The 72,089-nt window shown below is 32.2% G+C and overlaps 7 protein-coding genes and 1 pseudogene across 7 annotated transcripts in view; all 8 read left to right on the top strand.

Moving 5' to 3' along the window:
* The first annotated feature begins 4,730 nt into the window (after positions 1-4,730).
* LOC131874353 (probable pectate lyase 20) lies at positions 4,731-6,007 on the top strand. The gene is made up of 2 exons (XM_059217686.1): positions 4,731-4,897; positions 5,329-6,007. The coding sequence occupies exons 1-2, from the start codon at positions 4,731-4,733 to the stop codon at positions 6,005-6,007; spliced, it is 846 nt and encodes a 281-aa protein (XP_059073669.1).
* Positions 6,008-6,162: 155 nt separating this feature from the next.
* LOC131874352 (probable pectate lyase 18) lies at positions 6,163-6,801 on the top strand. The gene is made up of 3 exons (XM_059217685.1): positions 6,163-6,263; positions 6,374-6,512; positions 6,595-6,801. Exons 1-3 carry the CDS (start codon positions 6,163-6,165, stop codon positions 6,799-6,801), a joined length of 447 nt encoding a protein of 148 aa, XP_059073668.1.
* An 11,062-nt stretch (positions 6,802-17,863) lies between these two features.
* On the top strand, positions 17,864-19,934 carry LOC131874351 (probable pectate lyase 18). The gene is made up of 5 exons (XM_059217684.1): positions 17,864-18,030; positions 18,462-19,092; positions 19,293-19,396; positions 19,507-19,645; positions 19,728-19,934. The coding sequence occupies exons 1-5, from the start codon at positions 17,864-17,866 to the stop codon at positions 19,932-19,934; spliced, it is 1,248 nt and encodes a 415-aa protein (XP_059073667.1).
* An 11,083-nt stretch (positions 19,935-31,017) lies between these two features.
* On the top strand, positions 31,018-33,088 carry LOC131874350 (probable pectate lyase 18; annotated as a pseudogene).
* An 11,405-nt stretch (positions 33,089-44,493) lies between these two features.
* LOC131874349 (probable pectate lyase 18) lies at positions 44,494-46,564 on the top strand. Its single transcript, XM_059217683.1, has 5 exons — positions 44,494-44,660; positions 45,092-45,722; positions 45,923-46,026; positions 46,137-46,275; positions 46,358-46,564. Exons 1-5 carry the CDS (start codon positions 44,494-44,496, stop codon positions 46,562-46,564), a joined length of 1,248 nt encoding a protein of 415 aa, XP_059073666.1.
* Positions 46,565-57,831: 11,267 nt separating this feature from the next.
* On the top strand, positions 57,832-59,108 carry LOC131874348 (probable pectate lyase 20). The gene is made up of 2 exons (XM_059217682.1): positions 57,832-57,998; positions 58,430-59,108. The coding sequence occupies exons 1-2, from the start codon at positions 57,832-57,834 to the stop codon at positions 59,106-59,108; spliced, it is 846 nt and encodes a 281-aa protein (XP_059073665.1).
* Positions 59,109-59,263: 155 nt separating this feature from the next.
* On the top strand, positions 59,264-59,902 carry LOC131874347 (probable pectate lyase 18). The gene is made up of 3 exons (XM_059217681.1): positions 59,264-59,364; positions 59,475-59,613; positions 59,696-59,902. The coding sequence occupies exons 1-3, from the start codon at positions 59,264-59,266 to the stop codon at positions 59,900-59,902; spliced, it is 447 nt and encodes a 148-aa protein (XP_059073664.1).
* An 11,074-nt stretch (positions 59,903-70,976) lies between these two features.
* LOC131874346 (probable pectate lyase 18) overlaps positions 70,977-72,089 on the top strand; it is a 2,139-nt gene continuing 1,026 nt past the window's right edge. The window contains exons 1-2 of the mRNA XM_059217680.1: positions 70,977-71,143; positions 71,575-72,089. The exon at positions 71,575-72,089 is cut by the window's right edge and continues 116 nt beyond it. Coding sequence (XP_059073663.1) covers positions 70,977-71,143; positions 71,575-72,089 — 682 coding nt within the window. The remainder of the gene's footprint in view (positions 71,144-71,574) is intronic.

Here is a 72,089-nt window from a genome sequence, read left to right as displayed (position 1 = left end):
TTATACCACATTCTACCATAGTTATATTTTGAGGCTTGTATGTTGGAAGATAAATATGGCTACACACAAAGACAAGTCTATTCAAGTTGCAAAGGTGGAATTCAATAACATGAAAAGTTAGGGTCAACATTATTCTCATAGAGATCACTTCACAATATATTATGAATTTTTTTATGAATGGGTCAAATTATTGCACTATGAACCAACTATAGGAAGCATGTGAAAGTGTACTAGGACCAACTAATTATTTTTCGTAAAGAATAGCATCATCCAACTCTTGAAGTAGCATGTTGGATCTTGGTTTAAGCCTTTTATATGTTTGGTCTAAAGTATGCATGTGTCAAATGTGTGAATGTTGTAAATAAGTTATAAGATGAGTTGTGATTATATATAATGTAGGGATGTATAAGTGTAATTGGATCCATTTAAAGAGTAATTCTTGCTAGTAGAACTAATAACCATCGCAAAAGTTGTGTAAGTTGTCAACTAAATTTTAGGTTAAGTGGGCAAAATCAATTGAAGGTCTCATGCACTTTGAGACGGTTGTCAAAAGTTGATTAGATCAAGGTGACCCTAAAGCTTCATCCTTCAAGATCTGCATATCATGTCTTTCATGTACTATTATTGTATTTAAGGTTGGCGCCTCATGATTATAGTTGGTGTTCACTTCTTAGACTCAAGGATTGGTGTCTCCTATGGGTTGATGCATACAAAATATTATAAGTTTATTATTTAGTTTATGAGGCTAGATTTGCATATTAGATCCAAGAAGCTTTTCTCACCATGGTTTTCCCCTTAAGTTTCTACATAAATCTAGTATTATTTTGTGTTGATGTCCTCTTATCTTATCTTATCAGTTTCTATGATGTTTGGAGAAGTTATCAAGGGTAATTAATTTGGAATTGGTGTCTACTGATTACCATTCTCTTAGTGTCTATGTGTGATTAACGCACATAATATATGCATTCTATTAAGAACAACAACCACTATTTCTTTTATTTTCATTGAAAAGAACTATCTAGATTTCCTTGGAAATGACCTTCTATTTATGTCACTTTGTGCAATCTTCCTTTATTCATAATGTATCTTTGTTCAAGACAAAAATCAAATCCGTGTAGCAGTAACAAGTTATCCTATATTGTATAACAATGTAAAAGTTTATTGGTTATTTTGGATAGTTTAAAAATTTGGATTTATAAGTTTTGAATTTCATAAATACGTTTCCTTTGTAATAATTCTTTGAAGTAATTTAGAATGATATTTTTGTAATAAAATTTAGCTATTAATGAATTGTATTTGAATACATTAACTCACACTTTAATTATAATCATTAGCATATTATTACTCATGGATTTGTTTAGGTCAACCCAAGAGTATAGCCAGTAATCCTTAGCTTGACTAAATCCATCCATTGATTATTACCATTTATTTATAATTAGATTAGTAGTAGATCAATAAAATAGATATTTATTTATATATTAATAAATGCATAGAGTAGCATATATCAATATAAGAATGCAAGTAGTTATTAAGAGAATTTAAGTAAGAGGTGTAGAGATGTTATTAAAGCTTAAAATTTATTAAGTTATAGCTTTAAACATATAGAAATAAATTCATTAGTCAACAATATTAAACTTGAATATATTCTTTCTGTATATCTTAAGATGAATAAGTTATTATTTGAATGCCTCTACAATACTTTGTTTAGATTAAAAATAGAAAGACTTTTTAAAATCACAAGACTAATATATAAAATAGGATAATAAGGATAGTAATGAAAGAAATGGACTCTTGGGTCAAGGGTAAGATGTAAGCCCTTATCCCTTACCATATAGAAATAATAAATTTTGTTTTTTATTTTGTGATTGTTGAATATTGAACTCTGACTTAGTGAAAACTCTAATGATAATATCATAGTTTGTTTTTTTAAATGTAAAGGATAAGGATGGAATTTCATATTAATCTCATGTTGACATGTTCATATAGTTTCTTGACTAGATGATAGTTCCTTATCATTAAATGGTTAACCATCTCTAAAGTTTATGACTATATATATAAATATTAAATGGATTTGATCTTATATTTTGATTGTTTGATCATGATAACACTTTTTAATCAAAGGAGTGATTAGATGAATATGATATTGAATATTATAATCAAATCTAAGGTAGAAAGTTTATTCTAAGATGGAAAATATATTCTATTGTCAAAATATTTGAACCAATTAGATTTAATGAATGAAACTAAGTTATTTATGATAATCATTTATTATCAATTTATAACATTTTAATGATATAATGTTAGTGAATTTATGCATCATATAATAACTCATGAATTAGTTTTTAAGTATATCATTTAGAAGATTTAATAATGAATTAGCATTTAATATGTCTTTCATGATATCAGGTTAATTAGATAGATTGATAGTTACCTTTTCTTTTGTACTCTTATACATGTGTCTGTATGAGTTTTATACTCTCAAGATCATGTTTAGACAAATCTTGTTATTGGTATTCTTATGTACTAATGTGTTTGAAATCAATTTTTATGCTAAATTTAATTATCAAGAAGATAATACTTGTTAGATGCTTCTATTTTCCTATGACTACTTTGTATACTTGTGCATTCAATTCTTGTTTGTGTAAATGGATGGTGCTAAACATGGAGAACCATATAAGGATTGAGTATCACCCTCTATATATCTATCAACAAATGACTTAAAAAGATGCACTGGGAAAAACATGTTTTATCAAATTTTAATATTATACCATGCTACTACTTTTGATCATTTAAAACTCATACTCTTTGCCATATCATAATATTGTTATATTAGCATGTGTGTGCACGCACACACACAAACATAGAGAGAGAGAGAGTGAGAGAGAGAGAGAGAGAGAGAGAGAGAGAGAGAGAGAGAGAGAGAGAGAGAGAGAGAGAGAGAGAGAGAGAGAGTATATCATGCTACATAGATTCCATCACTCCGACTTGTTTAAGATTTCTTGACATCTTTGCATTGGGCCAGGTATTCTTCATGCCAAGAAGAGTTTCAGGGGAGTGTAAAGATTTGTGGTTGGGTAGATATGTTCTTCGATGATGCTCTCACCCAATGTGTGCTTGTTGGAGATAGTGTCTCGTGAGTTCCTGTTAGGGTTACCTTAATTTTTGTACTCTTTGTAATTGACCTTTTGAAGCTATGTAAAGGAAATTGTTTCCTTATGATAGGGCTTGTCAATGGCTTTTGTACTTAAACATCATGTTTCCATTCTAATATATTTGAACATGTTATTTTAAATGTTTTAGAATAATGCTTATTCTATGCTATATCATTATTTTAATAATATGGAGGTCCTTATAGTTTGAAATTATTATTGTCTCAAAACATTAAAAAATATCAAAATTGACACATTACTAAATCATGTGAATGGACATTGATATATTCAAAGCAATTTCACTTGTATTTGGGTTTGCTTCATGTAAGATAAACAAATTTACCAAATATTTAATATATTTTCCATGTCAGTACATATAAGAGGCATTTTAATAATTTATTATTTTTGTATTTATAATTTAATAACAAGTCATCTAGTGTAAAATTGTTGTAATAATAAGAGGTGGTAGAAAATTTCGATAGAATTTATGATATAAGGACTCATGTTCAACTTTAATATTATTTTATGTGGCATGGAAAGTGAGATGTCTACTTCTAAAAATGGTTTACAAATCCAATCACATAGAACTATTTGGACTTTTGTTGATGCTATTTAAATGATTTTTATTTGATAAAAATATAAATCTCACATAATTAATTACTCCATCTAATAGTAAAAAACCATAAGTATTAAAAAGCCTTCTATTATTCACAGCTCCTTTTTATAAGTAAGATCTACACAATTAGAAGTTCTAGAAATGAATGATCTTATTAGATCAAAATAAATATGTCTATTATACCTAATTATCCTCGTGACGTCACACATAGCAAATAAAACTCCAATTATTTTCACTTCGACCTATTTTTCTCTAACATATTCATCCATTCATTATGTTTTATTGCGTTAACATAAAGAAGTTTATCCTACAAATATACATTTACAATCTATTAAGTTTCGATATGTTAGATTCTTTGGAATTCTAATTTTTTCCACGATAAAAAAAATGAAGAGCGCGGGAACCATGTGAGCGCGGGAACAACATGCGAGAATTTTATACCAAACTTGGTCGCCCATCCCCGTGCAAATTACGGAAGAGGAATGTCATTTATAACCAAAGACAGACATACTTGTGGGCCATATCACCTTTGCCAATGTTTCTCATGTTTTAATGTGAAACCCAAAGAAGTGTTACTACTGAATAACTCAATGGAGTCACCATGGAAAGCAGAGACGGATAAAATGCCGCGTCCACCACATCCATGAAAGTTTCTATATCTATGTTTTTCAAATAGATTTGGAGAAAACTCTCAATTCAGAAAAACGTCGGAGTAAACATTCTAAGAAACGTTGGAGGAATGCTCTATCACATCATTACTCACTATTGTTTATGAGTCAAGCGCTATAGTCATGTGCATTACCACCGTAATAATCGCACTGAGATAACGTGCACACAACAATTTTTCAAACGTCGGGGTCAAGATTCCCCCTTCTCTACAGATTTTGCACATGATGATTTTGTATATAAGATAGCCCAAAGCCATAGCATGTAATACAACCATTGCAGGTTTTCTCCTATCCAAAATGGCGAGCAGACAAGCCTTACAGCCATTGTTTCTTCTTCTTGCTGTCTTTTTCATCAAGTTAGTAATGGTGGAATCAATAAGAACCCCCTCCAATATGACTAAGGCTGAGAATAGTGATAAATATCATGTTGAGAAGCCGGAGCTTGTAGTTCAAATGGTAGAAAGGTAACCATTTCGCCTTTCAGATGATTTAGAAATTTTAGAGAATTTATTTATGGTAGTATAGAAATGAAATCCAATATCTTATTGAATTTAGTACATTAGTATGAAATCTTAAATGACAAGGTTTATTATAAATGTTCTATTTATTCTTATGCTGTTCCTCGACGTTTTCTTCACTGTAATTTCTATAATACTATTCTTGTAACTGTAGTTGGTATGCAGCAGTTATAGAACAAATTTCTATCACCCATATCATCATGCCAATGGATAATTAACAATTGTCGTCGTTGAGACAGATTCAATGAAAGAAAATTAACTACAGAAAAGATATTTAAGTCAGTTCAATTAAGAGAATTTCAAAGTCCTCGTATTTTTTTATAGCTAGCATATATTACAGACAGTTGAGATTATTTACTTCAAGAACTATTGTGCAGCAGTTTAAATAATTCGAAAAGAAAGCTGAGCTCGTGCGAAACGGGGAACCCCATCGATGACTGTTGGCGTTGTGATCCTAACTGGGTTAACAACCGAAAGAGACTGGCTGATTGTGCCATCGGATTTGGCAAAAACGCCATTGGAGGTAAGAATGGCAGATTTTATATAGTTACAGATCCAAATGACGATGACCCGGTCAATCCTCGACCTGGCACTCTGCGGCACGCTTTTATTCAAACCGAACCTCTCTGGATTATTTTCCAAAAAGATATGGTTATTCAGCTCAAGGAGGAGCTTATCATGAACAGTTATAAGACTATTGATGGTAGAGGTGCCAATGTTCATATAGCAAATGGAGCTTGCATTACAATTCAGTATGTGACCAATATTATCATTCATGGAGTTCATATCCACGACTGTAAACCTGCGGGAAACACAAATGTTAGGAGCTCCCAGACACATTATGGGTTTAGAACCAAGAGTGATGGAGATGGGATTTCCATCTTTGGATCAAGCGCAATTTGGGTTGACCACTGTTCATTGTCAAGTTGCGCAGATGGATTGATCGACGCCATCATGGGTTCCACTGCTATAACCATTTCAAACAGCTTTTTCACTCACCATGACAAGGTGCTCAATACTGCTTTTTTGGTCTTCCATAAATATACTTTTCTTTGAAATTAGGTTTCACAATTGTATTTTTTATCCGAGGATTTTAGGGTAGGGTATTAAAAGCCTATTACTTGACTTGAACGAAAAAAATGTGAGTATTTATTAAATTGTCGATAGAACGCTATTTCTCAAGTCCAATATTTATTGGCTTTTTCCAAGTGATGCTCCTAGGACACAGCGACGCCTACACCGAGGACGTCAAAATGCAAGTAACAGTTGCTTTCAACCACTTTGGAGAAGGGCTTGTTCAACGTATGCCCAGGTGTGAATAGAATTTTGTAACAAACTGTATTCCTTGCACAAAGACCACGAATATACAGCTTGCTGAAGTTTATTTGCTCAAGTCTTTAAGATATTAACGTTATGATGCAGATGTCGACATGGATACTTTCATGTGGTGAACAATGATTACACCCACTGGGAAATGTATGCAATCGGGGGAAGTGCAAACCCCACCATTAACAGCCAAGGCAACAGATTCCTTGCTCCTGATTATCGATTCCACAAGGAGGTAAAAGACCTGTACAACTCATGTCTCTTATATCTTTGGTATTCAACGGTTGTAGTCTAGTTATAGTATGGGTAATGTGCAGGTTACAAAGCACCAAGATTCAACAGAAGGCAACTGGAGATCAGTGGGAGATCTTATATTAAATGGGGCATTCTTCACAGCATCAGGGGCTAAAGAATCCTCAAGCTATGCCAAAGCTTCGAGTATGGCGGCAAGACCTTCCTCTATTGTGGGCTCTATCACTGCAAGTTCGGGTGTTCTCACCTGCAGAAAAGGTTCCAGCTGTTAGACCAAATGCATGCATTATAGACAAATTCTTAGGAATCCCTCAATTCTGTTACTTTGCAAGCATGAGCACACGGAATGAGGCTTCTTAGTTATTTTAGTTTTGTTTGCCGAGACTCTCTTGTCATCTTTCACTAAAGACGAATATATGGAAAATATCGAATAATATTTTTCTCAAATTTGAAGTGTAGTGGTAGAACGTCAAGCCAGTGTTTGTTTATATTATCTCGATTGTCACTTAAAAACATTTCTTAGGTAAATCTCACAAGAACTGCAATATATAGATAGGAAATAGTTGAATTTATGTTCATACCGGTAATTCAAAAAACTAATTTATGCAAATGTTTCTTGAAACTATGAACACACCCGGTGTAATTGTATACGACGCAACTAAATATATTCACTTGCATGGGGAATTATTAACCTTTTAAGTTAATTATGTGATTGTAGATTAATTTTATATTATACATGTCTAATTTGTAACTCTAGACCTTATCTATCACAATATATACTTTTTCTCTTTGATTTGCTAGATTCTATACTCCTCATTGATTATTAAGGACTTGGTATATTTATAACTACATCATAAAGATAGTGAAATAATCAATGGTCATGTTCTCCTACTCCCTTAATTAGAATAATTTTTTGATTGTGATAAAGATACTTAGATGTTGATTTTGATACAATATTTTTATTCTATTTAAAGTTCCAAATGAAAATGTTCATAAGTTCATTCTATATACGAATAAGTCAATGATTGCTTAATGGTCAATTAATGTCTTTAAATTTGAAGCCCTGCTAGATAATTCCATGTTTTACAAACTCAACTCCCAATGACTATGAGGAAAGAGGAGAATTTTAAAATTTGAAACAAATTTATTTTTCCTTAAAATTCAAGCCAAGCAAGATCAATCCTCAATGCTACAAAAATGGTCCGTTGTAAAAAGATATATAATACAATGATCATGGGTAAATGTATGCAAATATAGGACAAAAAATAATGGGAATGCATGAATATAAATATAGGTAGGATATAGATAAGGATGGATATATATTGATGTATGGAAATAGGAGTAGGAGAACATAGATTGAAATTAGGGAAGGTGCCAAACTTATTAAAAATGGTTTTTGCATGCCAAAAATATTTTTTCTTTCTAGTGACTGAAAAATGAGTTTCTAATGCAAAATTTAAAATGGCTCCTGTAAAAGTTTTTAAATTTTAACATTTGATTTCTAATTTTGTCCTCCAAGCTTTGATGTTTTTGAAAAAAAAGTCAATTGTGACTTTATCCAACCTTTTGGATGCTTTGGAAATGTTGAAAATTCTGCCAAAATTACCTAAATGCTACAATCACGCAAACCTCCCAAGAATATAACTATGCAAAGTAGATTATAGGGATGCTTATTCTTTTGTTAAGTTGTACTTATTATTAGGGCTATGCAAGGATGTAGGAGAAGAGAATACTTGGTTTTTTAATATTATAGCTATCAGTTAGTCTCAAATCTATAAAAGCCAGATATTAAAATTAACTGTACTAGACAACAAGTTCCAGTACCATGTTAGATTCTTTGGGAAGTGACAATCGGGCTAGAATCTCGTGTCTGACCTAGATCATGTGCAACTACAGTTAATAGATAATCGAATATCAAATAGTAGAGCCAAAATCTGAAATGAAAGAACAATATAGACAATGCAAGAGAACTTGAGAATACTCTTCATACGCTCACCAAGCTACCAATAGGTGCATTAACTCCTACTACCCATAAAATATGGGAAGTTTTACCTACTTGATAAATGTCAAAATATGTAGCATAACCTCCTTAAGTGAAGATAGAAAAGAAGTTATAATTAGTGGCATAAAAGCCAAAAGAGGGTGAGAAAATTAATTACCCTATAACCTACTAAAGGTAAGAACAAACTTGTGGTTATGGAAGGAGGCACAACAAGCCAAAAGGGAGTGTGTGACTCAATTACTCATGTGTTAGAAAGTGGTACATGTAGATTATGTATTTTTCCATGTTTATTCACATTAACCACTCCTAATAAACCAAAGAAAGATTAAATAATATTTGTAGGAAAAAGAATAACGCCTAACAACTACTATGTGGTAAAAGGCAAGGTTTCATTAGCATATAAATTGAAGCAATACTTATATGGTGTCCAATGATCTCCAAAATTATGGTTTCAAAAGTTTAATTCATATGCTATGTATTATAATCTAGTGTATTTCCTAATTATGTTGGTTGCCTATATAGTTGGTCAGATATTGGACTTTGGTTTTGGTGGGGTTGGTTTTATGTACTAGATGGTAGTCATCGAGGTGCCGATAATTGTTTCTTTTTTCCCCTATTTTTTGTGTTATGTTGTTTATAGACTTTACTTTCTACTGTATTGGGCGTTGGGCCCCTTAGCAACTATTTAATTATTAAAAATTAAACTTTATGATGGTAATCAATCTCTTTTTATCAATTTATGCATAGATCATTTGTTGATATTTGGTAACAATGAATGGATGATTAGAGATATGGTATATAAAATTTCAATACATTTCAACATAAACAATTAGGGGTTCCTATATGCATCCTAGGCATTGAAAAGAGAGAGAAATAAGAAATGTTTGATTGGGATAGACTAAGTATGTTGAATTTGTGTTGTAATATTTTAGTATGCAGAATTATATGCTAGTAAATGTTTCTATTTTCTTGGGTACTAAGTTATTAGTTAAGTAATATATACGTCTTCACCGTTAAATGTAGAGTATATATTGCATGTTCCTTACACTAGTCTACTTCATATTCTAATTTATGTTATATTTTACATAAAGCTAGACATTGGTGATGTAATGGGAGCCTTGGGATTATTATATGGCTAATATTGGCATAGAGCATTGAACAACAATTAAGAGAGACTTAAGGTGAATGCAGAACACTATAAATTATTATATCTTCTACTATGGTGATTACTCACAAGGGATTGTTGACTTAGATTTGACAGGAGATGTAGATCATAAAATATCTACTAGTGGCTATTTCTTTAGCCTATTTAGTGTTTCTATTACTTGAATGAGCAAGTGATGGGTTGTAGTCATTTATCCATTGTAGAGGTATAGTACATGACAATTAGTAATGCCTGTAAGGAGGTGAGTTGGTTTTAGAGTTTTTGTTGAATTGTTGGCCTTATTCAAGCAATAGTTTAAACTCAATGTGAGAGTCAAGGTGTCATTAGCTTGGCCAAAACCCAATTTTTTGTGTATAAATGAAGCATATAGATGCACAATACCATTTTTCTCATCACATGGTGGAGGATAGTGGATGATGATTGAAAATGATGACTCTTTGGTGATTGTTTTAGATGATTTGATGAAGCATGTAAGCACAAATAACATTAGATGGTGTAATAAATATAATGGCCTCATAGTCCTTAATACTTAGATGCTAATATTCCCTTTATGCTTTTGCAAGGTATTTGAAATAAGTGGGAGAATTCTAGAAAACCATTGTCTCAACCATATTTTGTTCATATCTAATTATTTAATAGTTAAATTTTACATGTATTTTTGTTATCACTGTTAGTGTGTGGTATGTTTCTACTATCATATTCGTGTTAGACTTGTACCAGCCACTTAGAATTGGACAAGATCTAACCTTATAGTTCTATATCAAAGGTAAAATCAGCTAAATTATGCAAGTCGCTTGGAAAAGAGGGGTATATTAACTTGAATGGCCTTCCTAAAGGTCCTTAATTTTGAACTTTTACCAAATAAGTGAGTACCAGCAATCGAAATTTGACTACTTCAGCATCGTGATTATTTCATTATGCATGCTTGCCTTCCATCCCCAACTAATAAATATACGCAGATTGGAGGACGTGCATGAATTTACTCATGAGATTTCATGGTCTACATTACCGTCACGCACGGAGTGCATTGGACTATTATTTTTATTCCTTTAATTCTTCTAAGCATACTTTCATCAAGATTTTATTTGCTTTTGGAAACGAGGTTGTACTAGCCTTCTAGCGTACAAATAATGTAATGGCCCCATGCAAATTCGTGTGGCTGCAAAAACTTTTCTTTTTATTTAAAAACTACATTTAGATTTGTGATACGAAAATAATTTTAGTTGATGAGGGATGGAGGAGACCACCAACTATAAGGAAATGTGGATCCCATGTCCCACGACGAAGTCAAAAGCTACATGTGCTATATGGAGTTCGTTCTAATCTTTTATCATCGAACAACATAGCAAAAACAACCATGCGGAACAGATTGTTGTAAAATCCATGTGCCTTTTTTTCAACACACAAGAAATTTGTTATTTGTGAAAAAGCATGGAGATACTCTTCAAGTGTGCACACATAACATCGAGAGTCGGCCTTAATTAAAGTTTGACGTAGATGGTCAATGTCTCATACCCATCTTGACTATGACCAGTTGAATTGTTGCAAAGCATGTTGTGAGGTCGGTATTAAGCTTCTTTGTATTTACCAAATTTAAAGAATATAAACTAGAGTTGGATTTAGTATAGTTGGCGCGCTATATTTTATGGAGGTTGCAGAGGAGCTGGTGATGCTTGGTAGGATATCAGGCCAGTGGTAGTAATGGGACTTCTTTTTCTATGTGAGACGCATGATATCCTTGTAGTTCTTGGGCTGCCTTAGAGATCTGGACGTGGCAACAGGTTCTTGTTGAATTGGCCTTCAAAATGTAACAGGCTATTCAGTTATTTATGGACTGGGTACGGGAATGGAACCTCTGTGCTATCAGGGTCAGTCGGTTTGAGATCTATGGAAAGATTTCATTAGAAGTAAAACAACAGACATGAAGGATGAAAACTGGGTTGTCTTAGATAGTTAATATAGTAATCTTATTTGGCTATGTCTGGGAAATTTATTGCTCCTCAATGTTGTACATGAATCCTCTACAACCCCTTTTTATAAAGTTAGGAAAGTTGTACCACACCATATCGTTGGTGAACAAGCATCTTCTATGTAAGTAGTATTATTTGAGGGTGGTTGATATGGATTAAGTTGTTGAGCACTTTAATTCATTTAACACTATTGTAAACAAAAGATGGAGGAAGAAGTTATAGGAATGGTCTTATGACATTCTTTTCTACACATATGGAGCAATCTATTGATGAACATTTGAAGCACTACTTTAAATTTTGTGCTTGATGAGGTAATATCTTCTCTTCTCCCAAATGGTCTTTCATAGAAAGAATAGTACAAGTGGCATAGCTTTCTTTATCGGTGATAGCCTTATATCATGGTTGAGCTAAAACAAGGATTTTGTATCTTAGTCTATGGTAGAAGCAAAATATATTGCAATAGTTTCTTGTTGCATTTAGGTTTTATAGATAAAAAAAGACATTGTAGCAGATGGAGATTGAATTTGAAGAACCCATGCCAATCCTTTGTTACAATACAAGTACTATAAACATTTCAAATGATTGGGTAACACATTCACGGAAAAACCCATATCTCAATTAAGTATCACTATCTAAGAGAGAAGGTTGCAAGGAAACAAGTGAAGATAGAATATGTTGAAACAAAGGAGAGATCATTACAAAACCTTTTCGAAAGGAGACAATTTAATATCTTGGCTAGAATTTGGTAGTGGTATCGCCCCCCTCTTAAATGAAGGGGAAGTTAGTATATGTTGAGGAGGAGTGTTGACTCCTCACTGCAAGTAGTCTTGGTGGTATTGTGAAAAAAATTACAAAAGGTATTAGTAGATTAATTTTTCCTTGAAGACCAAGAATCAAAGTGGATATTTGTCATTGATGTCAAAGTGGGAGAAAGGAAGCCAAAATTCTACACCATTTGGGGAAGAAAGGATTGAGAGAGAGAGAGAGAGAGAGAGAGAGAGAGAGAGAGAGAGAGAGAGAGAGAGAGAGAGAATGAAAGTCCAATTACAAGAGCACAAAGCCAAACTTGAGAAGAATGAAAGTCCAATTACAATGGAAGCAAATTTTCTACACAAGGGGAGCCCCTAATTTCCATTACAAGGAGTATTTTATTAGTAGCATTTTTCATGTTTGGAACCAATGACAAAGGAGGAGATTGTTGAAATTTATATTTTCATTAATGTCAAAGGAGGTAGTTAAGGTTTTTGTATAAATTATCATTATGTTACCCTCAATATCCAGTTTTCAAAAATTACAATAATTTTAATTAATATTATGTCATATCAAATAATTATTGATTTAGATAAATAGAGTCAAGTTATGTTAAATACATCATTCAATATATTATGTCAGTAGTATCATCTTAATCAATTTTTTATTGTTGAAGGATTTGGAAGTATTTGTGATGTGTATATGAAGTTCATTCCTCAAAAACTATATCCACTAGCACATTATTTTATACCACATTCTACCATAGTTATATTTTGAGGCTTGTATGTTGGAAGATAAATAAGGCTACACACAAAGACAAGTCTATTCAAGGTGCAAAGGTGGAATTCAATAACATGAAAAGTTAGGGTCAACATTATGCTCATAGAGATCACTTCACAATATATTATGAATTTTTTTATGAATGGGTCAAATTATAGCACTATGAACCAACTATAGGAAGCATGTGAAAGTGTACTAGGACCAACTAATTATTTTTCGTAAAGAATAGCATCATCCAACTCTTGAAGTAGCATGTTGGATCTTGGTTTAAGCCTTTTATATGTTTGGTCTAAAGTATGCATGTGTCAAATGTGTGAATGTTGTAAATAAGTTATAAGATGAGTTGTGATTATATATAATGTAGGGATGTATAAGTGTAATTGGATTCATTTAAAGAGTAATTCTTGCTAGTAGAACTAATAACCATCGCAAAAGTTGTGTAAGTTGTCAACTAAATTTTAGGTTAAGTGGGCAAAATCAATTGAAGGTCTCATGCACTTTGAGAGGGTTGTCAAAAGTTGATTAGATCAAGGTGACCCTAAAGCTTCATCCTTGAAGATCTGCATATCATATCTTTCATGTACTATTATTGTATTTAAGGTTGGCACCTCATGATTATAGTTGGTGTTCACTTCTTAGACTCAAGGATTGGTGTCTCCTATGGGTTGATGCATACAAAATATTATAAGTTTATTATTTAGTTTATGAGGCTAGATTTGCATATTAGATCCAAGAAGCTTTTCTCACCATGGTTTTCCCCTTAAGTTTCTACATAAATCTAGTATTATTTTGTGTTGATGTCCTCTTATCTTATCTTATTAGTTTCTGTGATGTTTGGAGAAGTTATCAAGGGTAATTAATTTGGAATTGGTGTCTACTGATTACCATTCTCTTAGTGTCTATGTGTGATTAACGCACATAATATATGCATTCTATTAAGAACAACAACCACTATTTCTTTTATTTTCATTGAAAAGAACTATCTAGATTTCCTTGGAAATGACCTTCTATTTATGTCACTTTGTGCAATCTTCCTTTATTCATAATGTATCTTTGTTCAAGACAAAAATCAAATCCGTGTAGCAGTAACAAGTTATCCTATATTGTCTAACAATGTAGAAGTTTATTGGTTATTTTGGATAGTTTAAAAATTTGGATTTATAAGTTTTGAATTTCATAAATACGTTTCCTTTGTAATAATTCTTTGAAGTAATTTAGAATGATATTTTTGTAATAAAATTTAGCTATTAATGAATTGTATTTGAATACATTAACTCACACTTTAATTATAATCATTAGCATATTATTACTCATGGATTTGTTTAGGTCAACCCAAGAGTATAGCCAGTAATCCTTAGCTTGACTAAATCCATCCATTGATTATTACCATTTATTTATAATTAGATTAGTAGTAGATCAATAAAATAGATATTTATTTATATATTAATAAATGCATAGAGTAGCATATATCAATATAAGAATGCAAGTAGTTATTAAGAGAATTTAAGTAAGAGGTGTAGAGATGTTATTAAAGCTTAAAATTTATTAAGTTATAGCTTTAAACGTATAGAAATAAATTCATTAGTCAACAATATTAAACTTGAATATATTCTTTCTGTATATCTTAAGATGAATAAGTTATTATTTGAATGCCTCTACAATACTTTGTTTAGATTAAAAATAGAAAGACTTTTTAAAATCACAAGACTAATATATAAAATAGGATAATAAGGATAGTAATGAAAGAAATGGACTCTTGGGTCAAGGGTAAGATGTAAGCCCTTATCCCTTACCATATAGAAATAATAAATTTTGTTTTTTATTTTGTGATTGTTGAATATTGAACTCTGACTTAGTGAAAACTCTAATGATAATATCATAGTTTGTTTTTTTAAATGTAAAGGATAAGGATGGAATTTCATATTAATCTCATGTTGACATGTTCATATAGTTTCTTGACTAGATGATAGTTCCTTATCATTAAATGGTTAACCATCTCTAAAGTTTATGACTATATATATAAATATTAAATGGATTTGATCTTATATTTTGATTGTTTGATCATGATAACACTTTTTAATCAAAGGAGTGATTAGATGAATATGATATTGAATATTATAATCAAATCTAAGGTAGAAAGTTTATTCTAAGATGGAAAATATATTCTATTGTCAAAATATTTGAACCAATTAGATTTAATGAATGAAACTAAGTTATTTATGATAATCATTTATTATCAATTTATAACATTTTAATGATATAATGTTAGTGAATTTATGCATCATATAATAACTCATGAATTAGTTTTTAAGTATATCATTTAGAAGATTTAATAATGAATTAGCATTTAATATGTCTTTCATGATATCAGGTTAATTAGATAGATTGATAGTTACCTTTTCTTTTGTACTCTTATACATGTGTTTGTATGAGTTTTATACTCTCAAGATCATGTTTAGACAAATCTTGTTATTGGTATTCTTATGTACTAATGTGTTTGAAATCAATTTTGATGCTAAATTTAATTATCAAGAAGATAATACTTGTTAGATGCTTCTATTTTCCTATGACTACTTTGTATACTTGTGCATTCAATTCTTGTTTGTGTAAATGGATGGTGCTAAACATGGAGAACCATATAAGGATTGAGTATCACCCTCTATATATCTATCAACAAATGACTTAAAAAGATGCATTGGGAAAAACATGTTTTATCAAATTTTAATATTATACCATGCTACTACTTTTGATCATTTAAAACTCATACTCTTTGCCATATCATAATATTGTTATATTAGCATGTGTGTGCACGTGCACACACGCACACACACAAACATAGAGAGACAGAGAGAGAGAGAGAGAGAGAGAGAGAGAGAGAGAGAGAGAGAGTATATCATGCTACATAGATTCCATCACTCCTACTTGTTTAAGATTTCTCGACATCTTTGCGTTGGGCCAGGTATTCTTCATGCCAAGAAGAGTTTCAGGGGAGTGTAAAGATTTGTGGTTGGGTAGATATGTTCTTCGATGATGCTCTCACCCAATGTGTGCTTGTTGGAGATAGTGTCTCGTGAGTTCCTGTTAGGGTTACCTTAATTTTTGTACTCTTTGTAATTGACCTTTTGAAGCTATGTAAAGGAAATTGTTTCCTTATGATAGGGCTTGTCAATGGCTTTTGTACTTAAACATCATGTTTCCATTCTAATATATTTGAACATGTTATTTTAAATGTTTTAGAATAATGCTTATTTTATGCTATATCATTATTTTAATAATATGGAGGTCCTTATAGTTTGAAATTATTATTGTCTCAAAACATTAAAAAATATCAAAATTGACACATTACTAAATCATGTGAATGGACATTGATATATTCAAAGCAATTTCACTTGTATTTGGGTTTGCTTCATGTAAGATAAACAAATTTACCAAATATTTAATATATTTTCCATGTCAGTACATGTAAGAGGCATTTTAATAATTTATTATTTTTGTATTTATAATTTAATAACAAGTCATCTAGTGTAAAATTGTTGTAATAATAAGAGGTGGTAGAAAATTTCGATAGAATTTATGATATAAGGACTCATGTTCAACTTTAATATTATTTTATGTGGCATGGAAAGTGAGATGTCTACTTCTAAAAATGGTTTACAAATCCAATCACATAGAACTATTTGGACTTTTGTTGATGCTGTTTAAATGATTTTTATTTGATAAAAATATAAATCTCACATAATTAATTACTCCATCTAATAGTAAAAAACTATAAGTATTAAAAAGCTTTCTATTATTCACAGCTCCTTTTTATAAGTAAGATCTACACAATTAGAAGTTCTAGAAATGAATGATCTTATTAGATCAAAATAAATATGTCTATTATACCTAATTATCCTCGTGACGTCACACATAGCAAATAAAACTCCAATTATTTTCACTTCGACCTATTTTTCTCTAAAATAATCATCCATTCATTATGTTTTATTGCGTTAACATAAAGAAGTTTATCCTACAAATATACATTTACAATCTATTAAGTTTCGATATGTTAGATTCTTTGGAATTCTAATTTTTTCCACGATAAAAAAAATGAAGAGCGCGGGAACCATGTGAGCGCGGGAACAACATGCGAGAATTTTATACCAAACTTGGTCGCCCATCCCCGTGCAAATTACGGAAGAGGAATGTCATTTATAACCAAAGACAAACATACTTGTGGGCCATATCACCTTTGCCAATGTTTCTCATGTTTTAATGTGAAACCCAAAGAAGTGTTACTACTGAATAACTCAATGGAGTCACCATGGAAAGCAGAGACGGATAAAATGCCGCGTCCACCACATCCATGAAAGTTTCTATATCTATGTTTTTCAAATAGATTTGGAGAAAACTCTCAATTCAGAAAAACGTCGGAGTAAACATTCTAAGAAACGTTGGAGGAATGCTCTATCACATCATTACTCACTATTGTTTATGAGTCAAGCGCTATAGTCATGTGCATTACCACCGTAATAATCGCACGGAGATAACGTGCACACAACAATTTTTCAAACGTCGGGGTCAAGATTCCCCCTTCTCTACAGATTTTGCACATGATGATTTTGTATATAAGATAGCCCAAAGCCATAGCATGTAATACAACCATTGCAGGTTTTCTCCTATCCAAAATGGCGAGCAGACAAGCCTTACAGCCATTGTTTCTTCTTCTTGCTGTCTTTTTCATCAAGTTAGTAATGGTGGAATCAATAAGAACCCCCTCCAATATGACTAAGGCTGAGAATAGTGATAAATATCATGTTGAGAAGCCGGAGCTTGTAGTTCAAATGGTAGAAAGGTAACCATTTCGCCTTTCAGATGATTTAGAAATTTTAGAGAATTTATTTATGGTAGTATAGAAATGAAATCCAATATCTTATTGAATTTAGTACATTAGTATGAAATCTTAAATGACAAGGTTTATTATAAATGTTCTATTTATTCTTATGCTGTTCCTCGACGTTTTCTTCACTGTAATTTCTATAATACTATTCTTGTAACTGTAGTTGGTATGCAGCAGTTATAGAACAAATTTCTATCACCCATATCATCATGCCATTGGATAATTAACAATTGTCGTCGTTGAGACAGATTCAATGAAAGAAAATTCACTACAGAAAAGATATTTAAGTCAGTTCAATTAAGAGAATTTCAAAGTCCTCGCATTTTTTTATAGCTAGCATATATTACAGACAGTTGAGATTATTTACTTCAAGAACTATTGTGCAGGAGTTTAAATAATTCGAAAAGAAAGCTGAGCTCGTGCGAAACGGGGAACCCCATCGATGACTGTTGGCGTTGTGATCCTAACTGGGTTAACAACCGAAAGAGACTGGCTGATTGTGCCATCGGATTTGGCAAAAACGCCATTGGAGGTAAGAATGGCAGATTTTATATAGTTACAGATCCAAATGACGATGACCCGGTCAATCCTCGACCTGGCACTCTGCGGCACGCTGTTATTCAAACCGAACCTCTCTGGATTATTTTCCAAAAAGATATGGTTATTCAGCTCAAGGAGGAGCTTATCATGAACAGTTATAAGACTATTGATGGTAGAGGTGCCAATGTTCATATAGCAAATGGAGCTTGCATTACAATTCAGTATGTGACCAATATTATCATTCATGGAGTTCATATCCACGACTGTAAACCTGCGGGAAACACAAATGTTAGGAGCTCCCCGACACATTATGGGTTTAGAACCAAGAGTGATGGAGATGGGATTTCCATCTTTGGATCAAGCGCAATTTGGGTTGACCACTGTTCATTGTCAAGTTGCGCAGATGGATTGATCGACGCCATCATGGGTTCCACTGCTATAACCATTTCAAACAGCTTTTTCACTCACCATGACAAGGTGCTCAAAACTGCTTTTTTGGTCTTCCATAAATATACTTTTCTTTGAAATTAGGTTTCACAATTGTATTTTTTATCCGAGGATTTTAGGGTAGGGTATTAAAAGCCTATTACTTGACTTGAACGAAAAAAATGTGAGTATTTATTAAATTGTCGATAGAACGCTATTTCTCAAGTCCAATATTTATTGGCTTTTTCCAGGTGATGCTCCTAGGACACAGCGACGCCTACACCGAGGACGTCAAAATGCAAGTAACAGTTGCTTTCAACCACTTTGGAGAAGGGCTTGTTCAACGTATGCCCAGGTGTGAATAGAATTTTGTAACAAACTGTATTCCTTGCACAAAGACCACGAATATACAGCTTGCTGAAGTTTATTTGCTCAAGTCTTTAAGATATTAACGTTATGATGCAGATGTCGACATGGATACTTTCATGTGGTGAACAATGATTACACCCACTGGGAAATGTATGCAATCGGGGGAAGTGCAAACCCCACCATTAACAGCCAAGGCAACAGATTCCTTGCTCCTGATTATCGATTCCACAAGGAGGTAAAAGACCTGTACATCTCATGTCTCTTATATCTTTGGTATTCAACGGTTGTAGTCTAGTTATAGTATGGGTAATGTGCAGGTTACAAAGCACCAAGATTCAACAGAAGGCAACTGGAGATCAGTGGGAGATCTTATGTTAAATGGGGCATTCTTCACACCATCAGGGACTAAAGAATCCTCAAGCTATGCCAAAGCTTCGAGTATGGCGGCAAGACCTTCCTCTATTGTGGGCTCTATCACTGCAAGTTTGGGTGTTCTCACCTGCAGAAAAGGTTCCAGCTGTTAGACCAAATGCGTGCATTATAGACAAATTCTTAGGAATCCCTCAATTCTGTTACTTTGCAAGCATGAGCACACGGAATGAGGCTTCTTAGTTATTTTAGTTTTGTTTGCCGAGACTCTCTTGTCATCTTTCACTAAAGACGAATATATGGAAAATATCGAATAATATTTTTCTCAAATTTGAAGTGTAGTGGTAGAACGTCAAGCCAGTGTTTGTTTATATTATCTCGATTGTCACTTAAAAACATTTCTTAGGTAAATCTCACAAGAACTGCAATATATAGATAGGAAATAGTTGAATTTATGTTCATACCAGTAATTCAAAAAACTAATTTATGCAAATGTTTCTTGAAACTATGAACACACCCGGTGTAATTGTATACGACGCAACTAAATATATTCACTTGCATGGGGAATTATTAACCTTTTAAGTTAATTATGTGATTGTAGATTAATTTTATATTATACATGTCTAATTTATAACTCTAGACCTTATCTATCACAATATATACTTTTTCTCTTTGATTTGCTAGATTCTATACTCCTCATTGATTATTAAGGACTTGGTATATTTATAACTACATCATAAAGATAGTGAAATAATCAATGGTCATGTTCTCCTACTCCCTTAATTAGAATAGTTTTTCGATTGTGATAAAGATACTTAGATGTTGATTTTGATACAATATTTTTATTCTATTTAAAGTTCCAAATGAAAATGTTCATAAGTTCATTCTATATACGAATAAGTCAATGATTGCTTAATGGTCAATTAATGTCTTTAAATTTGAAGCCCTGCTAGATAATTCCATGTTTTACAAACTCAACTCCCAATGACTATGAGGAAAGAGGAGAATTTTAAAATTTGAAACAAATTTATTTTTCCTTAAAATTCAAGCCAAGCAAGATCAATCCTCAATGCTACAAAAATGGTCCGTTGTAAAAAGATATATAATACAATGATCATGGGTAAATGTATGCAAATATAGGACAAAAAATAATGGGAATGCATGAATATAAATATAGGTAGGATATAGATAAGGATGGATATATATTGATGTATGGAAATAGGAGTAGGAGAACATAGATTGAAATTAGGGAAGGTGCCAAACTTATTAAAAATGGTTTTTGCATGCCAAAAATATTTTTTCTTTCTAGTGACTGAAAAATGAGTTTCTAATGCAAAATTTAAAATGGCTCCTGTAAAAGTTTTTAAATTTTAACATTTGATTTCTAATTTTGTCCTCCAAGCTTTGATGTTTTTGAAAAAAAAGTCAATTGTGACTTTATCCAACCTTTTGGATGCTTTGGAAATGTTGAAAATTCTGCCAAAATTACCTAAATGCTACAATCACGCAAACCTCCCAAGAATATAACTATGCAAAGTAGATTATAGGGATGCTTATTCTTTTGTTAAGTTGTACTTATTATTAGGGCTATGCAAGGATGTAGGAGAAGAGAATACTTGGTTTTTTAATATTATAGCTATCAGTTAGTCTCAAATCTATAAAAGCCAGATATTAAAATTAACTGTACTAGACAACAAGTTCCAGTACCATGTTAGATTCTTTGGGAAGTGACAATCGGGCTAGAATCTCGTGTCTGACCTAGATCATGTGCAACTACAGTTAATAGATAATCGAATATCAAATAGTAGAGCCAAAATCTGAAATGAAAGAACAATATAGACAATGCAAGAGAACTTGAGAATACTCTTCATACACTCACCAAGCTACCAATAGGTGCATTAACTCCTACTACCCATAAAATATGGGAAGTTTTACCTACTTGATAAATGTCAAAATATGTAGCATAACCTCCTTAAGTGAAGATAGAAAGAAGTTATAATTAGTGGCATAAAAGCCAAAAGAGGGTGAGAAAATTAATTACCCTATAACCTACTAAAGGTAAGAACAAACTCGTGGTTATGGAAGGAGGCACAACAAGCCAAAAGGGAGTGTGTGACTCAATTACTCATGTGTTAGAAAGTGGTACATGTAGATTATGTATTTTTCCATGTTTATTCACATTAACCACTCCTAATAAACCAAAGAAAGATTAAATAATATTTGTAGGAAAAAGAATAACGCCTAACAACTACTATGTGGTAAAAGGCAAGGTTTCATTAGCATATAAATTGAAGCAATACTTATATGGTGTCCAATGATCTCCAAAATTATGGTTTCAAAAGTTTAATTCATATGCTATGTATTATAATCTAGTGTATTTCCTAATTATGTTGGTTGCCTATATAGCTGGTCAGATATTGGACTTTGGTTTTGGTGGGGTTGGTTTTATGTACTAGATGGTAGTCATCGGGGTGCCGATAATTGTTTCTTTTTTCCCCTATTTTTTGTGTTATGTTGTTTATAGACTTTACTTTCTACTGTATTGGGCGTTGGGCCCCTTAGCAACTATTTAATTATTAAAAATTAAACTTTATGATGGTAATCAATCTCTTTTTATCAATTTATGCATAGATCATTTGTTGATATTTGGTAACAATGAATGGATGATTAGAGATATGGTATATAAAATTTCAATACATTTCAACATAAACAATTAGGGGTTCCTATATGCATCCTAGGCATTGAAAAGAGACAGAAATAAGAAATGTTTGATTGGGATAGACTAAGTATGTTGAATTTGTGTTGTAATATTTTAGTATGCAGAATTATATGCTAGTAAATGTTTCTATTTTCTTGGGTACTAAGTTATTAGTTAAGTAATATATACGTCTTCACCGTTAAATGTAGAGTATATATTGCATGTTCCTTACACTAGTCTACTTCATATTCTAATTTATGTTATATTTTACATAAAGCTAGACATTGGTGATGTAATGGGAGCCTTGGGATTATTATATGGCTAATATTGGCATAGAGCATTGAACAACAATTAAGAGAGACTTAAGGTGAATGCAGAACACTATAAATTATTATATCTTCTACTATGGTGATTACTCACAAGGGATTGTTGACATAGATTTGACAGGAGATGTAGATCATAAAATATCTACTAGTGGCTATTTCTTTAGCCTATTTAGTGTTTCTATTACTTGAATGAGCAAGTGATGGGTTGTAGTCATTTATCCATTGTAGAGGTATAGTACATGACAATTAGTAATGCCTGTAAGGAGGTGAGTTGGTTTTAGAGTTTTTGTTGAATTGGTGGCCTTATTCAAGCAATAGTTTAAACTCAATGTGAGAGTCAAGGTGTCATTAGCTTGGCCAAAACCCAATTTTTTGTGTATAAATGAAGCATATAGATGCACAATACCATTTTTCTCATCACATGGTGGAGGATAGTGGATGATGATTGAAAATGATGACTCTTTGGTGATTGTTTTAGATGATTTGATGAAGCATGTAAGCACAAATAACATTAGATGGTGTAATAAATATAATGGCCTCATAGTCCTTAATACTTAGATGCTAATATTCCCTTTATGCTTTTGCAAGGTATTTGAAATAAGTGGGAGAATTCTAGAAAACCATTGTCTCAACCATATTTTGTTCATATCTAATTATTTAATAGTTAAATTTTACATGTATTTTTGTTATCACTGTTAGTGTGTGGTATGTTTCTACTATCATATTCGTGTTAGACTTGTACCAGCCACTTAGAATTGGACAAGATCTAACCTTATAGTTCTATATCAAAGGTAAAATCAGCTAAATTATGCAAGTCGCTTGGAAAAGAGGGGTATATTAACTTGAATGGCCTTCCTAAAGGTCCTTAATTTTGAACTTTTACCAAATAAGGGAGTACCAGCAATCGAAATTTGACTACTTGAGCATCGTGATTATTTCATTATGCATGCTTGCCTTCCATCCCCAACTAATAAATATACGCAGATTGGAGGACGTGCATGAATTTACTCATGAGATTTCATGGTCTACATTACCGTCACGCACGGAGTGCATTGGACTATTATTTTTATTCCTTTAATTCTTCTAAGCATACTTTCATCAAGATTTTATTTGCTTTTGGAAACGAGGTTGTACTAGCATTCCAGCGTACAAATAATGTAATGGCCCCATGCAAATTCGTGTGGCTGCAAAAACTTTTCTTTTTATTTAAAAACTACATTTAGATTTGTGATACGAAAATAATTTTAGTTGATGAGGGATGGAGGAGACCACCAACTATAAGAAAATGTGGATCCCATGTCCCACGACGAAGTCAAAAGCTACATGTGCTATATGGAGTTCGTTCTGATCTTTTATCATCGAACAACATAGCAAAAACAACCATGCGGAATAGATTGTTGTAAAATCCATGTGCCTTTTTTTCAACACACAAGAAATTTGTTATTTGTGAAAAAGCATGGAGATACTCTTCAAGTGTGCACACATAACATCGAGAGTCGGCCTTAATTAAAGTTTGACGTAGATGGTCAATGTCTCATACCCATCTTGACTATGACCAGTTGAATTGTTGCAAAGCATGTTGTGAGGTCGGTATTAAGCTTCTTTGTATTTACCAAATTTAAAGAATATAAACTAGAGTTGGATTTAGTATAGTTGGCGCGTTATATTTTATGGAAGTTGTAGAGGAGCTGGTGATGCTTGGTAGAATATCAGGCCAGTGGTAGTAATGGGACTTCTTTTTCTATGTGAGACGCATGATATCCTTGTAGTTCTTGGGCTGCCTTAGAGATCTGGACGTGGCAACAGGTTCTTGTTGAATTGGCCTTCAAAATGTAACAGGCTATTCAGTTATTTATGGACTGGGTACGAGAATGGAACCTCTGTGCTATCAGGGTCAGTGGGTTTGAGATCTATGGAAAGATTTCATTAGAAGTAAAACAACAGGCATGAAGGATGAAAACTGGGTTGTCTTAGATAGTTAATATAGTAATCTTATTTGGCTATGTCTGGGAAATTTATTGCTCCTCAATGTTGTACATGAATCCTCTACAACCCCTTTTTATAAAGTTAGGAAAGTTGTACCACACCATATCGTTGGTGAACAAGCATCTTCTATGTAAGTAGTATTATTTGAGGGTGGTTGATATGGATTAAGTTGTTGAGCACTTTAATTCATTTAACACTATTGTAAACAAAAGATGGAGGAAGAAGTTATAGGAATGGTCTTATGACATTCTTTTCTACACATATGGAGCAATCTATTGATGAACATTTGAAGCACTACTTTAAATTTTGTGCTTGATGAGGTAATGTCTTCTCTTCTCCCAAATGGTCTTTCATAGAAAGAATAGTACAAGTGGCATAGCTTTCTTTATCGGTGATAGCCTTATATCATGGTTGAGCTAAAACAAGGATTTTGTATCTTAGTCTATGGTAGAAGCAAAATATATTGCAATAGTTTCTTGTTGCATTTAGGTTTTATAGATAAAAAAAGACATTGTAGCAGATGGAGATTGAATTTGAAGAACCCATGCCAATCCTTTGTTACAATACAAGTACTATAAACATTTCAAATGATTGGGTAACACATTCACGGAAAAACCCATATCTCAATTAAGTATCACTATCTAAGAGAGAAGGTTGCAAGGAAACAAGTGAAGATAGAATATGTTGAAACAAAGGAGAGATCATTACAAAACCTTTTCGAAAGGAGACAATTTAATATCTTGGCTAGAATTTGGTAGTGGTATCGCCCCCCTCTTAAATGAAGGGGAAGTTAGTATATGTTGAGGAGGAGTGTTGACTCCTCACTGCAAGTAGTCTTGGTGGTATTGTGAAAAAAATTACAAAAGGTATTAGTAGATTAATTTTTCCTTGAAGACCAAGAATCAAAGTGGATATTTGTCATTGATGTCAAAGTGGGAGAAAGGAAGCCAAAATTCTACACCATTTGGGGAAGAAAGGATTGAGAGAGAGAGAGAGAGAGAGAGAGAGAGAGAGAGAGAGAGAGAGAGAGAGAGAATGAAAGTCCAATTACAAGAGCACAAAGCCAAACTTGAGAAGAATGAAAGTCCAATTACAATGGAAGCAAATTTTCTACACAAGGGGAGCCCCTAATTTCCATTACAAGGAGTATTTTATTAGTAGCATTTTTCATGTTTGGAACCAATGACAAAGGAGGAGATTGTTGAAATTTATATTTTCATTAATGTCAAAGGAGGTAGTTAAGGTTTTTGTATAAATTATCATTATGTTACCCTCAATATCCAGTTTTCAAAAATTACAATAATTTTAATTAATATTATGTCATATCAAATAATTATTGATCTAGATAAATAGAGTCAAGTTATGTTAAATACATCATTCAATATAGTATGTCACTAGTATCATCTTAATCAATTTTTTATTGTTGAAGGATTTGGAAGTATTTGTGATGTGTATATGAAGTTCATTCCTCAAAAACTATATCCACTAGCACATTATTTTATACCACATTCTACCATAGTTATATTTTGAGGCTTGTATGTTGGAAGATAAATAAGGCTACACACAAAGACAAGTCTATTCAAGGTGCAAAGGTGGAATTCAATAACATGAAAAGTTAGGGTCAACATTATGCTCATAGAGATCACTTCACAATATATTATGAATTTTTTTATGAATGGGTCAAATTATAGCACTATGAACCAACTATAGGAAGCATGTGAAAGTGTACTAGGACCAACTAATTATTTTTCGTAAAGAATAGCATCATCCAACTCTTGAAGTAGCATGTTGGATCTTGGTTTAAGCCTTTTATATGTTTGGTCTAAAGTATGCATGTGTCAAATGTGTGAATGTTGTAAATAAGTTATAAGATGAGTTGTGATTATATATAATGTAGGGATGTATAAGTGTAATTGGATTCATTTAAAGAGTAATTATTGCTAGTAGAACTAATAACCATCGCAAAAGTTGTGTAAGTTGTCAACTAAATTTTAGGTTAAGTGGGCAAAATCAATTGAAGGTCTCATGCACTTTGAGAGGGTTGTCAAAAGTTGATTAGATCAAGGTGACCCTAAAGCTTCATCCTTGAAGATCTGCATATCATATCTTTCATGTACTATTATTGTATTTAAGGTTGGCACCTCATGATTATAGTTGGTGTTCACTTCTTAGACTCAAGGATTGGTGTCTCCTATGGGTTGATGCATACAAAATATTATAAGTTTATTATTTAGTTTATGAGGCTAGATTTGCATATTAGATCCAAGAAGCTTTTCTCACCATGGTTTTCCCCTTAAGTTTCTACATAAATCTAGTATTATTTTGTGTTGATGTCCTCTTATCTTATCTTATCAGTTTCTATGATGTTTGGAGAAGTTATCAAGGGTAATTAATTTGGAATTGGTGTCTACTGATTACCATTCTCTAAGTGTCTATGTGTGATTAACGCACATAATATATGCATTCTATTAAGAACAACAACCACTATTTCTTTTATTTTCATTGAAAAGAACTATCTAGATTTCCTTGGAAATGACCTTCTATTTATGTCACTTTGTGCAATCTTCCTTTATTCATAATGTATCTTTGTTCAAGACAAAAATCAAATCCGTGTAGCAGTAACAAGTTATCCTATATTGTCTAACAATGTAAAAGTTTATTGGTTATTTTGGATAGTTTAAAAATTTGGATTTATAAGTTTTGAATTTCATAAATACGTTTCCTTTGTAATAATTCTTTGAAGTAATTTAGAATGATATTTTTGTAATAAAATTTAGCTATTAATGAATTGTATTTGAATACATTAACTCACACTTTAATTATAATCATTAGCATATTATTACTCATGGATTTGTTTAGGTCAACCCAAGAGTATAGCCAGTAATCCTTAGCTTGACTAAATCCATCCATTGATTATTACCATTTATTTATAATTAGATTAGTAGTAGATCAATAAAATAGATATTTATTTATATATTAATAAATGCATAGAGTAGCATATATCAATATAAGAATGCAAGTAGTTATTAAGAGAATTTAAGTAAGAGGTGTAGAGATGTTATTAAAGCTTAAAATTTATTAAGTTATAGCTTTAAACGTATAGAAATAAATTCATTAGTCAACAATATTAAACTTGAATATATTCTTTCTGTATATCTTAAGATGAATAAGTTATTATTTGAATGCCTCTACAATACTTTGTTTAGATTAAAAATAGAAAGACTTTTTAAAATCACAAGACTAATATATAAAATAGGATAATAAGGATAGTAATGAAAGAAATGGACTCTTGGGTCAAGGGTAAGATGTAAGCCCTTATCCCTTACCATATAGAAATAATAAATTTTGTTTTTTATTTTGTGATTGTTGAATATTGAACTCTGACTTAGTGAAAACTCTAATGATAATATCATAGTTTGTTTTTTTAAATGTAAAGGATAAGGATGGAATTTCATATTAATCTCATGTTGACATGTTCATATAGTTTCTTGACTAGATGATAGTTCCTTATCATTAAATGGTTAACCATCTCTAAAGTTTATGACTATATATATAAATATTAAATGGATTTGATCTTATATTTTGATTGTTTGATCATGATAACACTTTTTAATCAAAGGAGTGATTAGATGAATATGATATTGAATATTATAATCAAATCTAAGGTAGAAAGTTTATTCTAAGATGGAAAATATATTCTATTGTCAAAATATTTGAACCAATTAGATTTAATGAATGAAACTAAGTTATTTATGATAATCATTTATTATCAATTTATAACATTTTAATGATATAATGTTAGTGAATTTATGCATCATATAATAACTCATGAATTAGTTTTTAAGTATATCATTTAGAAGATTTAATAATGAATTAGCATTTAATATGTCTTTCATGATATCAGGTTAATTAGATAGATTGATAGTTACCTTTTCTTTTGTACTCTTATACATGTGTCTGTATGAGTTTTATACTCTCAAGATCATGTTTAGACAAATCTTGTTATTGGTATTCTTATGTACTAATGTGTTTGAAATCAATTTTGATGCTAAATTTAATTATCAAGAAGATAATACTTGTTAGATGCTTCTATTTTCCTATGACTACTTTGTATACTTGTGCATTCAATTCTTGTTTGTGTAAATGGATGGTGCTAAACATGGAGAACCATATAAGGATTGAGTATCACCCTCTATATATCTATCAACAAATGACTTAAAAAGATGCATTGGGAAAAACATGTTTTATCAAATTTTAATATTATACCATGCTACTACTTTTGATCATTTAAAACTCATACTCTTTGCCATATCATAATATTGTTATATTAGCATGTGTGTGCACGTGCACACACGCACACACACAAACATAGAGAGAGAGAGAGAGAGAGAGAGAGAGAGAGAGAGAGAGAGAGAGAGAGAGAGAGAGAGAGAGAGAGAGAGAGAGAGAGTATATCATGCTACATAGATTCCATCACTCCTACTTGTTTAAGATTTCTCGACATCTTTGCGTTGGGCCAGGTATTCTTCATGCCAAGAAGAGTTTCAGGGGAGTGTAAAGATTTGTGGTTGGGTAGATATGTTCTTCGATGATGCTCTCACCCAATGTGTGCTTGTTGGAGATAGTGTCTCGTGAGTTCCTGTTAGGGTTACCTTAATTTTTGTACTCTTTGTAATTGACCTTTTGAAGCTATGTAAAGGAAATTGTTTCCTTATGATAGGGCTTGTCAATGGCTTTTGTACTTAAACATCATGTTTCCATTCTAATATATTTGAACATGTTATTTTAAATGTTTTAGAATAATGCTTATTTTATGCTATATCATTATTTTAATAATATGGAGGTCCTTATAGTTTGAAATTATTATTGTCTCAAAACATTAAAAAATATCAAAATTCACACATTACTAAATCATGTGAATGGACATTGATATATTCAAAGCAATTTCACTTGTATTTGGGTTTGCTTCAAGTAAGATAAACAAATTTACCAAATATTTAATATATTTTCCATGTCAGTACATATAAGAGGCATTTTAATAATTTATTATTTTTGTATTTATAATTTAATAACAAGTCATCTAGTGTAAAATTGTTGTAATAATAAGAGGTGGTAGAAAATTTCGATAGAATTTATGATATAAGGACTCATGTTCAACTTTAATATTATTTTATGTGGCATGGAAAGTGAGATGTCTACTTCTAAAAATGGTTTACAAATCCAATCACATAGAACTATTTGGACTTTTGTTGATGCTATTTAAATGATTTTTATTTGATAAAAATATAAATCTCACATAATTAATTACTCCATCTAATAGTAAAAAACTATAAGTATTAAAAAGCTTTCTATTATTCACAGCTCCTTTTTATAAGTAAGATCTACACAATTAGAAGTTCTAGAAATGAATGATCTTATTAGATCAAAATAAATATGTCTATTATACCTAATTATCCTCGTGACGTCACACATAGCAAATAAAACTCCAATTATTTTCACTTCGACCTATTTTTCTCTAACATAATCATCCATTCATTATGTTTTATTGCGTTAACATAAAGAAGTTTATCCTACAAATATACATTTACAATCTATTAAGTTTCGATATGTTAGATTCTTTGGAATTCTAATTTTTTCCACGATAAAAAAAATGAAGAGCGCGGGAACCATGTGAGCGCGGGAACAACATGCGAGAATTTTATACCAAACTTGGTCGCCCATCCCCGTGCAAATTACGGAAGAGGAATGTCATTTATAACCAAAGACAAACATACTTGTGGGCCATATCACCTTTGCCAATGTTTCTCATGTTTTAATGTGAAACCCAAAGAAGTGTTACTACTGAATAACTCAATGGAGTCACCATGGAAAGCAGAGACGGATAAAATGCCGCGTCCACCACATCCATGAAAGTTTCTATATCTATGTTTTTCAAATAGATTTGGAGAAAACTCTCAATTCAGAAAAACGTCGGAGTAAACATTCTAAGAAACGTTGGAGGAATGCTCTATCACATCATTACTCACTATTGTTTATGAGTCAAGCGCTATAGTCATGTGCATTACCACCGTAATAATCGCACGGAGATAACGTGCACACAACAATTTTTCAAACGTCGGGGTCAAGATTCCCCCTTCTCTACAGATTTTGCACATGATGATTTTGTATATAAGATAGCCCAAAGCCATAGCATGTAATACAACCATTGCAGGTTTTCTCCTATCCAAAATGGCGAGCAGACAAGCCTTACAGCCATTGTTTCTTCTTCTTGCTGTCTTTTTCATCAAGTTAGTAATGGTGGAATCAATAAGAACCCCCTCCAATATGACTAAGGCTGAGAATAGTGATAAATATCATGTTGAGAAGCCGGAGCTTGTAGTTCAAATGGTAGAAAGGTAACCATTTCGCCTTTCAGATGATTTAGAAATTTTAGAGAATTTATTTATGGTAGTATAGAAATGAAATCCAATATCTTATTGAATTTAGTACATTAGTATGAAATCTTAAATGACAAGGTTTATTATAAATGTTCTATTTATTCTTATGCTGTTCCTCGACGTTTTCTTCACTGTAATTTCTATAATACTATTCTTGTAACTGTAGTTGGTATGCAGCAGTTATAGAACAAATTTCTATCACCCATATCATCATGCCATTGGATAATTAACAATTGTCGTCGTTGAGACAGATTCAATGAAAGAAAATTCACTACAGAAAAGATATTTAAGTCAGTTCAATTAAGAGAATTTCAAAGTCCTCGCATTTTTTTATAGCTAGCATATATTACAGACAGTTGAGATTATTTACTTCAAGAACTATTGTGCAGGAGTTTAAATAATTCGAAAAGAAAGCTGAGCTCGTGCGAAACGGGGAACCCCATCGATGACTGTTGGCGTTGTGATCCTAACTGGGTTAACAACCGAAAGAGACTGGCTGATTGTGCCATCGGATTTGGCAAAAACGCCATTGGAGGTAAGAATGGCTGATTTTATATAGTTACAGATCCAAATGACGATGACCCGGTCAATCCTCGACCTGGCACTCTGCGGCACGCTGTTATTCAAACCGAACCTCTCTGGATTATTTTCCAAAAAGATATGGTTATTCAGCTCAAGGAGGAGCTTATCATGAACAGTTATAAGACTATTGATGGTAGAGGTGCCAATGTTCATATAGCAAATGGAGCTTGCATTACAATTCAGTATGTGACCAATATTATCATTCATGGAGTTCATATCCACGACTGTAAACCTGCGGGAAACACAAATGTTAGGAGCTCCCCGACACATTATGGGTTTAGAACCAAGAGTGATGGAGATGGGATTTCCATCTTTGGATCAAGCGCAATTTGGGTTGACCACTGTTCATTGTCAAGTTGCGCAGATGGATTGATCGACGCCATCATGGGTTCCACTGCTATAACCATTTCAAACAGCTTTTTCACTCACCATGACAAGGTGCTCAAAACTGCTTTTTTGGTCTTCCATAAATATACTTTTCTTTGAAATTAGGTTTCACAATTGTATTTTTTATCCGAGGATTTTAGGGTAGGGTATTAAAAGCCTATTACTTGACTTGAACGAAAAAAATGTGAGTATTTATTAAATTGTCGATAGAACGCTATTTCTCAAGTCCAATATTTATTGGCTTTTTCCAGGTGATGCTCCTAGGACACAGCGACGCCTACACCGAGGACGTCAAAATGCAAGTAACAGTTGCTTTCAACCACTTTGGAGAAGGGCTTGTTCAACGTATGCCCAGGTGTGAATAGAATTTTGTAACAAACTGTATTCCTTGCACAAAGACCACGAATATACAGCTTGCTGAAGTTTATTTGCTCAAGTCTTTAAGATATTAACGTTATGATGCAGATGTCGACATGGATACTTTCATGTGGTGAACAATGATTACACCCACTGGGAAATGTATGCAATCGGGGGAAGTGCAAACCCCACCATTAACAGCCAAGGCAACAGATTCCTTGCTCCTGATTATCGATTCCACAAGGAGGTAAAAGACCTGTACATCTCATGTCTCTTATATCTTTGGTATTCAACGGTTGTAGTCTAGTTATAGTATGGGTAATGTGCAGGTTACAAAGCACCAAGATTCAACAGAAGGCAACTGGAGATCAGTGGGAGATCTTATGTTAAATGGGGCATTCTTCACACCATCAGGGACTAAAGAATCCTCAAGCTATGCCAAAGCTTCGAGTATGGCGGCAAGACCTTCCTCTATTGTGGGCTCTATCACTGCAAGTTCGGGTGTTCTCACCTGCAGAAAAGGTTCCAGCTGTTAGACCAAATGCGTGCATTATAGACAAATTCTTAGGAATCCCTCAATTCTGTTACTTTGCAAGCATGAGCACACGGAATGAGGCTTCTTAGTTATTTTAGTTTTGTTTGCCGAGACTCTCTTGTCATCTTTCACTAAAGACGAATATATGGAAAATATCGAATAATATTTTTCTCAAATTTGAAGTGTAGTGGTAGAACGTCAAGCCAGTGTTTGTTTATATTATCTCGATTGTCACTTAAAAACATTTCTTAGGTAAATCTCACAAGAACTGCAATATATAGATAGGAAATAGTTGAATTTATGTTCATACCAGTAATTCAAAAAACTAATTTATGCAAATGTTTCTTGAAACTATGAACACACCCGGTGTAATTGTATACGACGCAACTAAATATATTCACTTGCATGGGGAATTATTAACCTTTTAAGTTAATTATGTGATTGTAGATTAATTTTATATTATACATGTCTAATTTATAACTCTAGACCTTATCTATCACAATATATACTTTTTCTCTTTGATTTGCTAGATTCTATACTCCTCATTGATTATTAAGGACTTGGTATATTTATAACTACATCATAAAGATAGTGAAATAATCAATGGTCATGTTCTCCTACTCCCTTAATTAGAATAGTTTTTCGATTGTGATAAAGATACTTAGATGTTGATTTTGATACAATATTTTTATTCTATTTAAAGTTCCAAATGAAAATGTTCATAAGTTCATTCTATATACGAATAAGTCAATGATTGCTTAATGGTCAATTAATGTCTTTAAATTTGAAGCCCTGCTAGATAATTCCATGTTTTACAAACTCAACTCCCAATGACTATGAGGAAAGAGGAGAATTTTAAAATTTGAAACAAATTTATTTTTCCTTAAAATTCAAGCCAAGCAAGATCAATCCTCAATGCTACAAAAATGGTCCGTTGTAAAAAGATATATAATACAATGATCATGGGTAAATGTATGCAAATATAGGACAAAAAATAATGGGAATGCATGAATATAAATATAGGTAGGATATAGATAAGGATGGATATATATTGATGTATGGAAATAGGAGTAGGAGAACATAGATTGAAATTAGGGAAGGTGCCAAACTTATTAAAAATGGTTTTTGCATGCCAAAAATATTTTTTCTTTCTAGTGACTGAAAAATGAGTTTCTAATGCAAAATTTAAAATGGCTCCTGTAAAAGTTTTTAAATTTTAACATTTGATTTCTAATTTTGTCCTCCAAGCTTTGATGTTTTTGAAAAAAAAGTCAATTGTGACTTTATCCAACCTTTTGGATGCTTTGGAAATGTTGAAAATTCTGCCAAAATTACCTAAATGCTACAATCACGCAAACCTCCCAAGAATATAACTATGCAAAGTAGATTATAGGGATGCTTATTCTTTTGTTAAGTTGTACTTATTATTAGGGCTATGCAAGGATGTAGGAGAAGAGAATACTTGGTTTTTTAATATTATAGCTATCAGTTAGTCTCAAATCTATAAAAGCCAGATATTAAAATTAACTGTACTAGACAACAAGTTCCAGTACCATGTTAGATTCTTTGGGAAGTGACAATCGGGCTAGAATCTCGTGTCTGACCTAGATCATGTGCAACTACAGTTAATAGATAATCGAATATCAAATAGTAGAGCCAAAATCTGAAATGAAAGAACAATATAGACAATGCAAGAGAACTTGAGAATACTCTTCATACACTCACCAAGCTACCAATAGGTGCATTAACTCCTACTACCCATAAAATATGGGAAGTTTTACCTACTTGATAAATGTCAAAATATGTAGCATAACCTCCTTAAGTGAAGATAGAAAGAAGTTATAATTAGTGGCATAAAAGCCAAAAGAGGGTGAGAAAATTAATTACCCTATAACCTACTAAAGGTAAGAACAAACTCGTGGTTATGGAAGGAGGCACAACAAGCCAAAAGGGAGTGTGTGACTCAATTACTCATGTGTTAGAAAGTGGTACATGTAGATTATGTATTTTTCCATGTTTATTCACATTAACCACTCCTAATAAACCAAAGAAAGATTAAATAATATTTGTAGGAAAAAGAATAACGCCTAACAACTACTATGTGGTAAAAGGCAAGGTTTCATTAGCATATAAATTGAAGCAATACTTATATGGTGTCCAATGATCTCCAAAATTATGGTTTCAAAAGTTTAATTCATATGCTATGTATTATAATCTAGTGTATTTCCTAATTATGTTGGTTGCCTATATAGCTGGTCAGATATTGGACTTTGGTTTTGGTGGGGTTGGTTTTATGTACTAGATGGTAGTCATCGGGGTGCCGATAATTGTTTCTTTTTTCCCCTATTTTTTGTGTTATGTTGTTTATAGACTTTACTTTCTACTGTATTGGGCGTTGGGCCCCTTAGCAACTATTTAATTATTAAAAATTAAACTTTATGATGGTAATCAATCTCTTTTTATCAATTTATGCATAGATCATTTGTTGATATTTGGTAACAATGAATGGATGATTAGAGATATGGTATATAAAATTTCAATACATTTCAACATAAACAATTAGGGGTTCCTATATGCATCCTAGGCATTGAAAAGAGACAGAAATAAGAAATGTTTGATTGGGATAGACTAAGTATGTTGAATTTGTGTTGTAATATTTTAGTATGCAGAATTATATGCTAGTAAATGTTTCTATTTTCTTGGGTACTAAGTTATTAGTTAAGTAATATATACGTCTTCACCGTTAAATGTAGAGTATATATTGCATGTTCCTTACACTAGTCTACTTCATATTCTAATTTATGTTATATTTTACATAAAGCTAGACATTGGTGATGTAATGGGAGCCTTGGGATTATTATATGGCTAATATTGGCATAGAGCATTGAACAACAATTAAGAGAGACTTAAGGTGAATGCAGAACACTATAAATTATTATATCTTCTACTATGGTGATTACTCACAAGGGATTGTTGACATAGATTTGACAGGAGATGTAGATCATAAAATATCTACTAGTGGCTATTTCTTTAGCCTATTTAGTGTTTCTATTACTTGAATGAGCAAGTGATGGGTTGTAGTCATTTATCCATTGTAGAGGTATAGTACATGACAATTAGTAATGCCTGTAAGGAGGTGAGTTGGTTTTAGAGTTTTTGTTGAATTGGTGGCCTTATTCAAGCAATAGTTTAAACTCAATGTGAGAGTCAAGGTGTCATTAGCTTGGCCAAAACCCAATTTTTTGTGTATAAATGAAGCATATAGATGCACAATACCATTTTTCTCATCACATGGTGGAGGATAGTGGATGATGATTGAAAATGATGACTCTTTGGTGATTGTTTTAGATGATTTGATGAAGCATGTAAGCACAAATAACATTAGATGGTGTAATAAATATAATGGCCTCATAGTCCTTAATACTTAGATGCTAATATTCCCTTTATGCTTTTGCAAGGTATTTGAAATAAGTGGGAGAATTCTAGAAAACCATTGTCTCAACCATATTTTGTTCATATCTAATTATTTAATAGTTAAATTTTACATGTATTTTTGTTATCACTGTTAGTGTGTGGTATGTTTCTACTATCATATTCGTGTTAGACTTGTACCAGCCACTTAGAATTGGACAAGATCTAACCTTATAGTTCTATATCAAAGGTAAAATCAGCTAAATTATGCAAGTCGCTTGGAAAAGAGGGGTATATTAACTTGAATGGCCTTCCTAAAGGTCCTTAATTTTGAACTTTTACCAAATAAGGGAGTACCAGCAATCGAAATTTGACTACTTGAGCATCGTGATTATTTCATTATGCATGCTTGCCTTCCATCCCCAACTAATAAATATACGCAGATTGGAGGACGTGCATGAATTTACTCATGAGATTTCATGGTCTACATTACCATCACGCATGGAGTGCATTGGACTATTATTTTTATTCCTTTAATTCTTCTAAGTATACTTTCATCAAGATTTTATTTGCTTTTGGAAACGAGGTTGTACTAGCCTTCCAGCGTACAAATAATGTAATGGCCCCATGCAAATTCGTGTGGCTGCAAAAACTTTTCTTTTTATTTAAAAACTACATTTAGATTTGTGATACGAAAATAATTTTAGTTGATGAGGGATGGAGGAGACCACCAACTATAAGAAAATGTGGATCCCATGTCCCACGACGAAGTCAAAAGCTACATGTGCTATATGGAGTTCGTTCTGATCTTTTATCATCGAACAACATAGCAAAAACAACCATGCGGAACAGATTGTTGTAAAATCCATGTGCCTTTTTTTCAACACACAAGAAAGTTGTTATTTGTGAAAAAGCATGGAGATACTCTTCAAGTGTGCACACATAACATCGAGAGTCGGCCTTAATTAAAGTTTGACATAGATGGTCAATGTCTCATACCCATCTTGACTATGACCAGTTGAATTGTTGCAAAGCATGTTGTGAGGTCGGTATTAAGCTTCTTTGTATTTACCAAATTTAAAGAATATAAACTAGAGTTGGATTTAGTATAGTTGGCGTGTTATATTTTATGGAAGTTGCAGAGGAGCTGGTGATGCTTGGTAGAATATCAGGCCAGTGGTAGTAATGGGACTTCTTTTTCTATGTGAGACGCATGATATCCTTGTAGTTCTTGGGCTGCCTTAGAGATCTGGACGTGGCAACAGGTTCTTGTTGAATTGGCCTTCAAAATGTAACAGGCTATTCAGTTATTTATGGACTGGGTACGAGAATGGAACCTCTGTGCTATCAGGGTCAGTGGGTTTGAGATCTATGGAAAGATTTCATTAGAAGTAAAACAACAGGCATGAAGGATGAAAACTGGGTTGTCTTAGATAGTTAATATAGTAATCTTATTTGGCTATGTCTGGGAAATTTATTGCTCCTCAATGTTGTACATGAATCCTCTACAACCCCTTTTTATAAAGTTAGGAAAGTTGTACCACACCATATCGTTGGTGAACAAGCATCTTCTATGTAAGTAGTATTATTTGAGGGTGGTTGATATGGATTAAGTTGTTGAGCACTTTAATTCATTTAACACTATTGTAAACAAAAGATGGAGGAAGAAGTTATAGGAATGGTCTTATGACATTCTTTTCTACACATATGGAGCAATCTATTGATGAACATTTGAAGCACTACTTTAAATTTTGTGCTTGATGAGGTAATGTCTTCTCTTCTCCCAAATGGTCTTTCATAGAAAGAATAGTACAAGTGGCATAGCTTTCTTTATCGGTGATAGCCTTATATCATGGTTGAGCTAAAACAAGGATTTTGTATCTTAGTCTATGGTAGAAGAAAAATATATTGCAATAGTTTCTTGTTGCATTTAGGTTTTATAGATAAAAAAAGACATTGTAGCAGATGGAGATTGAATTTGAAGAACCCATGCCAATCCTTTGTTACAATACAAGTACTATAAACATTTCAAATGATTGGGTAACACATTCACGGAAAAACCCATATCTCAATTAAGTATCACTATCTAAGAGAGAAGGTTGCAAGGAAACAAGTGAAGATAGAATATGTTGAAACAAAGGAGAGATCATTACAAAACCTTTTCGAAAGGAGACAATTTAATATCTTGGCTAGAATTTGGTAGTGGTATCGCCCCCCTCTTAAATGAAGGGGAAGTTAGTATATGTTGAGGAGGAGTGTTGACTCCTCACTGCAAGTAGTCTTGGTGGTATTGTGAAAAAAATTACAAAAGGTATTAGTAGATTAATTTTTCCTTGAAGACCAAGAATCAAAGTGGATATTTGTCATTGATGTCAAAGTGGGAGAAAGGAAGCCAAAATTCTACACCATTTGGGGAAGAAAGGATTGAGAGAGAGAGAGAGAGAGAGAGAGAGAGAGAGAGAGAGAATGAAAGTCCAATTACAAGAGCACAAAGCCAAACTTGAGAAGAATGAAAGTCCAATTACAATGGAAGCAAATTTTCTACAAAAGGGGAGCCCCTAATTTCCATTACAAGGAGTATTTTATTAGTAGCATTTTTCATGTTTGGAACCAATGACAAAGGAGGAGATTGTTGAAATTTATATTTTCATTAATGTCAAAGGAGGTAGTTAAGGTTTTTGTATAAATTATCATTATGTTACCCTCAATATCCAGTTTTCAAAAATTACAATAATTTTAATTAATATTATGTCATATCAAATAATTATTGATCTAGATAAATAGAGTCAAGTTATGTTAAATACATCATTCAATATAGTATGTCACTAGTATCATCTTAATCAATTTTTTATTGTTGAAGGATTTGGAAGTATTTGTGATGTGTATATGAAGTTCATTCCTCAAAAACTATATCCACTAGCACATTATTTTATACCACATTCTACCATAGTTATATTTTGAGGCTTGTATGTTGGAAGATAAATATGGCTACACACAAAGACAAGTCTATTCAAGTTGCAAAGGTGGAATTCAATAACATGAAAAGTTAGGGTCAACATTATGCTCATAGAGATCACTTCACAATATATTATGAATTTTTTTATGAATGGGTCAAATTATTGCACTATGAACCAACTATAGGAAGCATGTGAAAGTGTACTAGGACCAACTAATTATTTTTCGTAAAGAATAGCATCATCCAACTCTTGAAGTAGCATGTTGGATCTTGGTTTAAGCCTTTTATATGTTTGGTCTAAAGTATGCATGTGTCAAATGTGTGAATGTTGTAAATAAGTTATAAGATGAGTTGTGATTATATATAATGTAGGGATGTATAAGTGTAATTGGATTCATTTAAAGAGTAATTCTTGCTAGTAGAACTAATAACCATCGCAAAAGTTGTGTAAGTTGTCAACTAAATTTTAGGTTAAGTGGGCAAAATCAATTGAAGGTCTCATGCACTTTGAGAGGGTTGTCAAAAGTTGATTAGATCAAGGTGACCCTAAAGCTTCATCCTTGAAGATCTGCATATCATATCTTTCATGTACTATTATTGTATTTAAGGTTGGCGCCTCATGATTATAATTGGTGTTCACTTCTTAGACTCAAGCATTGGTGTCTCCTATGGGTTGATGCATACAAAATATTATAAGTTTATTATTTAGTTTATGAGGCTAGATTTGCATATTAGATCCAAGAAGCTTTTCTCACCATGGTTTTCCCCTTAAGTTTCTACATAAATCTAGTATTATTTTGTGTTGATGTCCTCTTATCTTATCTTATCAGTTTCTATGATGTTTGGAGAAGTTATCAAGGGTAATTAATTTGGAATTGGTGTCTACTGATTACCATTCTCTTAGTGTCTATGTGTGATTAACGCACATAATATATGCATTCTATTAAGAACAACAACCACTATTTCTTTTATTTTCATTGAAAAGAACTATCTAGATTTCCTTGGAAATGACCTTCTATTTATGTCACTTTGTGCAATCTTCCTTTATTCATAATGTATCTTTGTTCAAGACAAAAATCAAATCCGTGTAGCAGTAACAAGTTATCCTATATTGTCTAACAATGTAAAAGTTTACTGGTTATTTTGGATAGTTTAAAAATTTGGATTTATAAGTTTTGAATTTCATAAATACTTTTCCTTTGTAATAATTCTTTGAAGTAATTTAGAATGATATTTTTGTAATAAAATTTAGCTATTAATGAATTGTAATTGAATACATTAACTCTCACTTTAATTATAATCATTAGCATATTATTACTCATGGATTTGTTTAGGTCAACCCAAGGGTATAGCCAGTAATCCTTAGTAATCCTTAGCTTGACTAAATCCATCCATTGATTATTACCATTTATTTATAATTAGATTAGTAGTAGATCAATAAAATAGATATTTATTTATATATTAATAAATGCATAGAGTAGCATATATCAATATAAGAATGCAAGTAGTTATTAAGAGAATTTAAGTAAGAGGTGTAGAGATGTTATTAAAGCTTAAAATTTATTAAGTTATAGCTTTAAACGTATAGAAATAAATTCATTAGTCAACAATATTAAACTTGAATATATTCTTTCTGTATATCTTAAGATGAATAAGTTATTATTTGAATGCCTCTACAATACTTTGTTTAGATTAAAAATAGAAAGACTTTTTAAAATCACAAGACTAATATATAAAATAGGATAATAAGGATAGTAATGAAAGAAATGGACTCTTGGGTCAAGGGTAAGATGTAAGCCCTTATCCCTTACCATATAGAAATAATAAATTTTGTTTTTTATTTTGTGATTGTTGAATATTGAACTCTGACTTAGTGAAAACTCTAATGATAATATCATAGTTTGTTTTTTTAAATGTAAAGGATAAGGATGGAATTTCATATTAATCTCATGTTGACATGTTCATATAGTTTCTTGACTAGATGATAGTTCCTTATCATTAAATGGTTAACCATCTCTAAAGTTTATGACTATATATATAAATATTAAATGGATTTGATCTTATATTTTGATTGTTTGATCATGATAACACTTTTTAATCAAAGGAGTGATTAGATGAATATGATATTGAATATTATAATCAAATCTAAGGTAGAAAGTTTATTCTAAGATGGAAAATATATTCTATTGTCAAAATATTTGAACCAATTAGATTTAATGAATGAAACTAAGTTATTTATGATAATCATTTATTATCAATTTATAACATTTTAATGATATAATGTTAGTGAATTTATGCATCATATAATAACTCATGAATTAGTTTTTAAGTATATCATTTAGAAGATTTAATAATGAATTAGCATTTAATATGTCTTTCATGATATCAGGTTAATTAGATAGATTGATAGTTACCTTTTCTTTTGTACTCTTATACATGTGTCTGTATGAGTTTTATACTCTCAAGATCATGTTTAGACAAATCTTGTTATTGGTATTCTTATGTACTAATGTGTTTGAAATCAATTTTTATGCTAAATTTAATTATCAAGAAGATAATACTTGTTAGATGCTTCTATTTTCCTATGACTACTTTGTATACTTGTGCATTCAATTCTTGTTTGTGTAAATGGATGGTGCTAAACATGGAGAACCATATAAGGATTGAGTATCACCCTCTATATATCTATCAACAAATGACTTAAAAAGATGCATTGGGAAAAAGATGTTTTATCAAATTTTAATATTATACCATGCTACTACTTTTGATCATTTAAAACTCATACTCTTTGCCATATCATAATATTGTTATATTAGCATGTGTGTGCACGCGCACACACGCACACACACAAACATAGAGAGAGAGAGAGAGAGAGAGAGAGAGAGAGAGAGAGAGAGAGAGAGAGAGAGAGAGAGAGAGAGAGAGAGAGAGAGAGAGAGAGAGAGAGTATATCATGCTACATAGATTCCATCACTCCTACTTGTTTAAGATTTCTCGACATCTTTGCGTTGGGCCAGGTATTCTTCATGCCAAGAAGAGTTTCAGGGGAGTGTAAAGATTTGTGGTTGGGTAGATATGTTCTTCGATGATGCTCTCACCCAATGTGTGCTTGTTGGAGATAGTGTCTCGTGAGTTCCTGTTAGGGTTACCTTAATTTTTGTACTCTTCGTAATTGACCTTTTGAAGCTATGTAAAGGAAATTGTTTCCTTATGATAGGGCTTGTCAATGGCTTTTGTACTTAAACATCATGTTTCCATTCTAATATATTTGAACGTGTTATTTTAAATGTTTTAGAATAATGCTTATTTTATGCTATATCATTATTTTAATAATATGGAGGTCCTTATAGTTTGAAATTATTATTGTCTCAAAACATTAAAAAATATCAAAATTGACACATTACTAAATCATGTGAATGGACATTGATATATTCAAAGCAATTTCACTTGTATTTGGGTTTGCTTCATGTAAGATAAACAAATTTACCAAATATTTAATATATTTTCCATGTCAGTACATATAAGAGGCATTTTTATAATTTATTATTTTTGTATTTATAATTTAATAACAAGTCATCTAGTGTAAAAATGTTGTAATAATAAGAGGTGGTAGAAAATTTCGATAGAATTTATGATATAAGGACTCATGTTCAACTTTAATATTATTTTATGTGGCATGGAAAGTGAGATGTCTACTTCTAAAAATGGTTTACAAATCCAATCACATAGAACTATTTGGACTTTTGTTGATGCTATTTAAATGATTTTTATTTGATAAAAAAATAAATCTCACATAATTAATTACTCCATCTAATAGTAAAAAACTATAAGTATTAAAAAGCCTTCTATTATTCACAGCTCCTTTTTATAAGTAAGATCTACACAATTAGAAGTTCTAGAAATGAATGATCTTATAAGATCAAAATAAATAACAATTAGTTCACCATTCATACTTCTTACAAAAGCCTTCTCACTATTAAGCTGTGTGTGTCATACAATTCAATAGAATTAAAACCTGAATTAATGCACAAAAATGTTCCAATAGTATCATATGTCTTTATTATTTTTAAAAGTTGAATATTTGGTTTGATTAAATATATATTTCAGGTTGAGCTAGCCATCCAAACTAAAAACATATAATGATTCAACATATTATTTAAAAGTTCATATTATTAAATTGATATGATGTAGAATTAGAAATAATCAATCTTTATAAACTTATAACCTTAAATTAATATATAAATATGTCTATTATACCTAAGTATCCTCGTGACGTCACACATAGCAAATAAAACTCCAATTATTTTCACTTCGACCTATCTTTCTCTAACGTAATCATCCATTCATTATGTTTTATTGCGTTAACATAAAGAAGTTTATCCTACAAATATACATTTACAATCTATTAAGTTTCGATATGTTAGATTCTTTGGAATTCTAATTTTTTCCACGATAAAAAAAATGAAGAGCGCGGGAACCATGTGAGCGCGGGAACAACATGCGAGAATTTTATACCAAACTTGGTCGCCCATCCCCGTGCAAATTACGGAAGAGGAAAGTCATTTATAACCAAAGACAAACATACTTGTGGGCCATATCACCTTTGCCAATGTTTCTCATGTTTTAATGTGAAACCCAAAGAAGTGTTACTACCGAATAACTCAATGGAGTCACCATGGAAAGCAGACACGGATAAAATGCGGCGTCCACCACATCCATGAAAGTTTCTATATCTATGTTTTTCAAATAGATTTGGAGAAAACTCTCAATTCAGAAAAACGTCGGAGTAAACATTCTAAGAAACGTTGGAGGAATGCTCTATCACATCATTACTCACTATTGTTTATGAGTCAAGCGCTATAGTCATGTGCATTACCACCGTAATAATCGCACTGAGATAACGTGCACACAACAATTTTTCAAACGTCGGGGTCAAGATTCCCCCTTCTCTACAGATTTTGCACATGATGATTTTGTATATAAGATAGCCCAAAGCCATAGCATGTAATACAACCATTGCAGGTTTTCTCCTATCCAAAATGGCGAGCAGACAAGCCTTACAGCCATTGTTTCTTCTTCTTGCTGTCTTTTTCATCAAGTTAGTAATGGTGGAATCAATAAGAACCCCCTTCAATATGACTAAGGCTGAGAATAGTGATAAATATCATGTTGAGAAGCCGGAGCTTGTAGTTCAAATGGTAGAAAGGTAACCATTTCGCCTTTCAGATGATTTAGAAATTTTAGAGAATTTATTTATGGTAGTATAGAAATGAAATCCAATATCTTATTGAATTTAGTACATTAGTATGAAATCTTAAATGACAAGGTTTATTATAAATGTTCTATTTATTCTTATGCTGTTCCTCGACGTTTTCTTCACTGTAATTTCTATAATACTATTCTCGTAACTGTAGTTGGTATGCAGCAGTTATAGAACAAATTTCTATCACCCATATCATCATGCCATTGGATAATTAACAATTGTCGTCGTTGAGACAGATTCAATGAAAGAAAATTCACTACAGAAAAGATATTTAAGTCAGTTCAATTAAGAGAATTTCGAAGTCCTAGCATTTTTTTATAGCTAGCATATATTACAGACAGTTGAGATTATTTACTTCAAGAACTATTGTGCAGGAGTTTAAATAATTCGAAAAGAAAGCTGAGCTCGTGCGAAACGGGGAACCCCATCGATGACTGTTGGCGTTGTGATCCTAACTGGGTTAACAACCGAAAGAGACTGGCTGATTGTGCCATCGGATTTGGCAAAAACGCAATTGGAGGTAAGAATGGCAGATTTTATATAGTTACAGATCCAAATGACGATGACCCGGTCAATCCTCGACCTGGCACTCTGCGGCACGCTGTTATTCAAACCGAACCTCTCTGGATTATTTTCCAAAAAGATATGGTTATTCAGCTCAAGGAGGAGCTTATCATGAACAGTTATAAGACTATTGATGGTAGAGGTGCCAATGTTCATATAGCAAATGGAGCTTGCATTACAATTCAGTATGTGACCAATATTATCATTCATGGAGTTCATATCCACGACTGTAAACCTGCGGGAAACACAAATGTTAGGAGCTCCCCGACACATTATGGGTTTAGAACCAAGAGTGATGGAGATGGGATTTCCATCTTTGGATCAAGCGCAATTTGGGTTGACCACTGTTCATTGTCAAGTTGCGCAGATGGATTGATCGACGCCATCATGGGTTCCACTGCTATAACCATTTCAAACAGCTTTTTCACTCACCATGACAAGGTGCTCAAAACTGCTTTTTCGGTCTTCCATAAATATACTTTTCTTTGAAATTAGGTTTCACAATTGTATTTTTTATCCGAGGATTTTAGGGTAGGGTATTAAAAGCCTATTACTTGACTTGAACGAAAAAAATGTGAGTATTTATTAAATTGTCGATAGAACGCTATTTCTCAAGTCCAATATTTATTGGCTTTTTCCAGGTGATGCTCCTAGGACACAGCGACGCCTACACCGAGGACGTCAAAATGCAAGTAACAGTTGCTTTCAACCACTTTGGAGAAGGGCTTGTTCAACGTATGCCCAGGTGTGAATAGAATTTTGTAACAAACTGTATTCCTTGCACAAAGACCACGAATATACAGCTTGCTGAAGTTTATTTGCTCAAGTCTTTAAGATATTAACGTTATGATGCAGATGTCGACATGGATACTTTCATGTGGTGAACAATGATTACACCCACTGGGAAATGTATGCAATCGGGGGAAGTGCAAACCCCACCATTAAAAGCCAAGGCAACAGATTCCTTGCTCCTGATTATCGATTCCACAAGGAGGTAAAAGACCTGTACAACTCATGTCTCTTATATCTTTGGTATTCAACGGTTGTAGTATAGTTATAGTATGGGTAATGTGCAGGTTACAAAGCACCAAGATTCAACAGAAGGCAACTGGAGATCAGTGGGAGATCTTATGTTAAATGGGGCATTCTTCACAGCATCAGGGGCTAAAGAATCCTCAAGCTATGCCAAAGCTTCGAGTATGGCGGCAAGACCTTCCTCTATTGTGGGCTCTATCACTGCAAGTTCGGGTGTTCTCACCTGCAGAAAAGGTTCCAGCTGTTAGACCAAATGCGTGCATTATAGACAAATTCTTAGGAATCCCTCAATTCTGTTACTTTGCAAGCATGAGCACACGGAATGAGGCTTCTTAGTTATTTTAGTTTTGGTTGCCGAGACTCTCTTGTCATCTTTCACTAAAGACGAATATATGGAAAATATCGAATAATATTTTTCTCAAATTTGAAGTGTAGTGGTAGAACGTCAAGCCAGTGTTTGTTTATATTATCTCGATTGTCACTTAAAAACATTTCTTAGGTAAATCTCACAAGAACTGCAACATATAGATAGGAAATAGTTGAATTTATGTTCATACCAGTAATTCAAAAAACTAATTTATGCAAATGTTTCTTGAAACTATGAACACACCCGGTGTAATTGTATACGACGCAACTAAATATATTCACTTGCATGGGGAATTATTAACCTTTTAAGTTAAGTATGTGATTGTAGATTAATTTTATATTATACATGTCTAATTTGTAACTCTAGACCTTATCTATAACAATATATACTTTTTCTCTTTGATTTGCTAGATTCTATACTCCTCATTGATTATTAAGGACTTGGTATATTTATAACTACATCATAAAGATAGTGAAATAATCAATGGTCATGTTCTCCTACTCCCTTAATTAGAATAGTTTTTTGATTGTGATAAAGATACTTAGATGTTGATTTTGATACAATATTTTTATTCTATTTAAAGTTCCAAATGAAAATGTTCATAAGTTCATTCTATATACGAATAAGTCAATGATTGCTTAATGGTCAATTAATGTCTTTAAATTTGAAGCCCTGCTAGATAATTCCATGTTTTACAAACTCAACTCCCAATGACTATGAGGAAAGAGGAGAATTTTAAAATTTGAAACAAATTTATTTTTCCTTAAAATTCAAGCCAAGCAAGATCAATCCTCAATGCTACAAAAATGGTCCGTTGTAAAAAGATATATAATACAATGATCATGGGTAAATGTATGCAAATATAGGACAAAAAATAATGGGAATGCATGAATATAAATATAGGTAGGATATAGATAAGGATGGATATATATTGATGTATGGAAATAGGAGTAGGAGAACATAGATTGAAATTAGGGAAGGTGCCAAACTTATTAAATGTATGCGAATATAAATGTATGCAAATATAGGACAAAAAATAATGGGAATGCATGAATATAAATATAGGTAGGATATAGATAAGGATGGATATATATTGATGTATGGAAATAGGAGTAGGAGAACATAGATTGAAATTAGGGAAGGTGCCAAACTTATTAAAAATGGTTTTTGCATGCCAAAAATATTTTTTCTTTCTAGTGACTGAAAAATGAGTTTCTAATGCAAAATTTAAAATGGCTCCTGTAAAAGTTTTTAAATTTTAACATTTGATTTCTAATTTTGTCCTCCAAGCTTTGATGTTTTTGAAAAAAAAGTCAATTGTGACTTTATCCAACCTTTTGGATGCTTTGGAAATGTTGAAAATTCTGCCAAAATTACCTAAATGCTACAATCACGCAAACCTCGCAAGAATATAACTATGCAAAGTAGATTATAGGGATGCTTATTCTTTTGTTAAGTTGTACTTATTATTAGGGCTATGCAAGGATGTAGGAGAAGAGAATACTTGGTTTTTTAATATTATAGCTATCAGTTAGTCTCAAATCTATAAAAGCCAGATATTAAAATTAACTGTACTAGACAACAAGTTCCAGTACCATGTTAGATTCTTTGGGAAGTGACAATCGGGCTAGAATCTCGTGTCTGACCTAGATCATGTGCAACTACAGTTAATAGATAATCGAATATCAAATAGTAGAGCCAAAATCTGAAATGAAAGAACAATATAGACAATGCAAGAGAACTTGAGAATACTCTTCATACGCTCACCAAGCTACCAATAGGTGCATTAACTCCTACTACCCATAAAATATGGGAAGTTTTACCTACTTGATAAATGTCAAAATATGTAGCATAACCTCCTTAAGTGAAGATAGAAAAGAAGTTATAATTAGTGGCATAAAAGCCAAAAGAGGGTGAGAAAATTAATTACCCTATAACCTACTAAAGGTAAGAACAAACTCGTGGTTATGGAAGGAGGCACAACAAGCCAAAAGGGAGTGTGTGACTCAATTACTCATGTGTTAGAAAGTGGTACATGTAGATTATGTATTTTTCCATGTTTATTCACATTAACCACTCCTAATAAACCAAAGAAAGATTAAATAATATTTGTAGGAAAAAGAATAACGCCTAACAACTACTATGTGGTAAAAGGCAAGGTTTCATTAGCATATAAATTGAAGCAATACTTATATGGTGTCCAATGATCTCCAAAATTATGGTTTCAAAAGTTTAATTCATATGCTATGTATTATAATCTAGTGTATTTCCTAATTATGTTGGTTGCCTATATAGTTGGTCAGATATTGGACTTTGGTTTTGGTGGGGTTGGTTTTATGTACTAGATGGTAGTCATCGGGGTGCCGATAATTGTTTCTTTTTTCCCCTATTTTTTGTGTTATGTTGTTTATAGACTTTACTTTCTACTGTATTGGGCGTTGGGCCCCTTAGCAACTATTTAATTATTAAAAATTAAACTTTATGATGGTAATCAATCTCTTTTTATCAATTTATGCATAGATCATTTGTTGATATTTGGTAACAATGAATGGATGATTAGAGATATGGTATATAAAATTTCAATACATTTCAACATAAACAATTAGGGGTTCCTATATGCATCCTAGGCATTGAAAAGAGAGAGAAATAAGAAATGTTTGATTGGGATAGACTAAGTATGTTGAATTTGTGTTGTAATATTTTAGTATGCAGAATTATATGCTAGTAAATGTTTCTATTTTCTTGGGTACTAAGTTATTAGTTAAGTAATATATACGTCTTCACCGTTAAATGTAGAGTATATATTGCATGTTCCTTACACTAGTCTACTTCATATTCTAATTTATGTTATATTTTACATAAAGCTAGACATTGGTGATGTAATGGGAGCCTTGGGATTATTATATGGCTAATATTGGCATAGAGCATTGAACAACAATTAAGAGAGACTTAAGGTGAATGCAGAACACTATAAATTATTATATCTTCTACTATGGTGATTACTCACAAGGGATTGTTGACTTAGATTTGACAGGAGATGTAGATCATAAAATATCTACTAGTGGCTATTTCTTTAGCCTATTTAGTGTTTCTATTACTTGAATGAGCAAGTGATGGGTTGTAGTCATTTATCCATTGTAGAGGTATAGTACATGACAATTAGTAATGCCTGTAAGGAGGTGAGTTGGTTTTAGAGTTTTTGTTGAATTGTTGGCCTTATTCAAGCAATAGTTTAAACTCAATGTGAGAGTCAAGGTGTCATTAGCTTGGCCAAAACCCAATTTTTTGTGTATAAATGAAGCATATAGATGCACAATACCATTTTTCTCATCACATGGTGGAGGATAGTGGATGATGATTGAAAATGATGACTCTTTGGTGATTGTTTTAGATGATTTGATGAAGCATGTAAGCACAAATAACATTAGATGGTGTAATAAATATAATGGCCTCATAGTCCTTAATACTTAGATGCTAATATTCCCTTTATGCTTTTGCAAGGTATTTGAAATAAGTGGGAGAATTCTAGAAAACCATTGTCTCAACCATATTTTGTTCATATCTAATTATTTAATAGTTAAATTTTACATGTATTTTTGTTATCACTGTTAGTGTGTGGTATGTTTCTACTATCATATTCGTGTTAGACTTGTACCAGCCACTTAGAATTGGACAAGATCTAACCTTATAGTTCTATATCAAAGGTAAAATCAGCTAAATTATGCAAGTCGCTTGGAAAAGAGGGGTATATTAACTTGAATGGCCTTCCTAAAGGTCCTTAATTTTGAACTTTTACCAAATAAGGGAGTACCAGCAATCAAAATTTGACTACTTGAGCATCGTGATTATTTCATTATGCATGCTTTCCTTCCATCCCCAATTAATAAATATACGCAGATTGGAGGACGTGCATGAATTTACTCATGAGATTTCATGGTCTACATTACCGTCACGCACGGACTGCATTGGACTATTATTTTTATTCCTTTAATTCTTCTAAGCATACTTTCATCAAGATTTTATTTGCTTTTGGAAACGAGGTTGTACTAGCCTTCCAGCGTACAAATAATGTAATGGCCCCATGCAAATTCGTGTGGCTGCAAAAACTTTTCTTTTTATTTAAAAACTACATTTAGATTTGTGATACGAAAATAATTTTAGTTGATGAGGGATGGAGGAGACCACCAACTATAAGGAAATGTGGATCGCATGTCCCACGACGAATTCAAAAGCTACATGTGCTATATGGAGTTCGTTCTAATCTTTTATCATCGAACAACATAGCAAAAACAACCATGCGGAACAGATTGTTGTAAAATCCATGTGCGTTTTTTTCAACACACAAGAAATTTGTTATTTGTGAAAAAGCATGGAGATACTCTTCAAGTGTGCACACATAACATCGAGAGTCGGCCTTAATTAAAGTTTGACGTAGATGGTCAATGTCTCATACCCATCTTGACTATGACTAGTTGAATTGTTGCAAAGCATGTTGTGAGGTTGGTATTAAGATTCTTTGTATTTACCAAATTTAAAGAATATAAACTAGAGTTGGATTTAGTATAGTTGGTGCGTTATATTTTATGGAGGTTGCAGAGGAGCTGGTGATGCTTGGTAGAATATCAGGCCAGTGGTAGTAATGGGACTTCTTTTTCTATGTGAGACGCATGATATCCTTGTAGTTCTTGGGCTGCCTTAGAGATCTGGACGTGGCAACAGGTTCTTGTTGGATTGGCCTTCAAAATGTAACAGGCTATTCAGTTATTTATGGACTGGGTACGGGAATGGAACCTCTGTGCTATCAGGGTCAGTCGGTTTGAGATCTATGGAAAGATTTCATTAGAAGTAAAACAACAAACATGAAGGATGAAAACTGGGTTGTCTTAGATAGTTAATATAGTAATCTTATTTGGCTATGTCTGGGAAATTTATTGCTCCTCAATGTTGTACATGAATCCTCTACAACCCCTTTTTATAAAGTTAGGAAAGTTGTACCACACCATATCGTTGGGGAACAAGCATCTTCTATGTAAGTAGTATTATTTGAGGGTGGTTGATATGGATTAAGTTGTTGAGCACTTTAATTCATTTAACACTATTGTAAACAAAAGATGGAGGAAGAAGTTATAGGAATGGTCTTATGACATTCTTTTCTACACATATGGAGCAATCTATTGATGAAAATTTGAAGCACTACTTTAAATTTTGTGCTTGATGAGGTAATGTCTTCTCTTCTCCCAAATGGTCTTTCATAGAAAGAATAGTACAAGTGGCATAGCTTTCTTTATCGGTGATAGCCTTATATCATGGTTGAGCTAAAATAAGGATTTTGTATCTTAGTCTATGGTAGAAGCAAAATATATTGCAATAGTTTCTTGTTGCATTTAGGTTTTATAGATAAAAAAAGACATTGTAGCAGATGGAGATTGAATTTGAAGAACCCATGCCAATCCTTTGTTACAATACAAGTACTATAAACATTTCAAATGATTGGGTAACACATTCACGGAAAAACCCATATCTCAATTAAGTATCACTATCTAAGAGAGAAGGTTGCAAGGAAACAAGTGAAGATAGAATATGTTGAAACAAAGGAGAGATCATTACAAAACCTTTTCGAAAGGAGACAATTTAATATCTTGGCTAGAATTTGGTAGTGGTATCGCCCCCCTCTTAAATGAAGAGGAAGTTAGTATATGTTGAGGAGGAGTGTTGACTCCTCACTGCAAGTAGTCTTGGTGGTATTGTGAAAAAAATTACAAAAGGTATTAGTAGATTAATTTTTCCTTGAAGACCAAGAATCAAAGTGGGAGAAAGGAAGCCAAAATTCTACACCATTTGGGGAAGAAAGGATTGAGAGAGAGAGAGAGAGAGAGAGAGAGAGAGAGAGATTGAGAGAGAGAGAGAGAGAGAGAGAGAGAGAGAGAGAGAGAGAGAGAGAGAGAGAGAGAGAGAGAGAGAGAATGAAAGTCCAATTACAAGAGCACAAAGCCAAACTTGAGAAGAATGAAAGTCCAATTACAATGGAAGCAAATTTTCTACACAAGGGGAGCCCCTAATTTCCATTACAAGGAGTATTTTATTAGTAGCATTTTTCATGTTTGGAACCAATGACAAAGGAGGAGATTGTTGAAATTTATATTTTCATTAATGTCAAAGGAGGTAGTTAAGGTTTTTGTATAAATTATCATTATGTTACCCTCAATATCCAGTTTTCAAAAATTACAATAATTTTAATTAATATTATGTCATATCAAATAATTATTGATCTAGATAAATAGAGTCAAGTTATGTTAAATACATCATTCAATATAGTATGTCACTAGTATCATCTTAATCAATTTTTTATTGTTGAAGGATTTGGAAGTATTTGTGATGTGTATATGAAGTTCATTCCTCAAAAACTATATCCACTAGCACATTATTTTATACCACATTCTACCATAGTTATATTTTGAGGCTTGTATGTTGGAAGATAAATATGGCTACACACAAAGACAAGTCTATTCAAGTTGCAAAGGTGGAATTCAATAACATGAAAAGTTAGGGTCAACATTATTCTCATAGAGATCACTTCACAATATATTATGAATTTTTTTATGAATGGGTCAAATTATTGCACTATGAACCAACTATAGGAAGCATGTGAAAGTGTACTAGGACCAACTAATTATTTTTCGTAAAGAATAGCATCATCCAACTCTTGAAGTAGCATGTTGGATCTTGGTTTAAGCCTTTTATATGTTTGGTCTAAAGTATGCATGTGTCAAATGTGTGAATGTTGTAAATAAGTTATAAGATGAGTTGTGATTATATATAATGTAGGGATGTATAAGTGTAATTGGATTCATTTAAAGAGTAATTCTTGCTAGTAGAACTAATAACCATCGCAAAAGTTGTGTAAGTTGTCAACTAAATTTTAGGTTAAGTGGGCAAAATCAATTGAAGGTCTCATGCACTTTGAGACGGTTGTCAAAAGTTGATTAGATCAAGGTGACCCTAAAGCTTCATCCTTCAAGATCTGCATATCATGTCTTTCATGTACTATTATTGTATTTAAGGTTGGCACCTCATGATTATAGTTGGTGTTCACTTCTTAGACTCAAGGATTGGTGTCTCCTATGGGTTGATGCATACAAAATATTATAAGTTTATTATTTAGTTTATGAGGCTAGATTTGCATATTAGATCCAAGAAGCTTTTCTCACCATGGTTTTCCCCTTAAGTTTCTACATAAATCTAGTATTATTTTGTGTTGATGTCCTCTTATCTTATCTTATCAGTTTCTATGATGTTTGGAGAAGTTATCAAGGGTAATTAATTTGGAATTGGTGTCTACTGATTACCATTCTCTTAGTGTCTATGTGTGATTAACGCACATAATATATGCATTCTATTAAGAACAACAACCACTATTTCTTTTATTTTCATTGAAAAGAACTATCTAGATTTCCTTGGAAATGACCTTCTATTTATGTCACTTTGTGCAATCTTCCTTTATTCATAATGTATCTTTGTTCAAGACAAAAATCAAATCCGTGTAGCAGTAACAAGTTATCCTATATTGTATAACAATGTAAAAGTTTATTGGTTATTTTGGATAGTTTAAAAATTTGGATTTATAAGTTTTGAATTTCATAAATACGTTTCCTTTGTAATAATTCTTTGAAGTAATTTAGAATGATATTTTTGTAATAAAATTTAGCTATTAATGAATTGTATTTGAATACATTAACTCACACTTTAATTATAATCATTAGCATATTATTACTCATGGATTTGTTTAGGTCAACCCAAGAGTATAGCCAGTAATCCTTAGCTTGACTAAATCCATCCATTGATTATTACCATTTATTTATAATTAGATTAGTAGTAGATCAATAAAATAGATATTTATTTATATATTAATAAATGCATAGAGTAGCATATATCAATATAAGAATGCAAGTAGTTATTAAGAGAATTTAAGTAAGAGGTGTAGAGATGTTATTAAAGCTTAAAATTTATTAAGTTATAGCTTTAAACATATAGAAATAAATTCATTAGTCAACAATATTAAACTTGAATATATTCTTTCTGTATATCTTAAGATGAATAAGTTATTATTTGAATGCCTCTACAATACTTTGTTTAGATTAAAAATAGAAAGACTTTTTAAAATCACAAGACTAATATATAAAATAGGATAATAAGGATAGTAATGAAAGAAATGGACTCTTGGGTCAAGGGTAAGATGTAAGCCCTTATCCCTTACCATATAGAAATAATAAATTTTGTTTTTTATTTTGTGATTGTTGAATATTGAACTCTGACTTAGTGAAAACTCTAATGATAATATCATAGTTTGTTTTTTTAAATGTAAAGGATAAGGATGGAATTTCATATTAATCTCATGTTGACATGTTCATATAGTTTCTTGACTAGATGATAGTTCCTTATCATTAAATGGTTAACCATCTCTAAAGTTTATGACTATATATATAAATATTAAATGGATTTGATCTTATATTTTGATTGTTTGATCATGATAACACTTTTTAATCAAAGGAGTGATTAGATGAATATGATATTGAATATTATAATCAAATCTAAGGTAGAAAGTTTATTCTAAGATGGAAAATATATTCTATTGTCAAAATATTTGAACCAATTAGATTTAATGAATGAAACTAAGTTATTTATGATAATCATTTATTATCAATTTATAACATTTTAATGATATAATGTTAGTGAATTTATGCATCATATAATAACTCATGAATTAGTTTTTAAGTATATCATTTAGAAGATTTAATAATGAATTAGCATTTAATATGTCTTTCATGATATCAGGTTAATTAGATAGATTGATAGTTACCTTTTCTTTTGTACTCTTATACATGTGTCTGTATGAGTTTTATACTCTCAAGATCATGTTTAGACAAATCTTGTTATTGGTATTCTTATGTACTAATGTGTTTGAAATCAATTTTTATGCTAAATTTAATTATCAAGAAGATAATACTTGTTAGATGCTTCTATTTTCCTATGACTACTTTGTATACTTGTGCATTCAATTCTTGTTTGTGTAAATGGATGGTGCTAAACATGGAGAACCATATAAGGATTGAGTATCACCCTCTATATATCTATCAACAAATGACTTAAAAAGATGCACTGGGAAAAACATGTTTTATCAAATTTTAATATTATACCATGCTACTACTTTTGATCATTTAAAACTCATACTCTTTGCCATATCATAATATTGTTATATTAGCATGTGTGTGCACGCACACAGACAAACATAGAGAGAGAGAGAGTGAGAGAGAGAGAGAGAGAGAGAGAGAGAGAGAGAGAGAGAGAGAGAGAGAGAGAGAGAGAGAGAGAGTATATCATGCTACATAGATTCCATCACTCCGACTTGTTTAAGATTTCTTGACATCTTTGCATTGGGCCAGGTATTCTTCATGCCAAGAAGAGTTTCAGGGGAGTGTAAAGATTTGTGGTTGGGTAGATATGTTCTTCGATGATGCTCTCACCCAATGTGTGCTTGTTGGAGATAGTGTCTCGTGAGTTCCTGTTAGGGTTACCTTAATTTTTGTACTCTTTGTAATTGACCTTTTGAAGCTATGTAAAGGAAATTGTTTCCTTATGATAGGGCTTGTCAATGGCTTTTGTACTTAAACATCATGTTTCCATTCTAATATATTTGAACATGTTATTTTAAATGTTTTAGAATAATGCTTATTCTATGCTATATCATTATTTTAATAATATGGAGGTCCTTATAGTTTGAAATTATTATTGTCTCAAAACATTAAAAAATATCAAAATTGACACATTACTAAATCATGTGAATGGACATTGATATATTCAAAGCAATTTCACTTGTATTTGGGTTTGCTTCATGTAAGATAAACAAATTTACCAAATATTTAATATATTTTCCATGTCAGTACATATAAGAGGCATTTTAATAATTTATTATTTTTGTATTTATAATTTAATAACAAGTCATCTAGTGTAAAATTGTTGTAATAATAAGAGGTGGTAGAAAATTTCGATAGAATTTATGATATAAGGACTCATGTTCAACTTTAATATTATTTTATGTGGCATGGAAAGTGAGATGTCTACTTCTAAAAATGGTTTACAAATCCAATCACATAGAACTATTTGGACTTTTGTTGATGCTATTTAAATGATTTTTATTTGATAAAAATATAAATCTCACATAATTAATTACTCCATCTAATAGTAAAAAACCATAAGTATTAAAAAGCCTTCTATTATTCACAGCTCCTTTTTATAAGTAAGATCTACACAATTAGAAGTTCTAGAAATGAATGATCTTATTAGATCAAAATAAATATGTCTATTATACCTAATTATCCTCGTGACGTCACACATAGCAAATAAAACTCCAATTATTTTCACTTCGACCTATTTTTCTCTAACATATTCATCCATTCATTATGTTTTATTGCGTTAACATAAAGAAGTTTATCCTACAAATATACATTTACAATCTATTAAGTTTCGATATGTTAGATTCTTTGGAATTCTAATTTTTTCCACGATAAAAAAAATGAAGAGCGCGGGAACCATGTGAGCGCGGGAACAACATGCGAGAATTTTATACCAAACTTGGTCGCCCATCCCCGTGCAAATTACGGAAGAGGAATGTCATTTATAACCAAAGACAGACATACTTGTGGGCCATATCACCTTTGCCAATGTTTCTCATGTTTTAATGTGAAACCCAAAGAAGTGTTACTACTGAATAACTCAATGGAGTCACCATGGAAAGCAGAGACGGATAAAATGCCGCGTCCACCACATCCATGAAAGTTTCTATATCTATGTTTTTCAAATAGATTTGGAGAAAACTCTCTATTCAGAAAAACGTCGGAGTAAACATTCTAAGAAACGTTGGAGGAATGCTCTATCACATCATTACTCACTATTGTTTATGAGTCAAGCGCTATAGTCATGTGCATTACCACCGTAATAATCGCACTGAGATAACGTGCACACAACAATTTTTCAAACGTCGGGGTCAAGATTCCCCCTTCTCTACAGATTTTGCACATGATGATTTTGTATATAAGATAGCCCAAAGCCATAGCATGTAATACAACCATTGCAGGTTTTCTCCTATCCAAAATGGCGAGCAGACAAGCCTTACAGCCATTGTTTCTTCTTCTTGCTGTCTTTTTCATCAAGTTAGTAATGGTGGAATCAATAAGAACCCCCTCCAATATGACTAAGGCTGAGAATAGTGATAAATATCATGTTGAGAAGCCGGAGCTTGTAGTTCAAATGGTAGAAAGGTAACCATTTCGCCTTTCAGATGATTTAGAAATTTTAGAGAATTTATTTATGGTAGTATAGAAATGAAATCCAATATCTTATTGAATTTAGTACATTAGTATGAAATCTTAAATGACAAGGTTTATTATAAATGTTCTATTTATTCTTATGCTGTTCCTCGACGTTTTCTTCACTGTAATTTCTATAATACTATTCTTGTAACTGTAGTTGGTATGCAGCAGTTATAGAACAAATTTCTATCACCCATATCATCATGCCATTGGATAATTAACAATTGTCGTCGTTGAGACAGATTCAATGAAAGAAAATTAACTACAGAAAAGATATTTAAGTCAGTTCAATTAAGAGAATTTCAAAGTCCTCGTATTTTTTTATAGCTAGCATATATTACAGACAGTTGAGATTATTTACTTCAAGAACTATTGTGCAGCAGTTTAAATAATTCGAAAAGAAAGCTGAGCTCGTGCGAAACGGGGAACCCCATCGATGACTGTTGGCGTTGTGATCCTAACTGGGTTAACAACCGAAAGAGACTGGCTGATTGTGCCATCGGATTTGGCAAAAACGCCATTGGAGGTAAGAATGGCAGATTTTATATAGTTACAGATCCAAATGACGATGACCCGGTCAATCCTCGACCTGGCACTCTGCGGCACGCTATTATTCAAACCGAACCTCTCTGGATTATTTTCCAAAAAGATATGGTTATTCAGCTCAAGGAGGAGCTTATCATGAACAGTTATAAGACTATTGATGGTAGAGGTGCCAATGTTCATATAGCAAATGGAGCTTGCATTACAATTCAGTATGTGACCAATATTATCATTCATGGAGTTCATATCCACGACTGTAAACCTGCGGGAAACACAAATGTTAGGAGCTCCCAGACACATTATGGGTTTAGAACCAAGAGTGATGGAGATGGGATTTCCATCTTTGGATCAAGCGCAATTTGGGTTGACCACTGTTCATTGTCAAGTTGCGCAGATGGATTGATCGACGCCATCATGGGTTCCACTGCTATAACCATTTCAAACAGCTTTTTCACTCACCATGACAAGGTGCTCAATACTGCTTTTTTGGTCTTCCATAAATATACTTTTCTTTGAAATTAGGTTTCACAATTGTATTTTTTATCCGAGGATTTTAGGGTAGGGTATTAAAAGCCTATTACTTGACTTGAACGAAAAAAATGTGAGTATTTATTAAATTGTCGATAGAACGCTATTTCTCAAGTCCAATATTTATTGGCTTTTTCCAAGTGATGCTCCTAGGACACAGCGACGCCTACACCGAGGACGTCAAAATGCAAGTAACAGTTGCTTTCAACCACTTTGGAGAAGGGCTTGTTCAACGTATGCCCAGGTGTGAATAGAATTTTGTAACAAACTGTATTCCTTGCACAAAGACCACGAATATACAGCTTGCTGAAGTTTATTTGCTCAAGTCTTTAAGATATTAACGTTATGATGCAGATGTCGACATGGATACTTTCATGTGGTGAACAATGATTACACCCACTGGGAAATGTATGCAATCGGGGTAAGTGCAAACCCCACCATTAACAGCCAAGGCAACAGATTCCTTGCTCCTGATTATCGATTCCACAAGGAGGTAAAAGACCTGTACAACTCATGTCTCTTATATCTTTGGTATTCAACGGTTGTAGTCTAGTTATAGTATGGGTAATGTGCAGGTTACAAAGCACCAAGATTCAACAGAAGGCAACTGGAGATCAGTGGGAGATCTTATATTAAATGGGGCATTCTTCACAGCATCAGGGGCTAAAGAATCCTCAAGCTATGCCAAAGCTTCGAGTATGGCGGCAAGACCTTCCTCTATTGTGGGCTCTATCACTGCAAGTTCGGGTGTTCTCACCTGCAGAAAAGGTTCCAGCTGTTAGACCAAATGCATGCATTATAGACAAATTCTTAGGAATCCCTCAATTCTGTTACTTTGCAAGCATGAGCACACGGAATGAGGCTTCTTAGTTATTTTAGTTTTGTTTGCCGAGACTCTCTTGTCATCTTTCACTAAAGACGAATATATGGAAAATATCGAATAATATTTTTCTCAAATTTGAAGTGTAGTGGTAGAACGTCAAGCCAGTGTTTGTTTATATTATCTCGATTGTCACTTAAAAACATTTCTTAGGTAAATCTCACAAGAACTGCAATATATAGATAGGAAATAGTTGAATTTATGTTCATACCGGTAATTCAAAAAACTAATTTATGCAAATGTTTCTTGAAACTATGAACACACCCGGTGTAATTGTATACGACGCAACTAAATATATTCACTTGCATGGGGAATTATTAACCTTTTAAGTTAATTATGTGATTGTAGATTAATTTTATATTATACATGTCTAATTTGTAACTCTAGACCTTATCTATCACAATATATACTTTTTCTCTTTGATTTGCTAGATTCTATACTCCTCATTGATTATTAAGGACTTGGTATATTTATAACTACATCATAAAGATAGTGAAATAATCAATGGTCATGTTCTCCTACTCCCTTAATTAGAATAATTTTTTGATTGTGATAAAGATACTTAGATGTTGATTTTGATACAATATTTTTATTCTATTTAAAGTTCCAAATGAAAATGTTCATAAGTTCATTCTATATACGAATAAGTCAATGATTGCTTAATGGTCAATTAATGTCTTTAAATTTGAAGCCCTGCTAGATAATTCCATGTTTTACAAACTCAACTCCCAATGACTATGAGGAAAGAGGAGAATTTTAAAATTTGAAACAAATTTATTTTTCCTTAAAATTCAAGCCAAGCAAGATCAATCCTCAATGCTACAAAAATGGTCCGTTGTAAAAAGATATATAATACAATGATCATGGGTAAATGTATGCAAATATAGGACAAAAAATAATGGGAATGCATGAATATAAATATAGGTAGGATATAGATAAGGATGGATATATATTGATGTATGGAAATAGGAGTAGGAGAACATAGATTGAAATTAGGGAAGGTGCCAAACTTATTAAAAATGGTTTTTGCATGCCAAAAATATTTTTTCTTTCTAGTGACTGAAAAATGAGTTTCTAATGCAAAATTTAAAATGGCTCCTGTAAAAGTTTTTAAATTTTAACATTTGATTTCTAATTTTGTCCTCCAAGCTTTGATGTTTTTGAAAAAAAAGTCAATTGTGACTTTATCCAACCTTTTGGATGCTTTGGAAATGTTGAAAATTCTGCCAAAATTACCTAAATGCTACAATCACGCAAACCTCCCAAGAATATAACTATGCAAAGTAGATTATAGGGATGCTTATTCTTTTGTTAAGTTGTACTTATTATTAGGGCTATGCAAGGATGTAGGAGAAGAGAATACTTGGTTTTTTAATATTATAGCTATCAGTTAGTCTCAAATCTATAAAAGCCAGATATTAAAATTAACTGTACTAGACAACAAGTTCCAGTACCATGTTAGATTCTTTGGGAAGTGACAATCGGGCTAGAATCTCGTGTCTGACCTAGATCATGTGCAACTACAGTTAATAGATAATCGAATATCAAATAGTAGAGCCAAAATCTGAAATGAAAGAACAATATAGACAATGCAAGAGAACTTGAGAATACTCTTCATACGCTCACCAAGCTACCAATAGGTGCATTAACTCCTACTACCCATAAAATATGGGAAGTTTTACCTACTTGATAAATGTCAAAATATGTAGCATAACCTCCTTAAGTGAAGATAGAAAAGAAGTTATAATTAGTGGCATAAAAGCCAAAAGAGGGTGAGAAAATTAATTACCCTATAACCTACTAAAGGTAAGAACAAACTTGTGGTTATGGAAGGAGGCACAACAAGCCAAAAGGGAGTGTGTGACTCAATTACTCATGTGTTAGAAAGTGGTACATGTAGATTATGTATTTTTCCATGTTTATTCACATTAACCACTCCTAATAAACCAAAGAAAGATTAAATAATATTTGTAGGAAAAAGAATAACGCCTAACAACTACTATGTGGTAAAAGGCAAGGTTTCATTAGCATATAAATTGAAGCAATACTTATATGGTGTCCAATGATCTCCAAAATTATGGTTTCAAAAGTTTAATTCATATGCTATGTATTATAATCTAGTGTATTTCCTAATTATGTTGGTTGCCTATATAGTTGGTCAGATATTGGACTTTGGTTTTGGTGGGGTTGGTTTTATGTACTAGATGGTAGTCATCGAGGTGCCGATAATTGTTTCTTTTTTCCCCTATTTTTTGTGTTATGTTGTTTATAGACTTTACTTTCTACTGTATTGGGCGTTGGGCCCCTTAGCAACTATTTAATTATTAAAAATTAAACTTTATGATGGTAATCAATCTCTTTTTATCAATTTATGCATAGATCATTTGTTGATATTTGGTAACAATGAATGGATGATTAGAGATATGGTATATAAAATTTCAATACATTTCAACATAAACAATTAGGGGTTCCTATATGCATCCTAGGCATTGAAAAGAGAGAGAAATAAGAAATGTTTGATTGGGATAGACTAAGTATGTTGAATTTGTGTTGTAATATTTTAGTATGCAGAATTATATGCTAGTAAATGTTTCTATTTTCTTGGGTACTAAGTTATTAGTTAAGTAATATATACGTCTTCACCGTTAAATGTAGAGTATATATTGCATGTTCCTTACACTAGTCTACTTCATATTCTAATTTATGTTATATTTTACATAAAGCTAGACATTGGTGATGTAATGGGAGCCTTGGGATTATTATATGGCTAATATTGGCATAGAGCATTGAACAACAATTAAGAGAGACTTAAGGTGAATGCAGAACACTATAAATTATTATATCTTCTACTATGGTGATTACTCACAAGGGATTGTTGACTTAGATTTGACAGGAGATGTAGATCATAAAATATCTACTAGTGGCTATTTCTTTAGCCTATTTAGTGTTTCTATTACTTGAATGAGCAAGTGATGGGTTGTAGTCATTTATCCATTGTAGAGGTATAGTACATGACAATTAGTAATGCCTGTAAGGAGGTGAGTTGGTTTTAGAGTTTTTGTTGAATTGTTGGCCTTATTCAAGCAATAGTTTAAACTCAATGTGAGAGTCAAGGTGTCATTAGCTTGGCCAAAACCCAATTTTTTGTGTATAAATGAAGCATATAGATGCACAATACCATTTTTCTCATCACATGGTGGAGGATAGTGGATGATGATTGAAAATGATGACTCTTTGGTGATTGTTTTAGATGATTTGATGAAGCATGTAAGCACAAATAACATTAGATGGTGTAATAAATATAATGGCCTCATAGTCCTTAATACTTAGATGCTAATATTCCCTTTATGCTTTTGCAAGGTATTTGAAATAAGTGGGAGAATTCTAGAAAACCATTGTCTCAACCATATTTTGTTCATATCTAATTATTTAATAGTTAAATTTTACATGTATTTTTGTTATCACTGTTAGTGTGTGGTATGTTTCTACTATCATATTCGTGTTAGACTTGTACCAGCCACTTAGAATTGGACAAGATCTAACCTTATAGTTCTATATCAAAGGTAAAATCAGCTAAATTATGCAAGTCGCTTGGAAAAGAGGGGTATATTAACTTGAATGGCCTTCCTAAAGGTCCTTAATTTTGAACTTTTACCAAATAAGTGAGTACCAGCAATCGAAATTTGACTACTTCAGCATCGTGATTATTTCATTATGCATGCTTGCCTTCCATCCCCAACTAATAAATATACGCAGATTGGAGGACGTGCATGAATTTACTCATGAGATTTCATGGTCTACATTACCGTCACGCACGGAGTGCATTGGACTATTATTTTTATTCCTTTAATTCTTCTAAGCATACTTTCATCAAGATTTTATTTGCTTTTGGAAACGAGGTTGTACTAGCCTTCCAGCGTACAAATAATGTAATGGCCCCATGCAAATTCGTGTGGCTGCAAAAACTTTTCTTTTTATTTAAAAACTACATTTAGATTTGTGATACGAAAATAATTTTAGTTGATGAGGGATGGAGGAGACCACCAACTATAAGGAAATGTGGATCCCATGTCCCACGACGAAGTCAAAAGCTACATGTGCTATATGGAGTTCGTTCTAATCTTTTATCATCGAACAACATAGCAAAAACAACCATGCGGAACAGATTGTTGTAAAATCCATGTGCCTTTTTTTCAACACACAAGAAATTTGTTATTTGTGAAAAAGCATGGAGATACTCTTCAAGTGTGCACACATAACATCGAGAGTCGGCCTTAATTAAAGTTTGACGTAGATGGTCAATGTCTCATACCCATCTTGACTATGACCAGTTGAATTGTTGCAAAGCATGTTGTGAGGTCGGTATTAAGCTTCTTTGTATTTACCAAATTTAAAGAATATAAACTAGAGTTGGATTTAGTATAGTTGGCGCGTTATATTTTATGGAGGTTGCAGAGGAGCTGGTGATGCTTGGTAGGATATCAGGCCAGTGGTAGTAATGGGACTTCTTTTTCTATGTGAGACGCATGATATCCTTGTAGTTCTTGGGCTGCCTTAGAGATCTGGACGTGGCAACAGGTTCTTGTTGAATTGGCCTTCAAAATGTAACAGGCTATTCAGTTATTTATGGACTGGGTACGGGAATGGAACCTCTGTGCTATCAGGGTCAGTCGGTTTGAGATCTATGGAAAGATTTCATTAGAAGTAAAACAACAGACATGAAGGATGAAAACTGGGTTGTCTTAGATAGTTAATATAGTAATCTTATTTGGCTATGTCTGGGAAATTTATTGCTCCTCAATGTTGTACATGAATCCTCTACAACCCCTTTTTATAAAGTTAGGAAAGTTGTACCACACCATATCGTTGGTGAACAAGCATCTTCTATGTAAGTAGTATTATTTGAGGGTGGTTGATATGGATTAAGTTGTTGAGCACTTTAATTCATTTAACACTATTGTAAACAAAAGATGGAGGAAGAAGTTATAGGAATGGTCTTATGACATTCTTTTCTACACATATGGAGCAATCTATTGATGAACATTTGAAGCACTACTTTAAATTTTGTGCTTGATGAGGTAATATCTTCTCTTCTCCCAAATGGTCTTTCATAGAAAGAATAGTACAAGTGGCATAGCTTTCTTTATCGGTGATAGCCTTATATCATGGTTGAGCTAAAACAAGGATTTTGTATCTTAGTCTATGGTAGAAGCAAAATATATTGCAATAGTTTCTTGTTGCATTTAGGTTTTATAGATAAAAAAAGACATTGTAGCAGATGGAGATTGAATTTGAAGAACCCATGCCAATCCTTTGTTACAATACAAGTACTATAAACATTTCAAATGATTGGGTAACACATTCACGGAAAAACCCATATCTCAATTAAGTATCACTATCTAAGAGAGAAGGTTGCAAGGAAACAAGTGAAGATAGAATATGTTGAAACAAAGGAGAGATCATTACAAAACCTTTTCGAAAGGAGACAATTTAATATCTTGGCTAGAATTTGGTAGTGGTATCGCCCCCCTCTTAAATGAAGGGGAAGTTAGTATATGTTGAGGAGGAGTGTTGACTCCTCACTGCAAGTAGTCTTGGTGGTATTGTGAAAAAAATTACAAAAGGTATTAGTAGATTAATTTTTCCTTGAAGACCAAGAATCAAAGTGGATATTTGTCATTGATGTCAAAGTGGGAGAAAGGAAGCCAAAATTCTACACCATTTGGGGAAGAAAGGATTGAGAGAGAGAGAGAGAGAGAGAGAGAGAGAGAGAGAGAGAGAGAGAGAGAGAGAGAGAGAGAGAGAGAGAGAATGAAAGTCCAATTACAAGAGCACAAAGCCAAACTTGAGAAGAATGAAAGTCCAATTACAATGGAAGCAAATTTTCTACACAAGGGGAGCCCCTAATTTCCATTACAAGGAGTATTTTATTAGTAGCATTTTTCATGTTTGGAACCAATGACAAAGGAGGAGATTGTTGAAATTTATATTTTCATTAATGTCAAAGGAGGTAGTTAAGGTTTTTGTATAAATTATCATTATGTTACCCTCAATATCCAGTTTTCAAAAATTACAATAATTTTAATTAATATTATGTCATATCAAATAATTATTGATTTAGATAAATAGAGTCAAGTTATGTTAAATACATCATTCAATATATTATGTCAGTAGTATCATCTTAATCAATTTTTTATTGTTGAAGGATTTGGAAGTATTTGTGATGTGTATATGAAGTTCATTCCTCAAAAACTATATCCACTAGCACATTATTTTATACCACATTCTACCATAGTTATATTTTGAGGCTTGTATGTTGGAAGATAAATAAGGCTACACACAAAGACAAGTCTATTCAAGGTGCAAAGGTGGAATTCAATAACATGAAAAGTTAGGGTCAACATTATGCTCATAGAGATCACTTCACATTATATTATGAATTTTTTTATGAATGGGTCAAATTATAGCACTATGAACCAACTATAGGAAGCATGTGAAAGTGTACTAGGACCAACTAATTATTTTTCGTAAAGAATAGCATCATCCAACTCTTGAAGTAGCATGTTGGATCTTGGTTTAAGCCTTTTATATGTTTGGTCTAAAGTATGCATGTGTCAAATGTGTGAATGTTGTAAATAAGTTATAAGATGAGTTGTGATTATATATAATGTAGGGATGTATAAGTGTAATTGGATTCATTTAAAGAGTAATTCTTGCTAGTAGAACTAATAACCATCGCAAAAGTTGTGTAAGTTGTCAACTAAATTTTAGGTTAAGTGGGCAAAATCAATTGAAGGTCTCATGCACTTTGAGAGGGTTGTCAAAAGTTGATTAGATCAAGGTGACCCTAAAGCTTCATCCTTGAAGATCTGCATATCATATCTTTCATGTACTATTATTGTATTTAAGGTTGGCACCTCATGATTATAGTTGGTGTTCACTTCTTAGACTCAAGGATTGGTGTCTCCTATGGGTTGATGCATACAAAATATTATAAGTTTATTATTTAGTTTATGAGGCTAGATTTGCATATTAGATCCAAGAAGCTTTTCTCACCATGGTTTTCCCCTTAAGTTTCTACATAAATCTAGTATTATTTTGTGTTGATGTCCTCTTATCTTATCTTATCAGTTTCTATGATGTTTGGAGAAGTTATCAAGGGTAATTAATTTGGAATTGGTGTCTACTGATTACCATTCTCTTAGTGTCTATGTGTGATTAACGCACATAATATATGCATTCTATTAAGAACAACAACCACTATTTCTTTTATTTTCATTGAAAAGAACTATCTAGATTTCCTTGGAAATGACCTTCTATTTATGTCACTTTGTGCAATCTTCCTTTATTCATAATGTATCTTTGTTCAAGACAAAAATCAAATCCGTGTAGCAGTAACAAGTTATCCTATATTGTCTAACAATGTAGAAGTTTATTGGTTATTTTGGATAGTTTAAAAATTTGGATTTATAAGTTTTGAATTTCATAAATACGTTTCCTTTGTAATAATTCTTTGAAGTAATTTAGAATGATATTTTTGTAATAAAATTTAGCTATTAATGAATTGTATTTGAATACATTAACTCACACTTTAATTATAATCATTAGCATATTATTACTCATGGATTTGTTTAGGTCAACCCAAGAGTATAGCCAGTAATCCTTAGCTTGACTAAATCCATCCATTGATTATTACCATTTATTTATAATTAGATTAGTAGTAGATCAATAAAATAGATATTTATTTATATATTAATAAATGCATAGAGTAGCATATATCAATATAAGAATGCAAGTAGTTATTAAGAGAATTTAAGTAAGAGGTGTAGAGATGTTATTAAAGCTTAAAATTTATTAAGTTATAGCTTTAAACGTATAGAAATAAATTCATTAGTCAACAATATTAAACTTGAATATATTCTTTCTGTATATCTTAAGATGAATAAGTTATTATTTGAATGCCTCTACAATACTTTGTTTAGATTAAAAATAGAAAGACTTTTTAAAATCACAAGACTAATATATAAAATAGGATAATAAGGATAGTAATGAAAGAAATGGACTCTTGGGTCAAGGGTAAGATGTAAGCCCTTATCCCTTACCATATAGAAATAATAAATTTTGTTTTTTATTTTGTGATTGTTGAATATTGAACTCTGACTTAGTGAAAACTCTAATGATAATATCATAGTTTGTTTTTTTAAATGTAAAGGATAAGGATGGAATTTCATATTAATCTCATGTTGACATGTTCATATAGTTTCTTGACTAGATGATAGTTCCTTATCATTAAATGGTTAACCATCTCTAAAGTTTATGACTATATATATAAATATTAAATGGATTTGATCTTATATTTTGATTGTTTGATCATGATAACACTTTTTAATCAAAGGAGTGATTAGATGAATATGATATTGAATATTATAATCAAATCTAAGGTAGAAAGTTTATTCTAAGATGGAAAATATATTCTATTGTCAAAATATTTGAACCAATTAGATTTAATGAATGAAACTAAGTTATTTATGATAATCATTTATTATCAATTTATAACATTTTAATGATATAATGTTAGTGAATTTATGCATCATATAATAACTCATGAATTAGTTTTTAAGTATATCATTTAGAAGATTTAATAATGAATTAGCATTTAATATGTCTTTCATGATATCAGGTTAATTAGATAGATTGATAGTTACCTTTTCTTTTGTACTCTTATACATGTGTTTGTATGAGTTTTATACTCTCAAGATCATGTTTAGACAAATCTTGTTATTGGTATTCTTATGTACTAATGTGTTTGAAATCAATTTTGATGCTAAATTTAATTATCAAGAAGATAATACTTGTTAGATGCTTCTATTTTCCTATGACTACTTTGTATACTTGTGCATTCAATTCTTGTTTGTGTAAATGGATGGTGCTAAACATGGAGAACCATATAAGGATTGAGTATCACCCTCTATATATCTATCAACAAATGACTTAAAAAGATGCATTGGGAAAAACATGTTTTATCAAATTTTAATATTATACCATGCTACTACTTTTGATCATTTAAAACTCATACTCTTTGCCATATCATAATATTGTTATATTAGCATGTGTGTGCACGTGCACACACGCACACACACAAACATAGAGAGAGAGAGAGAGAGAGAGAGAGAGAGAGAGAGAGAGAGAGAGAGAGAGTATATCATGCTACATAGATTCCATCACTCCTACTTGTTTAAGATTTCTCGACATCTTTGCGTTGGGCCAGGTATTCTTCATGCCAAGAAGAGTTTCAGGGGAGTGTAAAGATTTGTGGTTGGGTAGATATGTTCTTCGATGATGCTCTCACCCAATGTGTGCTTGTTGGAGATAGTGTCTCGTGAGTTCCTGTTAGGGTTACCTTAATTTTTGTACTCTTTGTAATTGACCTTTTGAAGCTATGTAAAGGAAATTGTTTCCTTATGATAGGGCTTGTCAATGGCTTTTGTACTTAAACATCATGTTTCCATTCTAATATATTTGAACATGTTATTTTAAATGTTTTAGAATAATGCTTATTTTATGCTATATCATTATTTTAATAATATGGAGGTCCTTATAGTTTGAAATTATTATTGTCTCAAAACATTAAAAAATATCAAAATTGACACATTACTAAATCATGTGAATGGACATTGATATATTCAAAGCAATTTCACTTGTATTTGGGTTTGCTTCATGTAAGATAAACAAATTTACCAAATATTTAATATATTTTCCATGTCAGTACATATAAGAGGCATTTTAATAATTTATTATTTTTGTATTTATAATTTAATAACAAGTCATCTAGTGTAAAATTGTTGTAATAATAAGAGGTGGTAGAAAATTTCGATAGAATTTATGATATAAGGACTCATGTTCAACTTTAATATTATTTTATGTGGCATGGAAAGTGAGATGTCTACTTCTAAAAATGGTTTACAAATCCAATCACATAGAACTATTTGGACTTTTGTTGATGCTGTTTAAATGATTTTTATTTGATAAAAATATAAATCTCACATAATTAATTACTCCATCTAATAGTAAAAAACTATAAGTATTAAAAAGCTTTCTATTATTCACAGCTCCTTTTTATAAGTAAGATCTACACAATTAGAAGTTCTAGAAATGAATGATCTTATTAGATCAAAATAAATATGTCTATTATACCTAATTATCCTCGTGACGTCACACATAGCAAATAAAACTCCAATTATTTTCACTTCGACCTATTTTTCTCTAAAATAATCATCCATTCATTATGTTTTATTGCGTTAACATAAAGAAGTTTATCCTACAAATATACATTTACAATCTATTAAGTTTCGATATGTTAGATTCTTTGGAATTCTAATTTTTTCCACGATAAAAAAAATGAAGAGCGCGGGAACCATGTGAGCGCGGGAACAACATGCGAGAATTTTATACCAAACTTGGTCGCCCATCCCCGTGCAAATTACGGAAGAGGAATGTCATTTATAACCAAAGACAAACATACTTGTGGGCCATATCACCTTTGCCAATGTTTCTCATGTTTTAATGTGAAACCCAAAGAAGTGTTACTACTGAATAACTCAATGGAGTCACCATGGAAAGCAGAGACGGATAAAATGCCGCGTCCACCACATCCATGAAAGTTTCTATATCTATGTTTTTCAAATAGATTTGGAGAAAACTCTCAATTCAGAAAAACGTCGGAGTAAACATTCTAAGAAACGTTGGAGGAATGCTCTATCACATCATTACTCACTATTGTTTATGAGTCAAGCGCTATAGTCATGTGCATTACCACCGTAATAATCGCACGGAGATAACGTGCACACAACAATTTTTCAAACGTCGGGGTCAAGATTCCCCCTTCTCTACAGATTTTGCACATGATGATTTTGTATATAAGATAGCCCAAAGCCATAGCATGTAATACAACCATTGCAGGTTTTCTCCTATCCAAAATGGCGAGCAGACAAGCCTTACAGCCATTGTTTCTTCTTCTTGCTGTCTTTTTCATCAAGTTAGTAATGGTGGAATCAATAAGAACCCCCTCCAATATGACTAAGGCTGAGAATAGTGATAAATATCATGTTGAGAAGCCGGAGCTTGTAGTTCAAATGGTAGAAAGGTAACCATTTCGCCTTTCAGATGATTTAGAAATTTTAGAGAATTTATTTATGGTAGTATAGAAATGAAATCCAATATCTTATTGAATTTAGTACATTAGTATGAAATCTTAAATGACAAGGTTTATTATAAATGTTCTATTTATTCTTATGCTGTTCCTCGACGTTTTCTTCACTGTAATTTCTATAATACTATTCTTGTAACTGTAGTTGGTATGCAGCAGTTATAGAACAAATTTCTATCACCCATATCATCATGCCATTGGATAATTAACAATTGTCGTCGTTGAGACAGATTCAATGAAAGAAAATTCACTACAGAAAAGATATTTAAGTCAGTTCAATTAAGAGAATTTCAAAGTCCTCGCATTTTTTTATAGCTAGCATATATTACAGACAGTTGAGATTATTTACTTCAAGAACTATTGTGCAGGAGTTTAAATAATTCGAAAAGAAAGCTGAGCTCGTGCGAAACGGGGAACCCCATCGATGACTGTTGGCGTTGTGATCCTAACTGGGTTAACAACCGAAAGAGACTGGCTGATTGTGCCATCGGATTTGGCAAAAACGCCATTGGAGGTAAGAATGGCAGATTTTATATAGTTACAGATCCAAATGACGATGACCCGGTCAATCCTCGACCTGGCACTCTGCGGCACGCTGTTATTCAAACCGAACCTCTCTGGATTATTTTCCAAAAAGATATGGTTATTCAGCTCAAGGAGGAGCTTATCATGAACAGTTATAAGACTATTGATGGTAGAGGTGCCAATGTTCATATAGCAAATGGAGCTTGCATTACAATTCAGTATGTGACCAATATTATCATTCATGGAGTTCATATCCACGACTGTAAACCTGCGGGAAACACAAATGTTAGGAGCTCCCCGACACATTATGGGTTTAGAACCAAGAGTGATGGAGATGGGATTTCCATCTTTGGATCAA

Source organism: Cryptomeria japonica, chromosome 3 (assembly GCF_030272615.1).
Source record: "Cryptomeria japonica chromosome 3, Sugi_1.0, whole genome shotgun sequence".
Lineage (NCBI taxonomy): Eukaryota > Viridiplantae > Streptophyta > Pinopsida > Cupressales > Cupressaceae > Cryptomeria > Cryptomeria japonica.
This window is presented reverse-complemented; position numbering and strand designations above follow the sequence as displayed.

Bases quoted from the DNA above. Each gene is read 5' to 3' on its own strand.
- LOC131874353 (XM_059217686.1), top strand. From the start codon at position 4,731: ATGGCGAGCAGACAAGCCTTACAGCCATTGTTTCTTCTTCTTGCTGTC. The intron at 4,898-5,328 runs GTAACCATTTCG...ACTATTGTGCAG, and splicing joins GTAGTTCAAATGGTAGAAAG to CAGTTTAAATAATTCGAAAA.
- LOC131874352 (XM_059217685.1), top strand. From the start codon at position 6,163: ATGCTCCTAGGACACAGCGACGCCTACACCGAGGACGTCAAAATGCAA. The intron at 6,264-6,373 runs GTGTGAATAGAA...GTTATGATGCAG, and splicing joins CTTGTTCAACGTATGCCCAG to ATGTCGACATGGATACTTTC. The intron at 6,513-6,594 runs GTAAAAGACCTG...GGTAATGTGCAG, and splicing joins ATTATCGATTCCACAAGGAG to GTTACAAAGCACCAAGATTC.
- LOC131874351 (XM_059217684.1), top strand. From the start codon at position 17,864: ATGGCGAGCAGACAAGCCTTACAGCCATTGTTTCTTCTTCTTGCTGTC. The intron at 18,031-18,461 runs GTAACCATTTCG...ACTATTGTGCAG, and splicing joins GTAGTTCAAATGGTAGAAAG to GAGTTTAAATAATTCGAAAA. The intron at 19,646-19,727 runs GTAAAAGACCTG...GGTAATGTGCAG, and splicing joins ATTATCGATTCCACAAGGAG to GTTACAAAGCACCAAGATTC.
- LOC131874349 (XM_059217683.1), top strand. From the start codon at position 44,494: ATGGCGAGCAGACAAGCCTTACAGCCATTGTTTCTTCTTCTTGCTGTC. The intron at 46,027-46,136 runs GTGTGAATAGAA...GTTATGATGCAG, and splicing joins CTTGTTCAACGTATGCCCAG to ATGTCGACATGGATACTTTC. The intron at 46,276-46,357 runs GTAAAAGACCTG...GGTAATGTGCAG, and splicing joins ATTATCGATTCCACAAGGAG to GTTACAAAGCACCAAGATTC.
- LOC131874348 (XM_059217682.1), top strand. From the start codon at position 57,832: ATGGCGAGCAGACAAGCCTTACAGCCATTGTTTCTTCTTCTTGCTGTC. The intron at 57,999-58,429 runs GTAACCATTTCG...ACTATTGTGCAG, and splicing joins GTAGTTCAAATGGTAGAAAG to CAGTTTAAATAATTCGAAAA.
- LOC131874347 (XM_059217681.1), top strand. From the start codon at position 59,264: ATGCTCCTAGGACACAGCGACGCCTACACCGAGGACGTCAAAATGCAA. The intron at 59,365-59,474 runs GTGTGAATAGAA...GTTATGATGCAG, and splicing joins CTTGTTCAACGTATGCCCAG to ATGTCGACATGGATACTTTC. The intron at 59,614-59,695 runs GTAAAAGACCTG...GGTAATGTGCAG, and splicing joins ATTATCGATTCCACAAGGAG to GTTACAAAGCACCAAGATTC.